Consider the following 72089-nt stretch of genomic DNA (forward strand, 5'->3'; position numbering starts at 1 on the left):
TAACAGTATTTTTGTAGCATCTGCAAAGGTATATTTGTGGTCCCTTTATGGCCTATGGTGAAATAGGAAATATCTTCACATAAAAACTAAACAGTAGCTTTCTGAGAAACTTCTCTCTGATGTGTGCTTTCATTTCATGTAGTTGAACATTTCCTTCGATTGAGCAGATTGGAAACAGTCTTTTTATACAACCTGCAAATGGATATTTGGAGCGCTTTGAGGCCTATGGTGAAAAAGGAAATATCTTCACATAAAAATTAGATGGAAGCATCCTGAGAAACTTCTTTGTGACATTTGCATTCATCTCACACAGTTGAACATTTCTTTGGTTGAAGATTTGGAAACAGTCTTTTTGTAAAATCTACAAAGGGATAATTGTGAACCCTTTGAGACCTATGGTGAAGTAGAAAATATCTTCATGTAAAAACTACACAGAAACATTCTGAGAAACATTTTTGTGATGGGTGCATTCATCTCACAGAGTTGAAGCTTTCTTTTGCTAGAGCAGTTTGGAAAGAGTCCTTTGTAGAATCTGCAAAGGGAAAATTCTGAGCCCATTGAGGCCTTTGGTGATATAGGAAATATCTTCACATAAAAGCTAGACAGAAGCTTTCTGAGAAACTTCTTTTAAATGAGTGCTTTCATACTCAAAGAGATGAGCATTTCTTTTGACTGAGCAGTTTGGAAACACTCTTTTTGCAGAATCTGCAAATGGATAATTGGAATACTTTGAGGCCTATGGTGAAAAAGGAAATATATCACATAAAAAATAAACAGAAGCTTTCTGAGAAACTACTTTGTAATGCATGCATTCATCTCACAGTATTGAAACTTTCTTTAGATTGAGCAGTTTGTAAACGTCTTTTTGTAGATTTTGCAAATGGATATTTTTAGTGTCTTGAGGCCTATGGTGAAAAAGGAAATATCTTTACAAAAAAACTAGAAAGAAACATTCTGAGAAACTTCTTTGTGATGTGTGCCTTCATCTCACACAGTTGAACCTTTCTTTTCATTGAGCAGTTTGGGAAACAGACTTTTTGTAGAATCTGGAAATGCACATTCGCAGTGCTTTGAGGCCTATGGTGAAAAAGGAAATATCTTCAGATAAACACTAAACAGAAGTTTTCTGAGAAACTTCTTTGTGATGCATGCATTCATATCACAGAGCTGAACCTTTATTTTGATTTAGCAATTTGTAAACAGTCTTTTGGTAGAATCTGCAAACGGATACTTGGAGCAGTTTGAGGCCTATGGTGAAAAAGGAAATATCTCACATAAACACTAGATAGAAACATTCTGAGAAACTTCTTTCTGTTGTGTCCATTCATCTCACAGATTTGAACCTTTCTTTGGATCGAACAGTTTGGAAACAATTTTTTTGTAGAATCTGCAAAAAATATTTGTGAGCCTTTTATGGCCCACAGTGAAACAGGAATTATCCTCACAGAAAAACTAGACAGAAGCTTTCTGACAAACTTCTTTGTGATGTGTGCTTTCAACTCACAGAGTTGTACCTTTCTATTGATTGAGCAGTTTGGAAACAGTCTTTTTGTGGAATCCGTAAATGGATATTTGGAGCGCTTTGAGGCCTATGGTGAAAAGGGAAATACCTTCATATAAAAACTAGACAGAAGCATTCTGAGAAACATCTCTGGGATGTGTGCATTCATCTCATAGAGGTGAACATTTCTTTGACTGAACAGTTTGGAAACAGTCCTTTTGAGGAATCTGCAAAGGGATATTTCTGAGCCCATTGAAGCCTAGGGTGAAAAAGATACATCTTCACATAAAAACTAGATAGAAGCATTCAGATAAACTTTTTTGTGTTGTGTCCATTCATCTCACAGAGTTGAAACTTTCTTTGGATTGAGCAGTTTGGGAACAATCTTTTTGTAGAATCTGCAAAAAATATTTTTTTTGCCCTATATGGCCCATGATGAAATAGGAAATATCTTTACATAAAAACTAGACATAAGCTTTCTGAGAAAATTCTTTGTGATGTGTGCTTTTGTGTCATGAGTTGAACCTTTCTTTTGATTGAGCAGTTTGAAAACACTCTTTTTATAGAAACTGCAAATGGGTATTTGGAACGCTTTGAGGCTTATGGTGAAAAAGAAAATGTCTTCACATAAAAACTGGACAGATGCATTCTGAGAAACTTCTTTGTGATGTGTGCATTCATCTCACAGAGTTGAATATTTCTTTGGATTCAGCAGTTTCTAAACAGTCCTTTTGTAGAATCTGCAAAGAGATATTTCTGAGCCCATTGAAGCCTATGGTGAAAAGGGAAATATTTTCAAATAAAAAGAAGACAGAAGCTTTCTGAGAAACTTCTTTTTGATGTGTGTATTCATCTCAGAGTGTTGAAACTTTCTTTTGATTGAGCAGTTTGGAAACAGTCTTTTTGTAAAATCTGCAAAGGAATATTTCTGAGCCATTTGAGGCCTAATGTGAAAAAAAAATATCTTCACATAAAAACTAGACAGAAGCATTCTGAGAAACTTCTTTCTGATGTGTGCATTCATCTCACAGAGGTGAACCTTTATTTTGTTTGAGGAGTTTGGAAACAGTCTTTTTTTAAAATATTCAAATGGATGTTTGTGAGCCCTTCACAGCCTATGATGAAATAGGGAATACCTTGACATAAAAATTAGACAGAATCTTTCTCAGAAAATGCTTTGCAATGTGTGCTTTCATCTCACAGAGTTGAACTTTTCTTTTGATTGAGCAGTTTCAAAACAATCTTTTTGTAGAATCCACAAATGGATATTTGCAGTGCTTTTAGGCCTATGGTGAAAAAGGAAATATCTTCACAAAAACACTAAAATGAAACTTTCTGAGAACTTCTTTGTGATGCCTGGATTCATACCACAGAGCAGAACCTTTCTTTTGATTGAGAAGATTGGAAACAGTCTTTCTGTACAATCTGCAAATGGATATTTCTGAGCCGTTTGATGCCTGTGGTGAAAAAGAATTATCTTCCCATAAAAACTAGACAGAATCATTCTGAGAAACTTCTTCATGATGTGTGCATTCATCTCACAGAGTTGAACCTTTCTTTTCATGGAGCAGTTTGGAAACAGTCTTTTTGTAGTATCTGCAAAGGGATATTTGTGAATGGTTTAAGGACTATGGTGAAAAAGGAAATATCTTCACATAAAAACTAGACAGAAGCATTCTGAGAAACTTCTTCTTTATGTGTGCATTCATCTCACAGAGATGAATCTTTCTTTTCATTGAGCAGTATGGAAACAGTATTTTTGTTCAATCTGCAAAGGGATATTTCTGAGCAGTTTGAGGCCTATGGTGAAAAAGTAATATCTTCACATAAAAACTAGACAGAAGCATTCTGAGAAACTTCTTTTCTATGTGTGCATTCAGCTCACAGAGTTGAAACTTTCGTTTCATTGAGCAGTTCAGAAACACGCTTTTTGTAGAATCTGAAAGGGATATTTTTGAGTCCATTGAGGCCTGTGGTGAAATAGGAAATATCCTTACATAAAAACTAGACAGAAGCTTTCTGAGAAACTTCTTTGTGATGTGTGCTTTCATCTCACAGAGTTGAACCTTTATTTTGATAGAGCAGCTTGGAAACAGTCTTTTTGTGGAATCTGCAAATGGATGTTTGGAGTGCTTTGAGGCCTATGGTGAAAAAGTAAATATCTTCATATTAAAACTAGACAGAAGCATTCTGAGAAACTTCTTTGTGATGCCTGCATTCATCTCACGTTATTGAGCCTAGCTTTTGATTTAGCAGATTGGAAACAGTTCTTTTGTTGTATCTGCAGAGGGATATTTGTGAGGAGTTTGAGGCCTATGGTAAAAAAGGAAATACCTTCACATAAAAACTAGACAGAAGCATTCTGGGAAACTTCTCTGTGATGTGTGCATTCAACTCACAGAGGTGAACCTTTCTTTAGATGGAGCGGTTTGGAAACAGTCCTTTTTTAGAATCTGCAAAGGGATATTTCTGATCCCATTGAGGCCTTGGATGAAAAAGAAATATCTTCATATAAAAACTGGATAGATGCATTCTGAGAAACTTCTTTGTGATGTGTCAATTCATCTCACAGAGTTGAACCTTTCTTTGGATTGAGCAGTTTGGACACAGTCTTTTTGAAGAATCTGCAAAAGATATTTGTGAGCCCTTTATGGCTTACAGTGAAATAGAAAATATCTTCACATAAAAACTAGACAGAAGCTTTCTGAGAAACTACTTTCTGATGTATGCTTTCATCTCACAGAGTTGAACGTTTCTTTTGAATGAGCAGTTTGGAAACACTCTTTTTGTAGAGTCTGTAAATGGACATTTGGAGCACACTGAGGCACATGGTGAAAAAGGAAATATCTTCACATAAAAACCAGACAGGAGCATTCTGAGAAACTTCTTTGTGATAGATTTATTCATCTCACAGAGCTGAACATTTCTTTGGATGCAGCAGTTTAGAAACAGTCTTTTTGTAGTATCTGCAGAGGGATATTCATGAGCCGTTTATAGCCTATGGTTAAAAAGTATATATCTTCACAAAAAAACTTGACAGATCCGTTGTGAGAAACTTCTTTGAGATGTATGCATTCAACTCATAGAGTTGAAACTTTCTTTAGATTGAGCAGTTTTCTAAACAGTCCTTTTGTAGAATCAGCAAAGGGATATTTCTGAGCCCATTGAGGCCTATGGTGTAAAATGATATAACTTCACATGAACGCTAAACAGAGGCTTTCTGAGAAACTTCTTTGTGACGTGTGGATTCATCTCATAGTGTTGAAACTTTCTTTTGGTTGAGCAGTTTGGAAACAGTCTTTTTGTACAAGCTGCAAAGGGATATTTCTGAGCCATTTGAGGCCTATGGTGAAAAAGAAATATCTTCACATAAAAACTAGATAAAAACATTCTGAGAAACTTCTTTGTGATGTGTGCATTCATCACACATATTTGAACCTCTCTTTTGATTGAGCAGTTTGGAAACAGTCTGTTTTTAGAATATACAAAAGGATATTTGTGAGCCCTTTCAGGCCTATGGTGAAATAGGGAATATCTTCAAATAAAAACTGGACAGAAGCTTTCTGAGAAACTTATTTGTGATGTGTGCCTTCATCTCACAGAGTTGAACTTTTCTTTTGATTGAGCAGATTGGAAACAGTCTTTTTGTAGAATCTGCAAATGGATATTTGCAGCAATTTATGCCTATGGTGAACGGGAAATATTTTCACATAAAAACCAGACAGAAGCATTCTGAGAAACTTATTTGTGATGTGTGCATTCATGTAACAGGGTTGAAACTTTCCTTGGATTGAACAGTTTGGAAAGAGTCCTTTTGTAGAATCTGCAAAGGGATATTTGTGAGCCCATTGAGGCCTATGGTGAAATAGGAAATGTCTTCACCTGAAAACTAGACAGAAGCTTTCTGAAAATCTTCTTTGTGCTGTGTGCTTTCATCTCAAAGAGTTAAACCTCGCTTTTGATTGAGCAGTTTGGAAACACTCTTTCTATGGCATCTGAAAACGGATATTTGGAGTGCTTTGAGGCCTATGGTGAAAAAGGAAATATCTGCACATAAAAACTAGACAGAAACTTCTGAGAAACTTTGTTGTGATGAGTGCTTTCATCTCAGATTTGGACCTTCCTTTTCATTGAGCAGTTTGGCAACAAGTCATTTTGTAGAGTCTCCAAAGGGATATTTGTGAGCAGTTTGAGACCTATGGTGAGAAAGTAAATATTTCACATAATATCTAGACAGAAGCATTTTGAGAAAACTCTTTGTGATGTTTGCATTCATCTCACTGAGTTGAAACTTTCTGTTCATTGAGCAGTGTGGAAACATACTTTTTGTGCAATCTGCAAAGGAATATTTGTTTGCAGTTTGAGACCTATGGTGAAAAAGAAATATCTTCACATAAAAACAAGACAGAAGCATTCTGAGAAACCAATTTTTTATGTGTGCATTCATCTCACAGAATTGAACCTTTCCTTTGAAGAAGCAGTTCAGAAACAGTTTTTTGTAGAATCTGAAAAGGGATATTTGTGATCCCTTTGAGGCCTAAGGTGAAATAGGAAATATCTTCACATAAAAAGTAGACAGAAACTTTATGAGAAACTTCTTTGTGACGTGGGCTTTCATCTCAAAGATTTGAACCTTTATTTTGATTGAGCAGTTTGGAAAGACTCTTTTTCTAGTATCTGCAGAGGGCTATTAATGAGCGGACTGAGGCCTATAGTGTAAAAGGAAATGGCTTCTCAAAAAAACTAGACAGAAGCATTCTTAGAGACTTCTATGTTATGTGTGCATTCATCTCACCAAGTTAAATCTTTCTTTTGATTGAGCTGTTTGGAAACACTCTTTTTTTGTAGCATCTGCAAGGGTATATTTCTGAGCCATTTTAGGTCTATTTTGAAATATGAAATATCTTCATATAAAAACTAGACAGAAGGTTTCTAAGAAACTTCTTTGTGATGTGTGCTTTCACCTCACAGAGTTGAACCTTTCTTTTGATTGAGCAATTGGAAACACTGTTTTTGTAGAATATGCAAGTGGATATTTTGAGCGCTTTGAGGCCCATGGTGAAAAAGGAAATATCTTCACATAAAAACTAAACAGCAGTTTTCTGAGAAACTTCTTTGGGATGTGTGCATTCATTCCACACATTTGAACCGTTCTTTTGATTGAGCAATTTGGAAACAGTCTTTTTGTAGAATCTGCAAATGGATATTTGGAGTGTTTTGAGTCCTATGGTGAAAAAGGAAACTTCTTCACATAAAACTAGACAAAAGCATTCTGAGAAACTTCTCTGTGATGTGTGCTTTCATCTCACAGAGTTTAACCTTTCTTTTCATTGAGCAGTTTGGAAACAGTCTTTTTGTAGAATCTGCAAAGGGATATTTGTGAGCAGTTTGAGGCCTATGGTGAAAAAGGAAATACCTTCACATAAAAACCAGACAGAAGCTTTTTGAGAAACTTCTTTGGATGTTTGCATTCATCTCCCAGAGTTGAATGTTACTTTTCATTGAGCTGTTTGGAAACAGTCTTTTTGCACAATCTGTAAAGGGATATTTCTGAGTGGTTTGAGGCCTATGGTGAAAAAGAAATATCTTCACATAAAAATCAGACAGAAGCATTCCGGGAAACTTCTTCATGATGTGTGCACTCATCCCACAGAGTTGAAACTTTCATTTCATTCAGTAGTTCGGAAAGAGTCTTTTCATAGAATCTGCAAAGGGATATTTCTGAGCCCTTTGAGGCCTATGGTGAAATAGGAAATATCTTCACATAAAAACTAGACAGAAGATTTTTGAGAAACTTCTTTGTGATATGTGCTTTCATCTCACAGAGTTGAACCTTTTTTTTTGATTGAGCAGTTTGGAAACAGTCCTTTTGTAGAATCTGCAAAGGGATATTTCTGAGCCCTTTGAGTCCTATAGTGAAACAGAAAATATCTTCACATAATAACTAGACAGAAGCATTCTGAGAAACTTCTTTGTGATGTGTGCTTTCATTTCACAGAGTTGAACGTGTCCTTTGATTGAGCAGTTTGGAAACACTCTTTGTAGAATCAGTAAATGGATATTTGGAGTGCTTTGAGGCATAAGGTGAAAAAGGAAGTATCTGTACCTAAAAACTAGACAGAAACTTTCTGAGAAACTTCTTTGTGATGCATGCTTTCATCTCACAGATTTGAACGTTTCTTTTCATTAAGCAGTTTGAGGACAAGTCATTGTATAGAATCTGCAATGGTATATTTGTGAGCAGTTTGATGCCTATGCTGAAAAACTAAATATTCACATAAAAACCAGACAGAAGCTTTTTGAGATAACTTTTTGTGATGTTTGCATTCATCTCAAAGAGTTGAACCTTTCTGTTCATTGAGGAGTTTGGAAACATTCTTTTTGTGCAATCTGCAAAGGAATATTTCGGAGTGGTTTCAGGCCTGTGGTGAAAAAGAAATATCTTCACATAAAAACTAGACAGAAGCATTCTGAGAAACTTCTTTTTTATCTGTGCATTCCCCTCACAAAGCTGATTCTTTCTTTTCATTGAGCAGTTTGGAAACAGTCTTCTTGTAGAATCTGCAAAGGGATATTTTTGATCTGCTTTAGGCCTATGTAGAAATAGAAATATCTTCACATAAATACTAGACAGAATCTTTCTGAGAAAATTCTTTGTGATGTGTGCTGTCATCCTACATAGTTGAACCTTTCTTTTGATTGATCACTTTGGAAACAGTCTTTTTGAAGAGTCTACAAATGGATATTTGGAGAGCTTTGAGGCCTAAGGTCAAAAACGAAATATATTCACATAAAAACTAGACAGAAGCATTTTAAGAAACTTCTTTGTGATTGGAGATTTCATTTCAGAGAGTTGAATCTTTCTTTTGATTGAGCAGTTTGGAAACAGTCTTTTTGTAAAATCTGCAAAGGGATATTTCTGAGCCATTTGAGGTCTGTGGTAAAAACGAAATATCTGTACATAAAAACTAGACAGAAACATTCTGAAAAACTTCTTTGTGATGTGTGCTTTCAACTCACAGAGTTGTGCCTTTCTTTTGATTGAGCAGTTTGGAAACATTCTTTTTGAAGAATCTGCAAATGGATATTTGGAGCAATTTGAGTCCTATGGTGAAAAAGGAAATATGTTCACATAAAAACTAGACAGAAGAATTCTGAGAAACTTCTTTGTGATGAGTCCATTCATCTCACAGAGCTGAAACTTTCTTTGATGGACCAGTTTGGAAATAGTCATTTTGTAGTACCTGCAGAGGGATATTTTTGAGCGGTTTAAAGACTATGGTGAAAAAGGAAATATCTTCACATAATAACTAGACAGAAGTATTATGAGAAACTTCTTTGTGATGTGTGCATTCATCTCAAAATGTTGAACGTTTCTTTTGATTGAGTAGTTTGGATACAGAACTTTTGTAGAATCTGCAAAGGGATATTTGTGAGCCTGTTGAGGCCTATGGTGAAATAAGAATTATCTTGCGATAAAAACTAGACAAAAGATTTCTGAGAAACTTCTTTGTGATGATTGCTTTCATTTCAAAGAGTTGAAAATTTCTTTTGATTGCGCAGTTTGGAAACAGTCTTTTTGTATAATCTGCAAATGGATATTTGCAGTGGTGTGTGGCCTAAGGTGAAAATGGAAATATTGTCACATAAAAACTAGACAGAAGGGTTCTGAGAAACTTTTTTGTGATGTGTGCATTAATCTCAGGGAGGTGAACTTTTCTTTTGGTGGAACAGTTTGGAAACAGTCTTTTTACAGAATCTGCAGAAGGATATTTGTGAGCAGTTTAAGGCCTATGGTGAAAAAGGAAATATCTTCACAAAAAAAAAAAACTAGACAGAAGCTTTCTGAGAAACTTCTTTGTGATGTGTGCATTCATCTCACAGTGTTGAAACTTTATTTTATTTGAGCAGTTTAGAAACAGTCTTTTTCTGCAATCTGCAAACATATATTTCTGAGCCATTTGAGGTCTATGGTGAAAAAGAAATATCTTCACATTTAAACCAGACAGAAGCATTCTGAGGAACTTCTTTGTGATGTCTCCATTCTTCTGACAGAGTTGAACGTTTTTTTTAATTGAGCAGTTCAGAAACCGTATTTTTTCAGAATCTGCAAAGGGATATTTTTGAGCCATTTGAAGCCTATAGTGAAATAGTAAATATCTTCACATAAAAACGAGACAGAAGAATTCTGAGAAACTTCGTTGTGATGTGTGCATTCATCTCACACAATTTAACCTTTCTTTTGATTGAGCAGTTTGGAAGTGGTCCTTTTTTAGAATCTGCAAAGGGATATTTCTTAGCCCTTTGCGGCCTATAGTGAAACTGGAAATATCTTCACATGAAAACTAGACTGAAGCTTTCTGAGAAACGTCTTTGAGATGTGTGCTTTCATCTCACAGAGTTAAACTTTTCTTTTGATTGAGCAGTTTGGAAACACTCTTTTTGTGAAATCTGTAAATACATATTTGCAGCACTTTGAGGCCAATGGTGACAAAGGAAATATCTTCACATAAAAACTAAACAGAAGTTTTCCGAGAAACTACTTTTAGATATGTCCATTAATCTAACAGAGTTGAAACTTTCTTTTTATTAAGCAATTTGGATACAGTCTTTTTGTAGAATCTGCAAAAAAATATTTGTGAACCCTTTTTTGCCTATGGTGTAATAGGAATTATCTTCACATATGAACTAGACAGAAGCATTCTGAGAAAGTTCTTTGTGATGTGTGCATTCATCTCATAGACTTGAAATTTTCTTTGGATTGAGCAGTTTGGAAACAGTCCTTTTGTAGAATCTGCAAAGGGATATTTCTGAGCCCATTGAGTACTACAGTGAAATATGAAATATCTTCACATATAAACTAGACAGAAACTTTCTAAGAAACTTCTTTGTGATGTGTGCTTTCATCTCACAGAATTGAAACTTTCTTTTGATTGAGGAGTTTGGAAACGCTCTTTTTCTAGAATCTGCAAGTGAATATTTGGAGCACTTTGAGGCCCATGGTGAAAAACGAAATATCTTCACATATATACTAAACAGAAGCTTTCTGAGAAACTTCCGTGTGATGTGTGCATTCATCTCACAGAGTTGAACCTTTCTTTTGATTGAGCACTTTGGAAACAGTCTTTTTGTAGAACCTTCAAAGGGATATTTGTGAGCCCTTTATGGCATCAGATGAAATGGAAATATCTTCATTTACAAACTAGAGAGAAGCTGTCTGAGTAACTTCTTTGTGATGTGTGCTTTCATCCCAGAGAGTTAAAAATTTGTTTTGATTGATCACTTTGGAAACAGTCTTTTTGTAGAATCTGCAAATGGATATTTGGATCACTTTGAGGCCTATGCTGAGAAAGGAAATATCTTCACATAAAAACAAGACAGAAGATTTCTGAAAAACTTCTTTGTGATGCGTGCATTCATCTCACAGAGTTGAACCTGTCTTTTTATTGAGCTGTTTGGAAACGTCTCTTTGGAAAATCTGCAAAGGTATATTTTTGAGCAGTTTGAGGCCTAAGATGAAAAAGGAAATATCCGCAAATAAAATCTAGACAGAAGATTTCTGTGAAACTTCTTTGTGATATGTGCATTCATCTCACAGAGTTGAACCTTTGTTTTGATTGAGCAGTTTGGGAGCTGTCGTTTTGTATAATCTGCAAAGTAATATTTGTTAACAGTTTGAGGTTTATGGTGAAAAAGGAAACATCTTCACAAAAAAACTAGACAGAAATTTTCTGAGAAACTTCTTTGTGATGTGTGCATTCATCTCACAGAGTTGAAGCTTCCTTTTGATTGATCAGTTTGGAAGCATTCTTTTTGTAGAATCTGCATAGGGATATTTGTGAACCCTTTGAGGCCTATGGTGAAAAAGGAAATATCTTCATAAAAAAACTAGAAAGAATCATTCTGAGAAACTTCGTCGTGTTGTGTGCTTTCATCTCACTGATTTGAACCTTGCTTTTCATTGAGCAGTTTGAAAACAGTCTTTATGTAGAATCTGCACAGGGCCATTTGTGAGCGATTTGAGGCCTATGGTAAAAAAGGAAATATCTTCACATAAAAACTAGACAGAAGCATTCTGAGAAACTTCTCTGGGATGTGTGAATTCAGCTCACAGTGTTGAACCCCTCTTTAGATTGAACAGTTTGGAAACAGTGTTTTTGTAGAATCTGCAAAGGGATATCTGTGAGCCCTTTGAGGCCTATGGTGAAAAAGGAAATAGCCACAAATAATATCTAGACAGAAGCTCTCTGAGAAACTTCTTTGTGTTGTGTGCATTCATCTCACAGAGTTGAATTTTCCTTTTGATTGAGTAGTTTGGAAACAGTCTTTTTGTAGAATCTGCGTAGGGATAGTTGTGAGCCCATTGAGGCCTATGTTAAAAAAGGAATTGTCTTCACATAAAACTAGACAGAAGCTTTTTGAGAAACTTCTTTATGATGTGTGTGTTCATCTCACAGAGTTGAACCTCTCTTTTGATGGAGTAGTTTGGAAACAGTCTTTTTTAGAAACTGCAAGGAATATTTGTGAGCAGTTTGAAACCTATGGTGAAAAAGGAATTATCTACAAATAAAATCTAAACAGAAGCTTTCTGAGAAACTTCTTTGTGATGTGTGCATTCATCTCACACAGTTGACCTTTTGTTTTGATTGAGCAGTTTTTAAATAGTCTTTTTGTACAATCTGCAAAGAGATATCTGTGAATGCTTTCAGGCTTATGGTGGAAAAGGAAATATCTTCACCTAAACCTATAAAGAAGCTTTCTGAGAAACTTCTTTAGGATGTGTGCATTCATCTCACAGAGTTGAACATTTTTTTTGATTCACCAGTTCAAAAACAGTCTTTTTGTAGAATCTGTAAGGAGACATTTTTGAGCTCTTTGAGGTCTATAGTGAAAAAGGAAATATCTTTACATTAAAACTATACAGAAGCTTTCTGAGAAACTTCTCTGAGATGTGTGCATTCATCTCACAGAGTTGAACCTTTGTTTTGATTGAGCAGTTTGGGAACAGTCTTTTTGTATAATCTGTAAGGGGATATTTGAAGGTGTTTTGAGGCATATCGTGAAAAAGGAAATACCTTCACATAAAAAGTAGACAGAAGCTTTCTGAGAAACTTCCTTGTGATGTGTGCATTCACCTCACAGAGTTGAAACTTTCTTTTGACTTATCAGTTTGGAAACCGTCTTTTTGTAGAATATGCAGGGGATATTTATGAGCAGTTTGAGGTCTGCAGTGAAAAAGGAAATATCTTCACATAAAACTTAGAGAGAAGCATTCTGAGAAACTTCTTCATGATGTGTGCATTCATCTCAGAGAGTTGAACCTTTCTTTTCATTGGGCAGTTTGGAAACTGTCTTTTCATAGAATCTGCAAAGCAATATGTTTCAGTGGTTTGAGTCCTATGGTGAAAAAGGAAATATCAAAAAATAAAATGTAGACAGCAGCTTTCTGAAAAACTTCTTTGTGATGTGTGCATGCATCTCACAGGGTTGAAACTTTCTTTTGATTGAGCAGTTTGGAAACAGTCTTTTCGTAGAACCTGCAAAGTGATATTTGTGAATGCTTTGAGGCTTACGGAGAAAAAGGAAATATCTTCACATAAAAACTAGACTCATGTATTCTGGGAAACTTCTTTGTGATGGGTGTATGCATCTCAAAGGGCTGAATCTTTCTTTTGATTGAGCAGTTTGGAAACAGTCTTTTTGTAGAACCTGCAAAGTGATATTTGTGAACGCTTTGAGGCTTACGGAGAAAAAGGAAATATCTTCACATAAAAACTAGACTCATGTTTTCTGGGAAACTTCTTTGTGATGGGTGTATGCATCTCAAAGGGCTGAATCTTTCTTTTGATTGAGCAGTTTGGAAACAATCTTTTTGGAGAATCTGCAAAGGGATGTTTTTGAGCAGTTTGAGGCATGTGGTGAAAAAGGAAATATCTTCATATAAAAACTAGACATAAGTATTCTGAGAAACCACTTTGTGATGTGTGCATTCATCTCACAGAGTTGAATTTTCTTTCATTGAGTAGTTTGGAAACAGTCTTTTTGTAGAATATGCAAAGGGATATTTGTGAGCTTTTTGAGGCCTGTAGTGAAAAAGGAAATATCCACAAATAAAATCTAGACAGAAGCCTTCTGAGAAAATTCTTTGTGATGTGGGCATTCATCACACAGAGTTGAACCTTATTTTTGATTGAGCAGTTTGGAAACAGTCTTTTCGTTTAATCTGCAAAGGAAAATGTGTGAACGCTTTGAGGCTTGTGGTGAAAAAGAAGTATCTTCACATAAAAACCAGACAGAAACCTTGTGAGAAACTTCTTTGTAATGTGTGCAGTCATCTCACACAGCTGAAATTTCATTTGATTGAGCAGTTTGGAAACAGTCCTTTTGTAGAATCTGCAAAGGTTTATGAGCGGTTTGAGGCCTATGGTGAAAAAAGGAGTATCGACAAACAAGAACTAGATAGAAACTTTCCAAGAAACTTCTCTGTGACGTGTGCATTCATCTCACAGAGTAGAAAGCTTTCTTTGATTGAGCAGTTTGGAAACAATCTTTTTGTAAAATCTGCAAAGGGACGTATGTAGGCGGTTTCAGATCTATGGTGAAAATGGAAATATCTTCACATAAAAACTAGACAGAAGCTTTCTGAGAAAATTCTTTGTGATGTGCTCATTCATTTCACAGATTTGAAGTGTTCTTTTCATCGACCATTTGGATAGAGTCTTTTTGTAGAATCTGCTTTGTGATATTTGTGAGCCCTTTGAAGCCTATGGTGAAAAAAGAAATATCTTCACACAAAAACTAAACAGAAGCTTTCTGAGATATTTCGTTGTGATGTGTGCATTCATCCTGAAGAGTTGAAACTGTCTTTGGATTAAGCAGTTTTGAAACAGTCCTTTTGTAGAATGTACAAATGGATAATTAGGATCCCTTTTTGCTCTATGGTGAAAAAGGAAATGTCTTCACATAAAAACTAGACGGAAGCAATCTATGAAACTTCTTTTTGATGTGTGCATTCTTCTCACAGCTTTGAACCTTTCTTTAGATAGAGCAGGTTGGAAAATGTATTTGTAGAATCTGCAAAGTGATAATTTGAATGCTTTGAGACTTATGGTGAAAAAGGAAATACCTTCAAATAAAAACTGGACAGAAGCTTTCTGAGAAACTTCTCTGTGATGTGTGCATTCATCTCGCAGGGTGGAAACTTTCTTTGAGCCATTTGGAAACAGTCTTTTTGTAGAATCTGCAAAGGGATATATATAGGCAGTTTGAGATCTATGGTGAAAATGGAAACATCTTCACAAAAAAACTAACCGATCAATGGGAGGAAACTTTTACTTCTGTGTGATGAATGCACATGTCAGAAAGAGTTACTCAGAAAATTACTTTCTATTTTTTATGTGAAGATATTTCCTTTTTCACCATATGCCTCAACATGCTCCCAGATATCCCTTTGCAGATTCTATGAAAAGACTGTTTCCAAACTGTTCAACAAACAGAGTGGTTCAACCCTGTGAGACGAATGTGCACATCACAAAGAAGTTTCTCAGAAAATCTCCTCGTTTTTATGTGAAGATATTCCCTTTTTGAACATAGGTCTCAACACACTCCCAAACATACCTTTGCAGAATCTACTAAAAGACTTTCCAAACTGCTCAATCAAAAGAAAGTTTCAACTCTGTTAGATGAATGCACACATCAGAAAGTAGTTTCTCAGCAAGCTTCTCACTAATTTTTATGTGAAGATAGTTCCTTTTTCAATGTGGGTCTCAAAGCACTCAAAAATATCCCTTTGTAGATTCTAGAATAACAGAGTTTACAAACTGCTCAATGAAAAGAAACGTTTACCTCTGTGAGATGAATACATATGTCTTAAAGCAGCTTCTCAGAATGCTTCTTTCTAGTTTTTATGTGAAGATATTTCTTTTTTCACCATAGGCCTCAATGCGCTCCTAAATATCCCTTTGCAGATTGTACAAAAAGACTGTTTCCAAACTGCTCAATCCAAAGAATGTTTCAACTCTGTGAGATGAATGCACACATCATGAAGAAGTTTCTCAGAAACTTTCTTTAAAGTTTTTCTCTGAAGATATTTCCTTTTTCACCATAAGCCTCACCTCAAAGCCCTCACAAATATCCCTTTGCAGATTCTACAAAAAGACTGTTTCCAAACTGCTCAATAAAAAGAATTATGGAACACTGTGAGATGAATGCACACATCTCAAAGAAGTTTCTCAGAAACCTTCAGTCTAGTTTTTATGTGAATACATTTCCTTTTTCACCATAGGCCTCAAAGCACTCCAAATATCCATTTGCAGATTCCACAAAAAGAGTGTTTCCAAACTGCTCAACCAAAACAAAGGTTTAACTCTGTGTGATGAATGCACACATCACAAAGAAGTTTCTCAGAATGCTTCTGTCTAGATTTTAGGTGAAGATACTTGCTTTTCACCATAGGCCTCAAAGTGCTCACAAATATCCCTTTACAGATTCTACGAAAATACTTTTTCCAAATTGCTCAATCAAAAGAAAGTTTCAACTCTGTGAGATGTATACACACCACAAAGAGGTTTCTCAGAAAGCTTCTCTCTAATTTTTATGTGAAGATGTTTCCTTTTTCACCATAGGCCTCAAAAGGTTCACAAATATCCCTTTGCAGATTCTACAAAAAGACTCTTTACACACTGCTCAATCAAAAGAATGTTTCAACTCTGTGGATGAATGCTCACATCACCAGGATGTTTCCCAGAAAGCTTCTGTGTAGTTTTTATGTGAAGATATTTCCTTTTTCACCATAGGCTTCAAAGGGCTCATAAATATCCCTTTGCAGTTTTTACAAGAAAATAGTTTCAAATCTTCTCAATGAAAAGAAACAGAAACATCTGGGAGATGAATGCACATATCACAAAGCAGTTTCTCAGAAACATTCTGTCTAGTTTTCATGTGAAGTTATTTCCTTTTTCACCACTGGATGCAAAGCACTCAAAATTATCCCTTTGCAGATTCTACAAAAAGTCTGTTTCCACACTGCTCATCAAAAGAAAGTTTCAACTCTGTGAAATGAATGCACACGTCAAAAAGAAGTTTCTCAGAAAGCTTCTATTAAGTTTTTATGTGAATGTTTCCTTTTTCACCATAAGCATCAAAGCCCTCACAAATATCTGTTTGCAGATTCTGCAAAAAGACTGTTTCCAAACTGCTCAATAAAAATAATTATTGAACTTTGTGAGATGAATTCACACACCTCAAAGAAGTTTCTCAGAAAACTTCAGTCTAGTTTTTATGTGAGTATATTTCTTTTTTCACCATAGGCCTCAAAGTGCTCCAAATAGCCATTTGTAGGTTCTACAAAAAGACTGTTTCCAAACGGCTCAAAGAAAAGAAAGTTTCAACTCTGTGAGATGAATGCACACATCACTAAGAAGTTTCGCAGGAGGCTTCTGTCTCATTTTTATATGAAGACATTTCCTTTTTCACCATGGGCCTCCATCTGCTCACAAATATCCCTTAGCAGATTTTACATGAACAGAATTTCCATACTGATCAAAGAAAACAAACGTTTTTCTCTGTGAGATGAATGCACACATCACAAAACTGTTTCTCAGAAACCTTCTTTATACTTTTTATGTGCTGATATTTCTTTTTTCTCCCTAGGACTCAAAGTACTCAAAAATATCCCTTTGCAGATTCTACAAAAAGATTGTTTCCAAACTGCTCAATCAAAAAAATAGTTCAAATCTGTGAGATGAATTCATACATCACAAAGAAGTTTATCAGAAACCTTCTTTATTGTTTTTATGTGAAGGTATTTCCTTTTTCACCATAGGCCTCAAAGTGCTCAGCAATATCCCTTTGCAGATTCTGCAAAAAGACTGCTTTCCAACTGCTCAATCAAATAAATTTTTGAACTCTGTTAGATGGATGCATACATCACAAAGAGGTTTCTCAGAAATCTTCTGTCCATTTTTTATGTGAAGATATTTCCTTTTTCACCATAGCACTCAAAGTCCTGAAAAATATCAGTTGCAGATTCTACAAAAAGGCTGTTTCCAGACTGCTCCATCAAAAGAATGGTTCAACTCTGTGAGATGATTGCACACATCACAAAGAAGCCACTAAGAAAGCTTCTGTCTAGTTTTTATGTGAAGGTATTTCCTTTTTCACCATAGGCCTCAAAGCCCTCACAAATATCCCTTTGCAGATTGTACAAGAAGAGAGTTTCCAGACTAACCAGAGAAAATAAACGTTTACTTCTGTGACATCAATGCACACATCACAAAGCTGTTTCTAAGAAACCTTCTTTATACCTTTTATATGAATATATTTCCTTTTTCACCATTGGCCTTAAAGTGCTCATAAACATCCCTTTGCAGATTCCACAAACAGACCGTTTCCATACTGCTCAATCAAAAGTAAGTTTCATCTTTGTGAGATGAATGCCCACATCACAAAGAGGTTTCTCAGAAAGCCTCACTCTAATTTTTATGTGAAGATATTTCTTTTTTCACCATAGACCTCAAAGGACTTATAAATATCCCTTTGCAGACTCTACAAGAAGAGTTTCCAGACTGACCAGAGAAAAGAAAAGTTTACCTCTGTGAGATGAATGCATACATTGCAAAGCTGTTTCTGAGAAACCTTGTTTATACTTTTTATGTGAATATATTTCCTTTTTCACCATAGGCCTCAAAGCACTCATAAATATCCCTTTGCAGATTCTATAAAAAGACTTTTTCCAAACTGTTCAATTAAAATAATGGTTGAACTCTATGAGATGAATGTACAAATCACAAAGAAGTTTCTCGGGAAGCTTCTGTCTAGTTTTTATGTGAAGATATTTCCTATTTCATTATAAGCCTCAAAGCTCTCAAAAAGATGCCTTTACAGATTCTACAAAAATACTGTATCCAAATTGCTCAATCCAATGAAAGTTTCAAATCTGTGAGATGAATGCACACATCTCAAGGAGGTTTCTCAGAAAGCTTCTCTCTAGTTTTCATGTGAAAATATTTCCTTTTTCACCATAGGCTTCAAAGCATCACAAATATCCCTTTGCAGATGCTACCAAAATACTGTTTACAAACTGCTCAATCAAAAGAATGTTTCAATTCTTTAAGATGAATTCTCACATCTCCAAGATGTTTCACAGAAAGCTTCTGTCTGGTTTTTACATGAATATAATACCTTTTTCACCATAGACCTCAAAGCGCTGACAAATATCCCTTTGCAGATTTTACAAGAATAGAATTTCCAATCTGCTCAATGAAGAGAAATGGTTAACTCTGTGAGATGAAATCACACATCACAAAGCAGTTTCTCAGAAATATTCCATCTAGCATTTATGTAAAGATAATTCCTTTTTCAACATAGGACACAAAGTGCTAACTAATAATCATTTGGAAATTCTACAAAACACTGTTTCCAACTGCTCATCAAAAGAAAGGTTCACCTCTCTGGGATGAATACATATATCAAAAAGATGTTTCTCAGAAAACTTCTATCTTGGTTTTATGTGAATTGTTTCTTTTTTCACCATGGGCCTCAAAGTGCTCAAAAATATCTCTTTGCAGATACTAAAAAAAGACTGTTTCCAAACTGCTGAGTCAAAGGAATGTTTCAACTCTGTGAGATGAATGCACACATCACAAAGAAGTTGTTCACAAACCTTCTTTATAGTTTTTATGTGACGATATTTCCTTTTAACCATAGATCTCAAAGCGCTCACAAATATACCTTTGCAGATTCCACAAAAAGACGATTTCCCAACTGCTCAATAAAAAGAATTGTTGAACTCTCTGAGATGAATGCATATATCACAAGGCAGTTTCTCAGAATTCTTTAGTCTACTTTATATGTGGACATATTTTCTCTTTCACTGTAGGCCTCATAGTGCTCAGAAATATCCCTTTACAGATTCCACAAAAAGACGTTTCCAAACTGCTCAATCAAAAGAAAGTTTCAATTCTGTGAGATGAATGCACACATCACCAAGAAGTTTCTCAGTAGGCTTCTGTCTAATTTTTATGTGAAGACAATTCCTTTTTCACCATAGGGCTCTATGCACTCACAAATATCCCTTAGCAGATTCTAAAAAAACAGAGTATCCCAACTGATCAAAGAAAAGAATCATTTACCTCTGTGAGATGAACGCAGACATCACAAAACAGTTTCTCAGAAAACTTCTTTATAGTTTTCTCTGAAGATACTTCTTTTTCTGCATAGGCCTCAAAGTGCTCAAAAATATCCATTAGCAGATTCTGTAAAAATACCATTTCCAAATTGCTGAATCAAAAGAGAGGTTCAACTCTGTGAGATGAATGCACATATCTCAAAGAAGTATCTCAGAAACTTTCTTTATACTTTGTATGTGAAGATATTTCCTTTGTCAACATAGGCCTCAAAGTGCTCAAAAATACCCCTTTGCAGATTGTACAAGAACAGAGTTTCCAGACTGAACAGAGAAAAGAAACCCTTACCTTTGGGAGATGAATGCATACATCACAAGGCTGTTTTTAGGAAACCTGCTTTACAGTTCTCATGTGAAGATATGTCCTTTTCCACCATAGGTCTCACAGCATTCCAAATATCCACTTGCAGATTCTAAAAAAAGAGTGTTTCAAAAATGTTCAATCAAAGGAAAGGTTCAACTCTGTGAGATGAATGCAAACAACAAAAAGAAGTTTCTCAGAATCCTTCTGTCTAATTTTTATGTTAAGGTATTTCCTTTTCCACCATTGGCATCAAAGTGCTCCAAATATCCACATGCAGATACTACAAAATGTCTGTTTCCAAACTGCTAAATCAAAAGTGTGGTTCAACTCTGTGAGATGAATACACACATCACTAAGAAGTTTCTCAGAATGCTTCTGTCTAGTTTTTATATGAAGATTTTTCCTTTTTCAAAAAAGGCCTCTAATCACAACAAATATCCATTACAGATTCAACAAAAAGAGTATTTCAAAACTGGTCAATAAAAAGAAAGTTTGAACTCAGTGAGATGAATGCACACATCACAAAGCTGTTTCTCAGAATGCTTCTGTCGAGTTTTTAAGTGAAGATATTTCCTTTTCCACTGGAATCTGCAAAGCGCTCGAAATATCCAATTTCAGATTCTAGAAAAAGAGAGTTTCAAACCTGCTAAACAAAAGAAATATGGAAATCTGTGAGGTAAATGCACACATCACAAAGAAGTTTCTCAGAATGCTTCTGTCCAATTTTTATGTGAAGATATTTCCTTTTCCACCACAGTCCTTAAAGCGCTCCAAATATCGATTTGCAGATACTACAAAAAGACTGTTACCAAACTGCTCAAACAAAACAGTTGTTCAACTCTGTGAGTTGAATGCACCCATCAGAAAGGAGTTTCTCAGAATGCTCTGTCTAGTTTTTATGTGAAGGTATTTCCTTTTCCATCGTAGGCTGCCAATCACTCCAAATATCCACTTACAGATTCCACAAAAAGAGTGTTTCAAAACTTCTTAATCAAAAGAAAGGTTTAACTCTGTGAGATGAATGCAAACATCACAAAGAAGTTTCTCAGAATGCTCCTGTTTAGTTCTTATGTGAAGATATTTCCTTTTTCACCACAGGCCCCAAGGCTCACCAAACATACCCTTGCAGATCATACAAAAGGACTGTTTCAAAACTGCTCAATCAAAATAAGGATTCAACTCTGTGAGATGAATGCACACATCACAAAGAAGTTTCTCAGATTGCTTCTGTCAAGTTTTTATATGAAGATACTTCCTTTTCCACCATAGGCCTCAAAGCACTCCAAATATCCACCTGCAGATTCTACAAGAAGAGTGTTTCAAAACTGCTTAACCAAAAGAAAGTTTCGACCCTGTGAGTTAAATGCACACATCACAAATAAGTTTCTCAGAATGCTTCTTTCTGGTATTTATGTGAAGATATGTCGTTTTCCACTATAGGCCTCAATATGGTCTAAATATCCTTTGGCAGATACTACAAAAAGAGTGCTTCAAAACTCCACAATCAAAAGAAATGTTCAAATCTGCGAGTTGAATTCACACATCAAAAGGGAATTCTTCAGAATGCTTCTGTTTAGTTTTTGTGTGAAGATATTTCCTTTTCCACCATAGGCCCCAGAGATCTGCAAATATCCACATGCAGATTCTGTAAAAGAGTGTTTCAAAACTGCTCAATCAAAAGGAAGTTTTAACTCTGCGAGTTGAATACACTCATCACAAATAAGTTTCTCAGAATGCTTCTGTCTAGTATTTATGTGAAGATATATCCTTTTCCACCATATGCCTGAATCCGCACCAAATATCCATTTGAAGATGCTACAAAAAGAGTGTTGCAAAACTGGTCAATCAAAAGAAAGGTTCCATTCTGTAAGTTGAATGCACACATCACAAAGAAGTTCCTCAGATTATTTCTGTGTAGTTTTTATGTGAAGATATTTCTTTTCTATCATAGGCCCCAAAGTGCTCCAAATATCCAAAGGCAGATTGAACAAAAAGAGTGTTTCAAAACTGCTCAATCAAAAGAAATATTCAACTCTGTGAGACGAATGCACACATCAGTAAGAAGTTTCTCAGAAAACTTCTGTCTAATCTTTATATGAAGATATTTCCTTTTCCACCATTGACCTCAATGCGCTCCAAATATCCACTTGCAGATTCTACAAACAGAGTGCTTAAAAACTGCTCACTCAAAAGAAAGGTTCAATTCTGTGAGATGAACGCACACATCACAAAAAAAATTTCTTAGAATGCTTCTGTCTAGTTTTTATGTGAAGATAATTGCTTTTCCTCCATGGGCCTCAAATGCTCCAAATATCCAATTGCAGATTCTACAAAAAGAGTGTTTTAAAACTGCTCAATCAAAAGAAAAGTTCAACACTGTGAGATGAATGCACACATCACAAAGAAGTTTCTTAGAATGATTCTGTCTAGTTTTTATGTGAAGATATTTCCTTTTCCACCACAGGACTCAAGGCGATCCATATATGCACTTGCAGATTCTACAAAAAGAGTGTTTCAAAACTGCTCATCAAAAGAAAGTTTCAACTCTGTGAGATGAATGTACGCATCACAAAGAAATTTCTCAGAATGCTTTTGCCTAGTTTTTACATGAAGATATTTCCTTTTGCAACATAGGTCTCAAAGTGCTCCAATCACCACTTGCAGATTCTACAAAAAGAGTGTTTCAAAACTACTTAATTAATAGAAAGGTTCAACTGTGTGAGATGAATGCACCCATCACAAACTAGTTTCTCTGAATGCTTCTGTCTAGTTTTTATGTGAAAATATTTCCTTTTCCAGTAAATGTCACATATCATGCAAAATATCCACTTGCAGATTCAACAAAAACTGTGTTTTAAAACTGCTCAATCAAAATAAAGGTCAACATTGTGAGTTGAATGCACACATCACAAAGAAGTTTCTCAGAATGCTTCAGTCTAGTTTTTATGTGAAGACATTTCCTTTTCCAACATAGGCCTCAAAGCTCTCCAAATATCCACTTGCAGATTGTAGAAAAAAAGTGTTTCAACACTGCTCATTAAAAAAAAGTTTCAACACTGTGAGATGAATGCAAATATCACAAAGAAGTTTCTCAGAATTCTCATGTTTAGTTTTTATGTGAAGATATTACCTTTTTCACCATAGGCACTAAGGCGCTCCAAACATCCACTTGCAGATTGTACAAAAGGACTGTTTCAAAACTGCTCAATCAAAAGAAGGGTTCAACTCTGTGAGATGAATGCACACATCACAAAAAAGTTTCTCAGAATGCTTCTGTCAAGGTTTTATGTGAAGATATTTCCTTTTCCACAGTAGGCCTCAATCCGTTCTAATTATCCATTTGCAGATAGTACAAAAAGAGTGTTTCAACACTGCTCAATCAAAAGAAAGTTTCAACTCTGTGAGGTGAATGTGCACAGCACAAAGAAGATTCTAAGATTACTTCTGTGTAGTTTTTATGTGAAGATGTTTCCTTTTCCACCATAGGCCCCAATGTGTTCCAAACATCCACATGCAGATTCTACAAAAAGAGTGTTTCAAAACTGCTCAGTCAAAAGAAAGGTTCAACTCTGTGAGATGAATGCAAACATCACAAAGAAGTTTCTCAGAATGCTTCTGTCTAATTTTTATATGAAGATATTTCCTTTTCCACCAAAGGGCTCAAAGCGCTACAAATATCCGCTTGCAGATTCTACAAAAACACTGTTTCAAAACTGCTCAATGAATAGAAAGGTTCAACTCTTTGGGATGAATGCACACACAAAAAAGAAGTTTCTCAGAATGCTTCTGTCTAATCTTTATATGAAGATATTTCCTTTTTCACCATTGACCACAGAGATCTTCAAATATCCACTTGCAGATTCTACAAATAGATTGCTTAAAAACTGCTCAATCAAAAGAAAGGTTCAACTCTGTGAGATGAAGGCACACATCACATAGATGTTTGTCCGAATGCTTCTGTCTAGTTTTTATGTGAAGATATTTCCGTTTCCAACATAGGCCTGAAAGCTCTGCAAATATCCACTTGCAGATTGTACAAAAATAATGTTTCAAAAATGCTGAATAAAAAGAAATTTTCCAGTTGGTGAGATGAATGCATACATCAAAAAGAAGTTTCTCAGAATGCTTCTGTCTAGTTATTATTTGAAGATATTTCCTTTTCCACCTTAGGCTGCAAAGCGCTACAAATATCCACTTGCAGAGTCTACAAAAAGAGTGTTTCAAAACTGCTCAATCAAAAGAAAGTTTCAAATCTGTGAGTTGAAACCAGACATCACAAAGGAGTTTCACAGAATGCTTCTGTCTTGTTTTTATGAGAAGATTTTTCCTTTTCCACAACAGTACATAAAATGTTCCAAATACCCATTTGCAGATTCTACAAAAGGAGTGACTCAAAGCTGCTCAATCAAAAGAAAGATTCAACTCTGTGAGATGATTCCACACATAGCAAAATAGTTTCTCAGAATGCTTCTGTCTAGTTTTTATGTGAAGATATTTCCTTTTCCACCATAAGCCCCAAAGGGCTCCAGATATCCAGTTGCAGATTGCACAAAAAGTGTGCTTGAAAACTGCTCAATCAAAAGAAAGTTTGAACTCTGCAAGATGAACACACACATCACAAAGAAGCTACTCAGAATGCTTCTGTATAGCTTTTATGTGACGATATTTCCTTTTCCACCATAGGCCCCAAACCACTCGAAATATCTGCTTGCAGGTACTACAAAAAGAGTGTTTCAAAACTGCTCAAACAAAAGAAATGTTCAACTCTGTGAGATGAATGCAGACATCACAAAAAAGTTTATGAGAATGATTCTGTCTAGTTTTTATGTGAAGGTGTTCCCTTTTCCACCATAGGTCTCTAAGGGCTCCAAATATCCAATTGCAGATTCTACACAAAGATAGTTTAACAACTGCTCAATCAAAAGAAAAGTTCAACTCTGTGAGATAAATGTACACTTCACAAAGAAATTTGTCAGAATGCTTCTGTCTAATTTTTATGTTAAGATATTACCTTCTCCACCATAGGCCTTAAACCACTCCAAATATCCACTTGCAGATTCAACAAAAAGAGTGTTTCAAAACCTCTCAATCAAAAGAGAGGTTCAACTCTGTGAGATGAATGCACACATCAGAAAGAAGTTTCTCAGAAAGCTTCTGTGTGGTTTTTATGTGAAGATATTTCCTTTTCCACAATTGGCCCCAAAGCGCTCCAAATATCCACAGCAGATTCTACAAACAGTGTTTCAAAACTGCTCAATCAAAAGAAATCTTCAACTCTGTGAGATGAATGCACACATCACAAGAAGATTCTCAGAATGTTTCTAATTTTTATGTGAAGATATCTCCTTTTCCACCATAGGTCCCAATGCCCTCAAAATATCCACTTGCAAATTCTACAAAAAGAGTATTTCAAAACTGCTCAATCAAAAGAAAGGCTCAACTCCATGAGATGAATGAACACATCACAAAGAAGTTTCTCAGAATGCTTCTGTCTAGTTTTTATGTGAAAATATTTGCTTTTCCACCATAGGCCTCAAAGCACTCCAATTATCAACGTGCAGATTCTACAAAAAGAGTGTTTCAAAACTGCTCAATCAAAAGAATGGTTTAAATCTGTGAGATGAATGCACACATCACAAAGAAGTTTCTCAGAATGCTTCTGTCTAATTATTATGTGAAGATATTTCCCTTTCCACTAGAGGCCGCAAAGAGCTCCAAATATCCACTTGCAGGTTCTAGAAAAAGAGTGTTTCAAAACTGCTCAATCAAAAGAAAGTTTCAGCTCGGTGAGATGAATGCACACATCACAAAGACGTGTCTCAGAATGCTTCAGTCTGGTGTTTATGTGAAGATATTTATTTTGCACCTTAGGCCCCTAAGGAATCCAAATATCTACTTGCAGATTCTACAAGAAGAGTGTTTCAAAACTGCTGTATCTAAAGAAATTTTCAACGTTGTGAGATGAATGCACACATCACAAAGAAATTTCTCAGAATTCCTCTGTCTTGTTTTTAAGTGAAGATGTTTCCTTTTCCATCGTAGGTCTCAAATCGATCCAAATATCCACTTGCAGATTCTACAAAAAGAGTGTTTGAAAACTGCTCAATAAAAAGAAAGTTTCAACTCTGTGAGATGAAGGCACAAATCACAATGAAGTTTCTCAGAATGCTTCTGTTTAGCTTTTAAATGAAGATATTTCTTTTTCCACCATAGACATCAAAGCGCTCCAAATATCCACTTGCAGATTCTACAAAGGAGTGTTTCAAAACTACTGAATCAAAAGAAAGTTTCAACTCTGTGACATGAATGCACGCAGCACAAAGAGGTTTATCAGAATACTTCTGTCTAGTTTTTCGGTGAAAATATTTCCTTTTCCACCATAGGCCGCAAATCTCTCCAAATATCCACTTGCAGTTTCTACAAAAAGAGTGTTTCTAAACTGCTCAATCAAAAGAAAGGTTCAACTCTGTGATTTGAATGCACATATCACTAAGAAGTTTCTCAGAATACTTCTGTCTAATTTCTCTGTGAAGTTATTTCTTTTTCCACCATACGCCGCTAAGTGCTAAAAATATCAAGTTGCAGATTCTACAAAAAGAGGGTTTCAAAACTGCTCAATCAAAAGAAAGTTTCAAATCTGTGAGATGAATGCGCATATCACAAAGTAGTCTCTCAGAATGCTTCTGTCTAGTTTTTTTTGTGAAGATATTTCCTTTTTCACCATGGGCTGCAAAGCGCCCCAATTACCCACTTGCAGAATCCACAAAAAGAGGGTTTCAAAACTGCTCAATCAAAAGAAAGGTTCAACTCTGTAAGTTGAATGCACACATCACTAAGACATTCGCAGAATGCTTCTATGTAGTTTGTATGTGAAGATATTACCTTTTCCACCTTAGGCCTCAAATCGCTCCAAATATCCACTTGCAGATTCTACAAAAAGAGTGTTTCCAAACTGCTCAATCAAAAGTAATGTTCCACTCTGTGAGATGAATGCACACATCACAAAGAAGTTTCTGTGAATGCTTCTGTCTAGTTTTTATGTGAAGATATTTCCTTTTCCACCATAGGCTGCAAATCTCTCCAAATATTCACTTGCAGTTTCTACAAAAAGAGTATTTCTAAACTGCTCAATCAAAAGAAAGGTTCAACTCTGTAAGCTGAATGCACGTATCACCAAGAAGTTTCTTACAATACTTCTGTCTAGTTTCTGTGTGAAGTTATTTCCTTTTCCACCATACGCCACAAATCGCTAAAAATATCAAGATGCAGATTCTAAAAAAATAGTGTTTCAAAACTGCTCAATCAAAGAAAAGTTCAAATCTGTGAGATGAATGCAAACATCACAAAGAAGTCTCTCAGAATGCTTCTGTCTAGTTTTTATGTAAAGATATTTCCTTTTTCACCGTGGGCTGAAAAGCTCCCCACATACCTACTTGCAAAATCCATAAAAAGAGGGTTTCAAAACTGCTCAATCAAAAGAAAGGTTCAACTCCGTGAGATGAATGCACACATCACTAAGATGTTTCTCAGAATCCTTCTATCTAGTTTTATGTGAAGATATTTCCTTTTCCACCTTAGGCCTCAAAACGCTCCAAATATCCACTTGCAGATTCTACAAAAAGAGGGTTTCAAAACTGCTCAATCAAAAGTAAGGTTCCACTCTGTGAGATGAATGCACACATCACAAAGAAGGTTCTGTTAATGCTTCTGTCTAGTTTTTATGTGAAGATATTTCTTTTCCACCTTAGCATTCAAAGTGCTGCAAATAAGCTCTTTCAGACTCTGCAAAAGGAGCGTTTCAAAAATGCTCAATCAAAAGAAAGGTTCAACTCTGTGAGATGAATGGACACATTACAAAGAAGTTTCTCAGAAGGCTTCTTTGTAGTATTTATGGGAAGATATTTTGTTCTCCACTAGAGGACACAAAGTGCTCTAAATATCCACTTACAGATTCTACAAAAAGAGTGTTTCAAATTGCTCAACCAAAAGAAAGTTTCAAATCTGTGAATTCAATGCACACTTCACAAAAAAATTTCTCAGAATGCTTCTGTCCAGTTTTCACGTGAAGATATTTCCTTTTCCACCATATGCCTCAAAGCGCTCCAAGTATCCATTTTCAGAAACTACCAAAAGATTGTCTCCACACTGCTCAATCAAAAGAATGGTTCAACTCTGTCAGTTGAATGTGCATATCAGAAAGAAGTTTCTCAGATTACTTCTGTGTAGTTTTTATGTGAAGATGTTTCCTTTTCCACCATAGGTCCCAATGCGCTCCAAACATCCACAGGCAGATTCTACAAAAAGAGTGTTTCAAAACTGATCAATCAAAAGAAAGGTTCAACTCTGTGAGATGAACGCAAACATCACAAAGATGTTTCTGAGAATGCTTCTGTCAAATTTTTATGTGAAGATATTTCCTTTTCCACCAAAGGGCTCAAAGCGCTACAAATATCTACTTGCAGATTCTACAAAAAGGGTGTTTCAACACTGCTCTATGAAAACGAAGGTTCAACTCTGTGGGTTGAATGCATAAAGCACAAGGAAGTTTCTGAGAATGTTTCTATCTAGTTTTTATGTGAAGATAATTCCTTTTCCAGTGTAATCCTTAAAGCACTCCAAATATCCACTTGCACATTCTACTAAAAGAGTGTTTCAAAACTGCTGTATGAAAAGGAAGTTTCAATTCTGTGAGTTGAATGCACTCATCACAAAGAAGTTTCTGAGAATCCTTCCGTCTAGTTTTTATATGAAGATATTTCCTTTTCCAGCATATGCCTCAAAGCGCTCCAAATATCCACTTGCAAATTCTACAAAAAAGAATGTTTCAAAACTGTTCTATGAAAAGGAAGGTTCAACTCTGTGATTTGAATGCACTCATCACAAAGAAGTTTCTGAGAATGCTTCCATTTAGTTTTTATGTGAAGATATTTCCTTTTCCACAATAGGTCTCAAAGCGCACCATATATACACTTGAAAATTTTCCAGAAATATTGTTCCCAAACAGCTCAATTAAAAAAGGTTCAACACTGTGAGATGAATGCACACATCACAAAGAGGTTTCTGAGAATGCTTCTGTATCGCTTTTAAGTAAAGATATTACCTTTTCAACCATAATCCTCAAAGCGCTTCAAATATCCACTTGCATAAAGTGCTTATTTTATGCAAGTGGATATTTGGAAGCACGATAAAAATAGTGCTTCCAAACTGCTCATTCAAAAGAAAGTTTCAACTCTGTGATATGAATGCACCCGTCACAAAAAGTTTCTCAGAAAGCTTCTGTGTATTTTCTTTGTGAAAATATATCCTTTTCCAAAATAGGCCGCAAAGGGCTCCAAATATCCACTTGCAGATTCTACAAAAAGAGAGATTCAAAACTGCTCATTCAAAAGGTAGGTTCAACTCCATGAGATGAATGCACACCTCACAAAAGAGTTTCTAAGCATACTTCTGTGGAGTTTTTATGTGAATATATTTCCTTTTTCATCATAGGCCAAAAATCGTTCCAATTGTGCATTGTAGATTCTAAAACAAGAGTGTTTCAAAGCTGCTCTACCAAAAGAAAGGTTCAACTCTGTGAGATGAATGCACACATCACAAAGAATTTTCTCAGAATGCTTCTGTATAGTTTTTATGTGAAGATATTTCCCTTTCCAATATAGGCCACAAAGGACACCAAATATCTGCTTGCAGATTCTACAAAAAGAGTGATTCAAAACTGTTCAATCAAAAGATAGATTCAACTCTGTGAGTTGAATGCAAACATCACAAAGAGGTTTCTGAGAATGCTACTGTGTAGTTTTTATGTGAAGACATTTCCGTTTCTACCATAGGACTCAAAGAGCTTCAAATATCCACTTGCAGATTCTACAGAAAGAGTGTTTCCAAACTGCTCAATCAAAAGAAAGCTTCAACTCTGTGAGATAAATGCACACTTCACAAAGAAGTTTCTCAGAATGCTTCTGTGTAGTTTTTATGTGAAGATATTTTCTTTTCCACAATAGGTCTAAAAGCGCTCCAAATATCCACATGCACATTCTACAAAAAGAACGTTTCAAAACTGCTGAATCAAAAGAAAGGTTCAACTCTGTGAGATGAATGCACACAACACAAAGAAGTTTCTCAGAATGCTTCTGTGTAGTTTTTATGTGAAGATATTTCCCTTTCCAAAATAGGCCACCAAGGACACCAAATATCTGCTTGCAGATTCTACAAAAATATTGATTCAAAACTGCTCAATCAAAAGATAGGTTCAACTCTGTGAGTTGAATGCAAACATCACAAAGAAGTTTCTGAGAATGCTACTGTGTAGTTTTTATGTGAAGACATTTCCGTTTCTACCATAGGACTTAAAGCGCTTCAAATATCCACTTGAAGACTCTACAGAAAGAGTGTTTCCAAACTGCTCATTCAAAAGAAAGGTTCAACTCTGTGAGATGAATGCACACATCACAAATAAGTTTCTCAGAATGGTTATGTGTAGTTTTTATGTAAAGATATTTCCTTTTCCACAATAGACCTCAAAGGTCTGCAAATATGCACTTGCAGACCCTACAAAAAGAGTGTTTCAAAACTGCTTATCAAAAGAAAGGTTCAACTCTGTGAGATGAATGCACACATAAGAAAGATGTTTCTCAGAATTCTTCTGTGTAGTTTTTATGTGAAGGTATTTCCTATTTAACGATAGGTGTCAAAGGGATCCATATATCCACTTCCAGATGCTACAAACACAGAGTTTCAAAACTGCTCATTCAAAACATACATTCAATTCTGCCAGTTGCATGCATGCATTACAAAGAAGTTTTTCAGAATGCTTCTGTGTAGTTTTTATGTGAATATATCTCCTTTTCTACAACAGGCCTCAAAGCGCTCCAAATATCCACGTGCAGATTCTACAAAAAGAGTGTTTCTAAATGGCTCGATCAAAAGAAATGTTCAACTCTGTGAGATGAGTGCACACATCACAAAGAAGTATCTCAGAATGCTTCTGTGTAGTTTCTAAGAGAAAATATTTTTTTTCCACAACAGGACTCAAAGTGCTCCAAATAATTACTTGCAGATTCTCCAAAAAGAGTTTTTCAAAACTGCTCAATCAAATGAAAGTTTCAACTCTGGGAGATGAATGCATACATCACAAAGAAGGTTCCCAGAATGCTTCTGTGTCATCTTTATTTGAAGATATTTCCTTTTCCACCATAGGCCTCAAATAACTCTAAATATCCACTTGCAGATTCTACAAAAAGAGTGTTTCAAAACTGCTCAATCAAAAGAAAGTTTCAACTCTGTGAGATGAATGCACACATCACAAAGACGTTTCTCAGAATAATTCTGTGTAGTTTTTAAGTAAACTTATTTCTTTTTCATAACAGGCAGGAAAGGGCTCCAAATATTCACTTGCAGTTCTACAAAAAGAGAGTTTCAAAACTGCTCTATGCAAACATTGGTTACACACTGTGAGTTGAATGCACATATCACAAAGTAGTTTTTCAGAATGCTTCTGTGTATTTTTTATGTGAAGATATTTCCTTTTCCACTACAGGCCTCAAAGCACTCCAAATATGCACTTGCAGATTCTACGAAATGAGTTTTTCCAAACTGCTCAATCAAAAGAATGATTCTACTGTTTTAGATAAATGCACACCTCACAAAGAAGTTTCTCATAATGCTTCTTTGTAGTTTTTATGTGAAGATATTTCTCTTTCCACTATAAACCTCAAAGCGCACTAAATATTCACTTACAGATTCTACAAAAAGAGTGTTTCCAAACTACTCAATCAAAAGGAATTTTCAACTCTGTGAGATGAATGCACACGTCAAAAATAAGTTTCTCAAAATGATTCTGTGTAGTTTTTATGTGAAGATATTTCTTTTTCCACAATAGGCCTTAAAGCACTTATAATATCCACTTGAAGATTCTATGAAAAGAGTGTGTTAAAACTGCTCAGTCAAAAGAGATGATCAACTCTGAGATAAATGCAGACATCAGAAAGAATTTTCTCAGAATGCTTCTGTTTAGTTTTTATATGAAGATAATTCCTTTTCCAACATAGGCCTCAAAGAGCTCAAAATATCCACTTGAGGATTCTACAAAGAGTGTTTCAAAACTGCTCCATCAAGATAAAGATTCAACACTGTGAGATGAATTCACAAATCAAAAAGTAGTTTCTCAAAATGCTTCTGTGTAGGTTTTTTGAAGATATTTCCTTTTGCACAGTAGGCCTCAAAGTGCTGCAAATATCCTCTTGCAGATTCTACAAAAAGAGTATTTCAAAACTGCTCAATCAAATGAAAGGTTCAACTCTTTGAGCCCAATGCACACATTACAAAGAAGTTTCTTAGGATCTTCTGTGTAGTTTTTATGTGAAGATATGTCTTTTTCCACCATAGGCCTCAAAGCGCTCCAAATATCCACTTGCAGATTCTACAAAAAGAGGGTTTCAAAACTGCTGTATCAAAAGATAGGTTCAACTCTGTGAGATGAACGCACACATCACAAAGAAGTTTCACAGAATGTTTCTCTCTAGTTTTTATGTGAAGATATTTCCTTTACCGCCATAGGTCTGAATGCTCTCCAATTATCCACCTGCAGATTCTACAAAAAGTGAGTTTCCAAACTGCTCAATCAAAAGAAATTTTCAACACTGTGAGACGAATGCACACAACAGAAAGAAGTTTCTCAGAATGCTTCTTTGTAGTTTTTATGTAAAGATATTTCCTTTTCCACCATAGGCCTCATAGCACTCCAAATATGCACTTGCAGATTCTACAAAAAGTGTGTTTCCAAACTGCTCAATAAAAAAAATGGTTCAACTCTTTTAGATGAATGCACACATAACAAAGAAGTTTCTCATAATGCTTCTTTGTAGTTTTTATGTGAAGATACTTCCTTTTCCACAATAGGCCTCAAAGCACTCTAAGTATCCACTTACAGATTCTACAAAAAGAGTGTTTCCATACTGCTCAACCAAAAGCAATTTTCAACTCTGTGAGATGAATGTAGGCATTACAAAGGAGTTTCTCAGAATGATTCTGTGTAGTGCTTATTTGAAGATATTTCCTTTTCCACAATAGGCCTCAAAGCGCTTAAAATTTCCACTTGAAGATTCTATAAAAAGATTGTGTCAAAGCTGCTCAATCAAAAGAAATGATCAACTCTGAGAGTTGAATGCAGACATCACAAAGAATTTTCTCAGAATGCTTCTGTGTATTTTTTATGTGAAGATATTTCCTTTTCCTACGTAGGCCTCAAACAGCTCCAAATATCCAGTTGAAGATTCTACAAAAAGACTCTTTTAAACCTACTCCATCAAAAGAAAGACTCAACACTGTGAGATGACTTCACAAATCAAAAAGTAGTTTCTCAAAATGCTTCTGTGTAGGTTTTTTGAAGATATTTCCTTTTGTACAATAGGCCTCAAAGTGCTCCAAATATCCTCTTACAGATTCTACAAAAAGAGTGTTTAAAAACTGTTCAATCAAATGAAAGTTTCAACTTCTTGTGATGAATGCACACATCACAAAGAAGTTTCTCAGAATTCTTCTGTGTAGTTTTTATGTGAAGATATTTCCTTTTCCACCATAGGCCACAAAAGGCCCCAAATATCCAATTGCAGATTCTACAAAAAGAGAGTTTCAAAACTGCTCTATCAAAAGATAGGTTCAACTCTGTGAGACGAATGCACAAATCCAAAGAAGGTTCACAGAATGCTTCTCTCTAGTTTCTATGTGAAGATATTTCCTTTTCCACCATAGGTCTGAATGCACGCCAATTATCCAGCTGCAGATTCTACAAAAAGTGTGTTTCCAAACTACTCAATCAAAAGAAAGTTTCAATTCTGTGAGACGAATGCACACATCAGAAAGATGTTTCTCAGAATGCTTCTTCGTAGTTTTCATGTGAAAATATTTCGTTTTCCAAAATATGCCTAAAAGAGCTTCAAATATCCACTTCCAGGTTCTATAAAAAGAGTGTTTCTAAACTGTTCAATCAAAAGAAAGATTCAACTCTGTTAGATAAAGACACATATCAAAAAGAGGTTTCTCAGAATGCTGCTGTGCAGTTTTTAGGTGAAGATATTTCCTTTTCCACAATAGGTCTCAAAGGGCTCCAAATATCCACTGGTAGGTTCTACAAAAAGAGAGATTCAAAACTGCTCCATCAAAGGAAATGTTCAACACTGTGATTTGAATGCACACATCATGAAGAAGTTTCTCAGAATGCTTCTGTGTAGTTTTTATGTGACACATTTCCTTTTCCACCATATGCCCCAAAGTGCTACAAATATCCACTAACAGATGCTACAAAATGAGTGTTTCCAAACTGCTCAATGAGAAAAAGATTCAATTTTGTGAGATGAATGTACACATCACAAAGAAGTTTCTCAGGATGTTTCTTTGTAGTTTTTATGTGAAGATATTTCCTTTTCCAAGATAGTCCTCAATGCACTCCAAATAGCCACTTGTGGATCCTACAAAAATAGTGTTTCCAAGCTGCTCAATTGAAAGAAATGTTCAACTCTGTGAGACAAATGCACACATCACAAAGGGGTTTCTCAGAATTCTTCTTATGTGAAGATATTTCCTTTCCCACAATAGGCCACAAAGCGCACTAAATATCCACCTGCAGATACTACAAAAAGAGTGTTTCCAAACTACTCAATCAAAAGAAAGCTTCAACTCTGTCAGTTGAATGTTCATATGACAAAGAAGTTTCTCAGAATGCTTCTGTGTAGTTTTTATGTGAAGATATTTCCTTTTCCAACACAACCTCAAAGTCCTCCAAATATCCACTTTCAGATTCTACTAAAAGAGTGTTTCTAAACTGCTCAATCAAAAGAAAGGTTCAATTTTGTGAGATGAATACAAACATCACAAAGAAGTTTCTCAGAAAGCTTCTGTGTAGTTTTTATGTGAAGATATTTCCTTTTTCATCATAGGCCACAAAGGGCTCTAAATATCCACTTGCAGATTCTACAAAAAGAGAGTTTCAAAACTGCTCTATCAAAAGATAGGTTCAATTCTGTGAGATCAATGCACACATCATAAGGAAGTTTTTCAGAATGCTTCTGTGTATTTTTTATGTGAAGATATTTCCTTTTCCACCATAGGCCTCAATGCCATCCAAATATCCACTTGGAGAACCTACAAAGAGTGTTTCATAACTGCTCAATCAAAAGAAAAGTTCAACTCTGTGAGATGAATGCTAACATCATAAAGAAGTTTCTCAGAATGCTTCTGTGTAGTTTTTATGTGAAGATATTCCCTTTTCCACCATAGGCCTCCTTGCACTACAAATATCCACTTGCACATTCTACAAAAAGAGTGTTTCCAATCTGCACAACCAAAAAAAAATTTCAACTCTGTGGGATGAACGCACTCATGGCAAAAATCTTCTCAGATTGCTCTTGTGTAGTTTTTATGTGAAGATATTTCCTTTCCACAATAGGCCTCAAAGAGCTCTAAATATCCACTTACAGATTCTACAAAAAGAATGTTTCCAAACTGCTCATTCAAAAGGAATTTTCAAGTCTGTGAGATGAATGCACACATTACAAAGAAGTTGTTATGTGAATGTATATCCTTTTCCACAATAGGCCTCTAAGTGCTTCCAATATCCACTTGAAGATTCTATAAAAAGAGTGTGTCAAAACTGCTCAATCAAAAGAAATGATCAACTCTGAGAGTTGAATACACTCATCCCAAAGAATTTTCTTAGAATGCTTCTGTGTAGTTTTTATGTGAAGATATTTCCTTTTCCATCATAGGCCTCAAACAGCTCCAAATATCCAGTTGAAGATTCTACAAAAAGAGTGTTTCAAAACTGCTCCATCAAGATAAAGATTCAACACCATGAGATGAATTCACAAATCAAAAAGCAGTTTCTCAAAATGCTTCTGTGTAGGTTTTTTCAAGATATTTCCTTTTCTACAAGAGGCTGCTAAGTGCTCCAAATAACCTGTTGAAGATTCTAAAAAAAGTGTGTTTCAAAACTGCTCAATCTAATGAAAGGTTCAAATTTTGAAATGAATGCACTCATCACGAAGAAGTTTCTCAGAATTCTACTGTGTAGTTTTTATGTGAAGATATTTCTTTTTCCACCATAGGCCACAAAGGGCTCCAAATATCCACTTGCAGATTCTACAAAAAGAGAGATACAAAACTGTTCAATCAAAAGATAGTTTCAACTTTGTGAGTTGAATGCACACATCACAAAGAAGTTTCTCAGAGTGCTTCTGTAGTTTTTATGTGAAGATATTTCCTTTTCCACTGTAAGCCTAAAGTCTCTCCAAATATCCACTTGCAGATTCTTCAATAGTGTGTATCCAAACTGCTCAATCAGAATAAATTTTCAACTCTGTGAGATGAATGCACACGCCACAATGAAATTACTCAGGTTTCTTCAGTCTAGAGTTTATTTGGAGATATATCCTTTTCTAACATAGGCCACAAAGCACTCCAAATATCCACTTGCAGATTATACAAAAAGAATGTTTCAAAACTGCTCTAATAAAAGGAAGGTTCAACTCTGTGAGTTGGATGCACACGTCACAAAGAAGTTTCTGAGAATGCTTCTGTCTAGTTTTTATGTGAAGATATTTCCTTTCCTACCATAGGCCTCAAAGTGCTCCAAATATCCACTTGCAGATTCTACAAATAGAGTGTTTCCAAACGGCTCAATAAAAAGGAAGGTTCAAATCTGTGAGATGAACGTTTGCATCACAAGGAAGTTTCTCATAATTCTTCTGTCTAGTTTTTATGTGAAGTTATTTCCTTTTCCAACATAGGCCTCAAACCGCTCCCAATGTCCACTGGCAGATTATACAAAAAGAAAGTTTCAAAACTGTTCTATCAAAAGAAGGTTTTAACTGTGTGAGACTAATGCACACATCACAAAGAAGTTTCTGCAAAAGTTTCTGTGTAGTTTTTATGTGAAGATATTTCGTTTTTCACCACAGGCCGCAAAGGGCTCCAAATATCCACTTGCAGATTCTGCAAAAAGAGAAATTCAAAAGTGCTCAATCAAACGAAATCCTCAACTCTGTGAGATGAATGCACACAACACAATGAATTTTTTCATAATGCTTCTGTTTATCTTTTATTGGAAGATATTTCCTTTTCCACCATAGGCTGCAAAAGGCTGCAAATATCCACTTGCAGATTATTTAAAAAGATACTTTCAAAACTGCTCTATCAAAAGATAGGTACAACTCTCTGAGCTCTATTGACACATCAAATAGAAGTTCCTCAGAATATTTCTGTGTAGTTTTTCTGTGAAGGTATGTCCTTTTCTACCATAGGCCACAAATGGCTCCAAATATCCACTTGCAGATTCTACAAAAAGAGACTTTCAAAACAGATCTATCAAAAGATAGGTTGAACTCTGTGAGTTGAATGCACACATCACTAAGATTTTTCTGAGAATGCTTCCATGTAGTTTTTATGAGAAGATATTTCCTTTTCCACCATAGACCTCAAAATGCTGCAAATATCCACTTCCACATCCTACATAAAGAGTGTTTCAAAACTGCTCTATCAAAAGATAGGTTTGATCCTGTGAGTTGAATGGACACGTCACAATGTAGTTTCTCAGAATGCTTCTGTATAGTTTGTATTTGAAGATACTTCCTTTTCCACCATAGGCCTCAAAGCGCTCCCAATATCCACTTACAGATTCTGCATAAGGAGTGTTTCCAAACTGCTCATTCAAAATAAGGGTTCAACTGTGAGTGACGAATTCACATCACAAAGAAATTTATCAGAATGCCTCAGTGTAGTTTTTATGTGAACATATTTCTTTTTCCACCATAGGCCGCAAAGAGATCAAAATATCCACTTGCAGATTCTGCGAAAAGAGAGATTAAAATCTGCTCATTCAAAAGATAAGTTCAACTCTATGGGTTGAATGCACACATCACAAAGAAGATTGTCAGAATGCTTCTTTGTAGTTTTTATGTGAAGATATTTGCATTTTCACAGTAGGTCTCAAAGGGTTCTAAATATCCACTTGCAGATTCTGCAAAAAGAGAGATTCAACACTGCTCAATCAAAAGATAGGTTCAACTCAGTGAGTTGAATGCACACATCACAATGAAGTTTCACAGAATGCTTCTGTGTAGTTTTTATGTGAAGATATTTCATTTTCCACAGTAGGCCTCAAAGCGCTCCAAATATCCACTAACAGATTCTGCAAAAAAGGAGACTCTATACTGCTCAATGAAAAGATAGGCTCAACACTGTGAGTTGAATGCACACATCACAAAGAAGTTTCTCAGAATGCTTCTGTGTAGTTTTATGTGAAGATATTTCCTTTTCCACAATATGCCTAAAATCATTCCAAATATCCACTTACAGTTCTACAAAAAGAGTGTTTCACAACTGCTCAAACAAAAGAAAGGTTCAACACTGTGAGATGAATGGACATATCACAAAGACATTTCTAATAATGCTTCTGTGTAGCTTTTATCTGAAGATTTTTGCCTTTCCACAGTAGGCCTCAAAGCGCTTGAAATATCCACTTGCAGATTCTACAAAAAGAATGTTTCAAAACTCCTCAATCATAAGATAGGTTCAACCCTGTGAGATGAATGCACACATGACAAAGAAGTTTCTAAGGAATGCTTTTGTGTAGTTTTTATTTGAAGATATTTCCTTTTCCACAATCGGCCTCAAAGTTCTCCAAATATCCACTTGCTGATTTTGGAAAAAGAGTGTTTCAAAACTGCTCAATCCAAAGAAAGGTTCAACACTGTGTGATGAATGTACTCATCATGAAGAAGTTTCTCTGAATGCTTCTCTGTAGTTTTTATTTGAAGATGTTTCCTTTTCCACCACAGGGTGCAAAGGGCTCAAAGTAACCACTTGAAGATTCTACAAAAAAAAGAGATTCTAAACTGCTCAATCAAAAGAAAGTTTCAACAATGTGAGGTGAATGCACACATCACAAAGAAGTTTCTCAGAATGCTTCTGTGTAGCATTTATCTGAAAATATTTGCTTTTCCATGATTCGCCTCAAAGTGCTCCAAATATCCACTTGCAGATTCTAAGAAAAGAGTGCTTTGAAACTGCTCAATCATAAGGTAGGTTCAACCCTGTGAGATGAATGGACACATCACAAAGAAGTTTCTCAGAATGCTTCTGTGTAGTTTTTATTTGAAGATATTTCCTTTTCGACCATAGGCTGCAAAATTCTCCAAATATCCAATTGCAGATTCTACAAAGGAGAGATTCAAACTGCTGAACCAAAAGATAGGTTCAACTCTGTGAGTTTTATGCACACATCACAAGAAAGTTTCTCAGAATTCTTCTGTATATTTTTTATTTGAAGTTATTTCCTTTTTCACCATAGGGCGCAAAGGGATCCAAATATCCACGTTGCAGATTCTACAAAAAGAGAGATTCTAAATTATTCAATCAAAAGATACGTTCAACTCTGTGAGTTGAATGTACACATCACAAAGAAGTTTCTCAGAATGCTTCTGAGTAGTTTTTATGTGAAGATATTTCCTTTTCCACAATAGGCCTCAAATCGCTCCAAATATTCACTTGTAGATTAAACAAAAAGAGTGCTTCAAAACTACTCAATCAAAAGAAAGTTTCAACTCTGTGAGATGAATGCACACATTACAAAGAAGTTTCTCAGAATGCTTCTGTGTAGCATTTATCTGAAGATATTTGCTTTTCCACATTAGGGCTCAAAGCGCTCCAAATATCCAGTTGTAGATTCCGAAAAAGATTGTTTTGAAACTGCTCAATCATAAGATAGGTTCAACACTGTGAGATGAATGCACATATCACAAAGAAGTTTCTCAGAATGCTTCTGTGTAGTTTTTATTTGAAGATATTTCCTTTTCCACCCAAGGCCGCAAAGGGCTCCAAATATCCACTTGCAGATTCTACAAAAAGAGAGATTCAAAACTGCTCAATCAAACCATAAGTTCAACACTTTGAGTTGAATGCACACATCATGAAGTAGCTTCCGTGAATGCTTCTGTGTCGTTTTGATTTGAAGATATTTCCTTTACCACCACAGGGCACAAAGGGCTCCACATATCCACTTGCAGATTCTACAAAAAGTAATTGTAAACTCCTCAATCAAAAGATAGGTTCACCACTGTGAGTTGAATGTACACATCACAAAGAAATTTCTCAGAAGGCTTCTGTGTAGTTTTTTGTGAAGATATTTCTTCTTCCACAATAGGCCTCAAATCGCTCCAAATATCGACTTGCAGATTCTACAAAAAGAGTGTCTCAAAACTGCTCAATCAAAAGATAGGTTCAACTTCTTGAGTTGAGTGCGCAAATCACAAAGAAGTTTCTCAGAGTTCTTCTGAGTACTTTTTATGTGAAGATATTTGATTTTCCACAGTAGGCCTCGAAGCGCTTGAAATATCCACTTGCAGATTCTGCAAAAGAGAGATTAAAATTTCTCAATCAAAAGATAGATTCAATTCTGTGTGTTGAATGCACACATCATGAAGAAGTTTCTGAGAATGCTTCTGTGTAGTTTTTATTTGAAGATATTTCATTTTCCACCATAGGGCCCAAAGGGCTCCAAATATCCACTTTCAGATTCTACAAAAAGAGAGATTCTATATGGCTCAAACAACAGATAGCTTCAACTCTGTGAGTTGAATGCACATATCTCAAAGTAGTTTCTCAGAATACATCTGAGTTTTTATGTGAAGATATTTCGTTTTCCACAATAGGCCTCAAATCGCTCCAAATATCCACTTGCAGATTAAACAAAAAGAGTGTTCAAAACTGCTCAATCAAAAGAAAGTTTCAACTCTGTGAGATAAAGGAACACATCCCAAAGAAGTTTCTCAGAATGCTTCTGTGTAGCATTTATCTGAAGATAATTGCTTTTCTACCCAAGGCTGCAAAGGGCTCCAAATATCCACTTGCAGATTCTACAAAAAGAGAGATTCAAAACTGCTCAATCAAACTATAGGTTCAACACTGTGAGTTGAATGCACACATCATGAAGTAGCTTCCGAGAATGCTTCTGTACAGTTTTGCTTTGAAGATATTTCCTTTACCACCACAGGGTGCATAGGACTTCACATATCCACTTGCAGATTTTACAAAAAGTAATTGTAAACTCCTCAATCAAAAGATAGGTTCACCACTGTGAGTTGAAGGCACACCTCACAAACAAGTTCCTCAGAGTGCTTCTGTGTAGTTTTTATGTCAGTGTATTTCCTTTTCCACAACAGGCCTCAATCCTCTCCAAATATCCACTTGCATTTTCCGTAAATGCAGATTCTAATCCGCTCAAACAAAAGTTGTGTTCAACACTGTGAGTTGAATGTACACATCACAAAGAAGTTTCTCAGAAGGCTTCTGTGTAGTGTTTATGTGAACATATTTGATTTTCCACAGTAGGCCTCAAAGCGCTCCATATATCCACTTCCAGATTCTATGAAAAGAGTGTTTCAACATTGCTCTATTCAAAGAAAGGTTCAACATTGTGTGATGAATGCACTCACCACAAAGGAGTTTCTCTGAATGCTTTTGTGTAGTTTTTATTTGAAGATATCTCCTTCTCCAAAATAGGCCTCAAAGCCCTCCAATTACCCACTTCCAGATTCTGTGAAAAGATTGTTTCAAAACTGCTCTATTTAAAGAAAAGTTCAACTCAGTGTGATGAATGCACTCATCACAAAGAAGTTTCTCTGAATGCTTCTGTTTAGTTTTTCTTTGAAGATATTTCCTTTTCCACAATAGGTCTCAAAGAGCTCCAAATATCCACTTGCAGATTCTATAAAAAGAGTGATTCACAACTGCTCAACCAAAATAAAGTTTCAACACTGTGAGATGAATGCAAACATCCCAAAGAAGATTCTCAGAATGCTTATGTGTAATTTTTATCTGAAGATATTTGCTTTTCAACAGTAGGCCTCAAAGTGCTGCAAATATCCACTTGCAGATTCTACAAAAAGAGTGTTTCAAAACTGCTCAATCATAAGGTAGGTTCAACCCTGTGAGATGAACGCACATATCAGGAAGTAGTTTCTCAGAATGTTTCTGTGTAGGTTTTATTTGAAGATATTTCCTTTTCCACCAGAGGGCACAAATGGTTCCAAATATCCACTAGCAAATTCTACAAAAGAGAGATTCTAAACTGCTCAATCAAAAGATAGGTTCAACTCTGTAATTTGAATGCACACATCACAAAGAAGTTTCTCAGAATGCTTCTTAGTAGTTTTTACGTGAAGATACCTTCTTTTCCACAATAGGCCTCAAAGGGCTCCAATTATCCACTTGCAGATTCTACAAAAAGAGTTTTTCAAAGCTGCTCAATCAACAGAAAGGTTCATCTCGGTGAGATGAATGCACACATCACAAAGAAGTTTCTCAGAATGCCTCTGTGTAGTTTTTTAGTGAAGATATTTCCTTTTCATCAGTAGGCCTCAAAGGGCTCCAAATATCCTCTTGCAGGTTCTACAAAAAGAGTGTTTCAAAAGTGCTCAATCAAAAGAAAATTTTAACTTTGTGAGATCAATGCACACTTCACAAAGAAGTTTCTCAGAATGCTTCTGTGTTGTTTTTTTCTGAAGATATTTGCTTTTTCACGGTAGGCCAGAAAGCGCTCTAATATCCACTTACAAATTCTACAAAAAGAGTGTTTCAAACTGCTTAATCAGAAGATAAGTTCAACCCTGTGAGAGGAATGCACACATCACTAAGAAGTTTCTCAGAATGTTTCTGTGTAGTTTTTATTTGAAGATATTTCCTTTTCCAACACAGGCCGCAAAGGGCTCCAAATATCCACTTGCAGATTCTGCAAAAAGAGAGATTCAAAACTGCTCAATCAAAAGATAGGTTCAACTCTGTGAATTGAAAGCACGCATCCCAAAAAAGTTTCTCAGAATGTTTCTGGGTAGTTTTAATGTGAAGATATTTGCTTTCCCACAGTAGGTCTCAAAGGGCTCCAAATATCCACCTGCAGATTCTGCAACAAGAGAGATTCAAAACTGTTCAATCAAAAGATAGGTTCAACTCTGTGAGTTGAATACATACATCACAAAGAAGTTTCTCAGAATGCTTCTGTGTAGTTTTATTTGAAGATATTTCCTTTTCCACCATAGGGCACAAAAGGATCAAAATATCCAATTGCAGATTCTACTAAAATAGAGATTCAAAACTGCTCAATGAGAATATAAGTTCAACTCTGCGAGCTGAATGCACACCTCACAAAGTAGTTTCTCAGAATGCCACTGTGTAGTTTTTATGTGAAGATATTTCCTTTTCCACAACAGGTCTCAAATCTCTCTAAACATCCACTTGCAGATTCTGCAAAAAGAGAGATTCAAAACTGCTGAATCAAAAGATAGGTTCAACTCTGTGAGTTGAATGCAAACATCCCAAAGAAGTTTCTCAGAATACTTCTGTGTACTTTTTATGTGAAGATACATATTTTTCCACAGTAGGCATCAAAGGGCTCCAAATATCCACTTGCAGATTCTGCAAAAAGAGAGATTCAAATCTACTCAATCAAAAGACAGGTTCAACTTGGTGAGTTGAATGAATATATCACAAAGAAGTTTCTCTGAATGCTTCTGTGTAGTTTTTATTGGAAGATATTTCCTTTTCCAACATAGGGCACAAAGGGCTCCAAATATCCCCTTGCAAAACCTACAAAAAGGGAGATTCTAAACTGCTCAATCAAAATATAGGTTGAACCCTGTGAGTTGAATGCACACATCACAAAGAAGTTTCTCAGAGTGCTGCTGAGTAGTTTTTATGTGAAAATATTTCCTTTTCCACAATAGGCCTCAAAGGGCTCCAATTATCCACTTGTAGATTCTACAAAAAGAGTGTTTCAAAACTGCTCAATCAAAAGAAAGGTTCACATCTGTGACATGAATGCACACATCACAAAAATATTTGTCAGAATGCTTCTGTGTAGTTTTTATGTTAAGATAAATGATTTTCCACAGTAGGCCTCACAGCGTTCCAAATATCCAATTGCAGATTCTACAAAATGAGAGATTCAAAACTACTCAAACAAAAGATTTGTTCAACTCTTTGAGTTGAGTTCACACATCAAGAAGAAGTTTCTGAGAATGCTTCTTTGTAGTTTTCATTTGAAGATATTTCCTTCTCCACAATAGGGCAAAAAGGGCTCCAAATATCTACCTGTAGATTCTACAAGAAGAGAGTTTCTAAACTGCTCAATCAAAAGATAGTTTCAACCGTTAGTTGAATGTACACCTCAGAAAGAAGTTTCTCAGAATTTTTCTGCGTAGTTTTTATGTGAAGATATTTCCTTTTCCACAAAATACCTCAAATGGCTCTAATTATCCACTTGCAGATTCTACAAAAAGAGAGTTTCTAAACTGCTCAAACAAAAAAAAGGTTTAGTTCTATGAGTTGAATGCACACATCATGAAAAAGTTTCTGAGAATGCTTCTGTGTAGTTTTTATTTGAAGATGTTTCCTTTTCAACCATAGAGCACAAAGGGCTCCAAATATCCACTTGAAGATTCTACAAAAAGTGAGATTCGAAACTGCTCAAACAAAACATAGGTTCAATTCTGTGAGTTGAATGCACACATCATGAAGAAGTTTCTGAGAATGCTTCTGTGTAGTTTTCATTTGAAGATATTACCTTTTCCACAATAAGGCACAAAGGGCTCCAATTATCCACTTGCAGATCCTACAAAAAGAGTGTTTGAAAACTACTGAATCAAAAGGAATGTTCAACTCTGTGAGATGAATGCACACGTCACAAAGAAGTTTCTCAGATTGCTTCTATGTAGTTTTTATGTGAAGATATTTCCTTTTCCAACATAGGCCTCAAAGTGATCCAAATATCGCCTTGCAGATTTTACAAAGAAAGTGTTTCAAAACTGCTCAATCAAAAGAAAAGTTCAACTCTGTGAGATGAATGCACACATCACAAAGAAGTTTCTCAGAATGCTTCTGTGTAGTTTTTTTCTGAAGATATTTGCTTTTCCACGGTAGACCTCAAAGTGAAGAAAATATCCACTTCCAGATTCTACAAAAAGAGTGTTTCAAAACTGCTCAATCATAAGATAGTTTCAACCCTATAAGATGAATGCACACATCACAAATAAGTTTTTCAGAATGTTTCTGTGTATTTTTTATATGAAGTTATTTCCTCTTCCACCATGGGCCACAATTTGTTCCAAATATCCTCTTGTAGATTCTACAAAAAGAGAGATTCAAAACTGCTCAATCAAAAGATGGGTTCAACTCTGAGAGTTGAATGCACACATCATAAAGAAGTTTCTCTGAATGCTTCTGTGTAGGTTTTATTTGAAAATATTTCCTTTTCCACCATATTATGCAAAGGGCTCCAAATATACACTTGCATATTATACAAAAAGAGAGATTCAAAACTGCTCAATCAAAAGATAGGTCAACTCTGTGAATTGAATGCACACCTCACAAAGAAGTTTCTCAGAATGCTTCTGAGTAGTTTTTATGTGAAGGTATTTCCTTTTCCACAATAGGCATCAAAGGCCTCCAATTATCAAATTGCAGATTCTACAAAAAGAGTGTTTCAAAATTGATCAACCAAAAGAAAGGTTCAACTCTGTGAGATGAATGCACACATCATGAAGAAATTTGTCGGAATGCTTCTGTGTAGTTTTTAACTGAAGATATTTGCTTTTCCATGGTAGGCCTCAAAGTGCTCCAAATATAAACTTGCAGATTCTACAAAAACAGTGTATCAAAACTGCCTAATCATGATAGGTTCAACCCTGTGAGATGAATCCACACATAAAAATGAAGTTTCTCAGAATGTTTCTGTGTAGTTTTTATTGGAATATATTCCCTTTTCCACCACAGGCTACAAAAGTCTCCTAATATCCAATTGCAGATCCTGCAAAAAGAGAGATGCTAATCTGATCAATGAAAAGATAGTTTCAACTCTGTGAGTTGAATGCACATATCACAAAGTAGTTTCTCAGAATGCTTCTGAGTAGTTTTTATGTGATATTTCCTTTTCCACAATAGCCCTCAAGGGGCTCCAATTATCAACTTGCACATTCTACAAAAAGAGTGTTTAAAAACTGCTCAATCAATCAAAAGATACATTCAACTGTGTGAGATGAATGCACACATCACAAAGGAATTTGTCAGAATGCTTCCATGTGGTTTCTAACTGAAAATATTTGCTTTTCCACGGTAGGCCTCAATGTGCTCCAAATATCTACTTTCAGATTCTGCAAAAAGAGAGATTCAAAACTGCTCAATCAAAAGATAGGTTCAACTTTGTGATTTGAATGCACACATCCCAAAGGAGATTATCAGAATACTTCTGTGTAGTTTTTAGGTGAAGATATTTGTTTTACCACATTAGGCCCATTCGTGAGTTGAATGCTTACATCAAAAAGAAGTATCTCTAAATGCTTCTGTTTAGTTTTTATTTGGAGATATTTCCTTTTCCACTGTAGGGCACAAAGGGCTCCAAATATCCACTTGCAGATTCTACAAAAAGAGAGATTCAAAACCTCTCAATGAGAAGATAAGTTCGACCATGTGAGTTGAATGCACACCTCACAAAGAAGTTTCTCAGAATGCTTCTGTGTAGTTTTTATCTAAACATATTTCCTTTTCCTCAATAGCCCTCAAAGCTCTGCAAACATCCAGTTGCAGATACTGCAAAAAGAGAGATTCGAAACTGCTCAATCAAAAGAAAGGTTCAAGTCTGTGAGTTGAATACACGCATCACAAAGAAGTTTCTCAGAATGCTTCTGAGTAGTTTCTATGTCAACATATTTGATTTTCCACAGGAGGCCTCACAGTGCTCCAAATATCCACTTGCAGATTCTAGAAAAAGAAAGATTCAAAACTTCTCAATCAAAAGACAGGTTCAACTCTGTGAGTTGAATGCACATATCATGAAGAAGTTTCTGAGAATGCTTCTGTATAGTTTTTATTTGAATATATTTCCTTTTCCACTGTAGGGTGCAAAGGGCTCCAAATATCCACTTGCAGATTCTACAAAAAGAGAGAGGCTAAACTGCTCAATCAAAGATAGTTTCAACTCTGTGAGTTGAATGCACATATCATGAAGAAGTTTCTCAGAATGCTTCTGAGTAGTTTTTATATGAAGATATTTCCTTTTCCACAGTAGGTCTCAAAGGGCTCCAATTATCAACTTGCAGATTCTACAAAAAGAGTGTTTCAAAACTGCTCAATCAAAAGAAAGATTCAACTCTGTGAGATGAATGCACACATCACAAAGAATTTGTCAGAATGCTTCTGTGTAGTTTTTAACTGAAGATATTTGCTTTTCCATGGTAGGCCTCAAAGGGCTCCAATTATCCACTTCCAGATTCTACAAAAAGAGCATTTCAAAACTAGTCAATCAAAAGAAAGATTCAACTCTGTTGGATGAATGCAGACATCACAAAGAAGTTTCTCAGGATCCTTCAGTGTAGTTTTTATGATGGTATTTCCTTTTCCACAGTAGGTCTCAAAGGGCTCCAAATTTGAACTTGCAGATTCTAAAAATACAGTGTTTCAAAACTGCTCCATCAAAAGAAAGGTTCAACTCTGTGAGATGAATGAACACATTACAAAGAAGTTTCTCAGAATGCTTCTGTGTATTTTTAATCTGAAGATATTTGCTTTTCCACGGCAGGCCTCAAAGTGCTGCAAATATCCACTTGCAGATTCTACAGAAAGAGTGTTTCAAAACTGCTCAATCATAAGATAGGCTCAACCCTGTGAGATGAATACACATCACAAAGAAGTTTCTCGGAAAGCTTCTGAGTAGTTTTTATTTGACGATACCTCCTTTTCCACAATAGGCCTTAAAGGTCTCCAATTATCCACTTTCAGATTCTACAAAAAGAGTGTTTAAAAACTGCTCAATCATAAAATAGATTCAACCTTGTGAGATGAATGCACACATCACAAAAAAGTTTCTCAGAATGCTTATGTGTAGTTTTTGTGTGATGATATTTCCTTTTCAACAGTAGGCCACGAAGGGCTCCAAATATCCACATGCAGATTCTACCAAGAGACTGTATCAAAACTGCTCAATCAAAAGAAAGTTTCAACTCTGTGAGATGAATCCACACATCAAAGAGAAGTTCTGAGAATATTTCTGTGTTGTGTTTATCTGAAGATATTTCCTTTTCCACCATAGGCTGCAAAGGGCTCCAAATATTCACATGCAGATCCTGCAAAAAGAGAGATTCAAAACTGCACAATCAAAAGATAGGTTCAACCCTATGAGTTGAATACACACATCATGAAGATGTTTCTCGGAATGCTTTTGTGTAATTTTTATGTGAAGAGGTTTGCTTTTCCACAGTAGGCCACAAATGGCTCAAAATAGCCACCTGTAGATTCTGCAAAAAAAAAAAAAAGATTCAAAACAGCTCAATCAAAAGCTAGGTTCAACCCTGTGAGATGAATGCACACATCACAAAGAAGTTTCTCAAAATGTTTCTGTGTAGTTCTTATTTGAAGATATTTTCCACCAACAATAGGCCAAAAGGTGTTCCAAATATCCATTTGCACATTCTGTAAAAAGAGAGATTCAAAACTGCTCAATCTAAAGATAGGTTCAGCTCTGAGTTGAATGCACGCATCACAATGAAGTTTCTCAAAACGCTTCTGTGTAGTTTTTATGTGAACATATTTGATTTTCCACATTAGGCCTGACAACACTCCCAATATCCACTTGCAGATTCTACAAAAAGAGAGATTCAAAATTGCTCAGTCAAAAGATGGATTCAACACTGTGAGTTGAATGCACACATCACAGAGAAGATTTTGAGAAAGTTTCTGTGTAGTTTTTATTTGAAGATATTTCCTTTTCCACCATAGGGCAAAAAGCACTCCAAATATCCACTTGCAGATTCTAGAAAAAGAGAATTTCAAAACTGCTCAATCATAAGACAGGTTCAACTGTGTGAGATGAATGCACACATCCCAAAGGAGTTTCTGAGAATGCTTCTGTGTGGTTTTTATCTGAAGATATTTGCTTTTCCACAGTAGGCCTCACAGCGCTCCAAATATCCACTTGTAAATTCTTTACAAAGAGTTTTTTGAAACTGCTCCATCATAAGATACGTTAAACCCTGTGAGATGACTGCACACATCACAAAGAAGTTTCTCAGAATGTTTCTGTGCAGTTTTTATTTGAAGATGTTTCCTTTTCCACCATAGGCCGCAAAGTGTTCCAAATATCCACTTACAGATTCTGCAAAAAGAGAGATTCAAATCTACCCAATCAAAGGATAGGTTCAACCCTGTGACGTGAATACATGCCTCACAAAGCAGTTTCTCAGAATGCTTCTGTCTATTTTTTATGTGAAGATATTCCCGTTTCCAACAGAGGCTTCAAAGCACTCAAAATATTCAATTGCAGATTCTACAAAAAGAATGTTTCAAAACTGCTCTATGAAGAGGAAGATTCAACTCCGTGAGTTGAATGCACACATCACAAATAAGTTTCTGAGAATGCTTCTGTTTAGTTTTTATGTGAAGATATTCCCGATTCCAATGAAGGCATCAAAGCGGTCCAAATATCCAGTTTCAGATTCTACAGAAAAAGTGTTTCACAACTGCTCTATGAAAAGGTATGTACAACTCTGTGAGTTGAATGCAAACATCACATGAAGTTTCTGAGAATGCTCCTGCCTAGTTTTCATATGAAAATATATCCTTTTCCATCATATCCCCCAAAGCGCGAAAAATTTGAAATTGCAGATAATAAAAGAGTTTTTCAAAACTGCTCTATCAAAAGGAAGGTTGAAATCTGTCAGTTGAATGCACACATCACAAAGAAGTTTCTGAGAATCCTTCTGTGTTGTTTTTATGTGAAGTTATCCCCGTTTCCAATGAAGGCCTCAAAGTGGTAAAAATATCCACTTGGAAATTCTACCAAAGAGTGTTTCAAAACTGCTCTATGAGAAGGCACGTTCAACTCTGTGAGTTGAATGCAAACATCACAAAGAAGTTTGTGAGAAAGCTTCTGTCTAGTTTTTATGTGAAGATATTCCCGTTTCCACCGAAGGACTCAAAGTGTTCTAAACATTCACTTAGCAGATACAGCAAAAAGATGGTTTCAAAACTTCTCTAACAAAAGCAAGGTTCAAATAATTGAGTTGAATGCACACATCATACACAAAGAAGTTTCTGAGAATGGTTCTGTCTTGTTTTAACGTGAAGATATTTCCTTTTCCACCAAAGGCCTCAAAGTGCTCCAAATGTCCACTTGCAGATTCTACAAAAAGAGTGTTTCAAAACTGCTCTACCAAAAGGAAGGTTCAAATCTGTGAGTTGAATGCACCCATCACAAAGAAGTTTCTGTTAATGCTTCAGTCTACTTTTTATCTGAAGATACTTTCTTTTCCACCACAGGCCTCAAAGCGTTCCAAATATCCACTTGCAGATTCTACAAAAAACTGTTTCAAAACAGCTCTATGTAAGGGAATGTTCAATTCTGTGAGTTGAATGTGCATATCAAAAAGAAGTTTCTGAGAATGCTTCTGTCTAGTTTTTATGTGAAGATATTCCCGTTTCCAATGAAGGCTTCAAAGCACTCCAAATATCCACTTGCAGATTCTACAAAAATTCTGTTTCAAAACAGAATTCAAAACAGAATTTTGCTTCAAATCCATCCAAATATACCCTTGGGGTTCCTTCGAGAAGAGTGTGTCACAAATGCTCTATGAAAAGGAAAGTTCAACTCTGTCAGTTAAATGCACACATCACAAAGAAGTTTCTCAGAATGCTGCTGTCCCGTTTTTTATTTGATGATATTTACTTTCCCACCATAGCCCTCAAAGTGCTATAAATGTCCACATGCAGATTCTGCAAAAACGGTGTTTCAAAACTGCTGTATCAAAAGAAAGGTTCAACTCTGTGAGTTGAATGTACACATCACAAAGTAGTTTGTGAGAATACTTCAGTCTAGTTTTTGTTTGAAGATATTCCCGTGATCTACAGAGGCATATAAGCGCTCCAAATATCTCCTTGCAGATCCTACAAAAAGCATGTTTCAAAACTGCCCTATCAAAAGGAAGGTTCAAATCTGTGAGTTGAATGCACACATCACGAAGAAGTTTCTGAGAATTCTTCTGTCTAGTTATTATGTGAAGATATTTCCTTTTCCACCGAAGGCTTCAAAGAGCTCCAAATGTCCACTTGCAGATTCTACAATAAAAGTGTTCCAAAACTTCTCTATCAAAACGAAAGTTCAACTCTGTGAGTAGAATGCACACATCACAAAGCAGTTTCTGAGAATGCTTCTCTCTAGTTTTTATGTGAAGATATTCCCGTTGCCAATGAAGGCCTCAAATCGATCCACGTATCCCCTTTAAGATTCTACAAAAAGAGTGGTTCAAAACTGCTCTATCAAAAGGAAGGTTTAAATACGTAATTTGAATGCACATATCACAAAGTAGTTTCTGAGAATGTTTCTGTCTAGTTTTTATGTGAAGATATATGCGTTTCCAATGAAGGCATAAAAATGGTGCAAACATCACTTTGCAGATCCTACAAAAAGAGTGTTTCATAACTGCTGTATCAAAAGGAAGTTTCAACTCTGTAAGATGAACGCACACATCACAATGTAGTTTCTGAGGATGCTTCTGTGTAGTTTATATTTGAAGATATTACCGTTTCCAAAGAGGGCTTCTAAGTGCTCCAAATATCCACTTGGAGATTCTACAAACAGAGTTTTACAAACCTGCTCTGGCAAAAGGAAGTTTCAACTCTGTGAATTGAATGCACACATCATAAAGAAGTTTCTGAGAATGCTTTGTCTAGTTTTCATCTGAAGATACTTTCTGTTCCACCGAAGACCTCAAAGCACTCAAAATGTCCACTTGCAGATTCTACAAAAAGTGTGGTTTAAAACTGCTCTATCAAAAGTAAGGTTCAATTCTGTGAGTTGAATGCACACATCATAAAGAAATTTCTGAGAATGCTTCTGTCTACTTTTTGTGTGAAGATGTTTCTTTTCCACCAAAGCCTCGAAGCGTTCCCAATGTCCACATGCAGATACTACAAAAAAAGTGTTTCAAAACTTCTCTATCTAAAAGAAGGTTCAACTCTGTGAGTTAAATGCACACATCCCAAAGACGTTTCTGAGAATGCTTCTGTCAAGTTTTCATGTGAAGATATTCCCTTTTCCAAAAAGTCTTCAAAGCACTCCAAATATCCACTTGCAAGATCTACAAATGGGGTTTTCAAAACTGCTCTATCAAAAGGAAGGTTCAACTGTGAGTTGAATGCACACATCACAAAGAAGTTCCTAAGAATGCTTCTGTGTAGTTTTAACGTGAGGAAACTCCCGCTTCCAATCAAGGTCTCAAAGCGGTCCAAATATCCACTTGCGGATTCTACAAAAAGAGTGTTTGAAAACTACTCTAGGAAAAGTTGTGTCCAACTCCGTGAGTTGAATGCACACATCACAAACACTTTTCTGAGAATGTTTCTGTCTAGTTTTATGTGAAGATATTTCCGTTTCCAATCTAGGCCCCAAATCGGTCCAAATATCCACTTGTACGTTCTTCAAAAAGAGTGTTTCACAACTGCTCTAAGAAAAGGTATGTTCAACTTTTTGAGTTGAATGCAAACATCACAAAGAAGTTTCTGAGAATGCTTCTGTCTAGTTTATATTTGAAGATATTTCCCTTTCCACCACAGCCCTCAAAGCACTACAAATGTCTATTTGCAGATTCTATCAAAAGAGTGTTTCAAAACTGCCAAAAGGAAGTTTCAACTCTGTGAATTAAATGCACACATCCCAAAGAAGTTTCTGAGAATTCTTCTGTCTAGGTTTTACGTGAAGGTATTTCCTTTTCTACCATAGGTCTCAAAGCGATCCAAAAATCCAATTGCAGATTCTACAAAAAGAGTGTTTCAAAACTTCTCTATCAAAAGGAAGTCTCAATTCTGTAAGTTGAATGTACACATCACAAAGAACTTTTTGAGAATGCTTCTGTCTAATTTTTATTTGAAGATATTCCCGTTTCCAACGAAGGCTTCAAAGCACTCCAAATATCCACTTGCAGATTCCACAAAAATAGTGTTTCAAAACTGCTCTATCAAAATGAAGGTTCAGCTCTGTGAGTTGAATGCCCACGTCACAAGGAAGTTTCTGAGAACGCTTCTGTCTAGTTTTATTGTGAAGATATTCCCTTTCCAATCATAGGCCTCAAAGCTCTCCAAATATTCACCTGCATATTCTACAAAAAGAGTGTTTCAAAACTAGTCTATCAAATGGAAAGTTTAAGTCTGTGAGTTGAATGCGCACATCACAAAGAAGCTTCTGAGAATGCTTCTGTCTAGTTTTCATGTGAAGATATTCCTGTTTCCAACGATGGAGTCAAAGCAGTCCAAATTTCCACCTGCAGATTCTACAAAAAGAATGTTTCACAACTGCCCTATGAAAAGTTATATTCAAATCTGTGAGTTCAATGCACAGATCACAAAAGCGTTTCTGAGAATGCTTCTGTATAGTTTTTATGTGAAGATATTTCCATTTCCAACGAAGGCCTCAAATCGGTCAAATATCCCCTTGCAGATTCTTTAAAAAGAGTGAATCAAAACTGCTCTCTCAAAAGGAAGGTTCAATTCTGTGAGTTGAATATACACATCACAAAGAAGTTTCTGAGAATGCTTCTGTCCAGTTTTTATGTGAATATATTCTCTTTTCCATGAAGGCCTTAAAGCGGTCCAAATATCCACTTGCAGATTCTACAAAAAGAGTGTTTCAAAACTGCTCTAGGAAAAGTTATGTTCAACCTTGTGAGTTGAATGCACAAATCACAAAGAAATTTCTGAGAATGCTTCTGTCTAGTTTTTATTTGAAATTATTTCCTTTTCCACCATAGCCCTCAAAGCGGTCCAAATATCCACTTGCAGATTCTACAAAAAGAGTGTTTTAAAACTGCTATATCAAAAGAAAGGTTAAACGCTGTGAGTTGATTCCACACATTACAAAGTAGTTTCTGAGAATGTTTCTGTCTAGTTTTTATTTGAAGATATTTCCGTTTCCAATGAAGACTTCAAAGTGCTACGAATATCCACTTTGAGATTCTACAAAAAGAGTGTTTAAAAACTGCTCTATCAAAATGAATGTTCAACTCTGTGATTTGAATGCACTCATCACAAAGAAGTTTCTGAGAATGCTTCTATCTAGTTTTTATAGGAAGGTATTTTCTTTTCCACCGAATCCCTCAAAGTGCTCCAAATGTCCACTTGCAGATTCTACAAAAAAAAGGGTTTCAAAACTGCTGTATAAAAAGGAAAGTTCAACTCTGTGAGTAGAAGGCACACATGAGAAGGAAGTTTCTGAGAATCCTTCTGTCTAATTTTTAAGTGAAGATTTTCCCGTTTCTAATGAAGGCTTCAAAACGGTGCAAATATCCACTTGCAGGTTCTACAGAGAGTATTTCAAAACCACTGTATCAAAAGGAGGGTTCAAATCTGTGAGTTGAATGCACACATCACAAAGAAGTTTCTGATAATGTTTCTGTCTAGTTTTTATGTGAAGATATTCCTGTTTCCAACGAAGGCCACAAATCAGTCCAAATATCCACTTGTAGATTCTTCAAAAAGAATGTTTCACAACTGTTCTAAGAAAAGGTATGTTCAACTCTGTGAGTTGAATGCAAACATCAACAATAGTTTCTGAAAATGCTTCTGTCTAGTTTTTATTTGAAGATATTTCCTTTTCCACCATAACCCTCAAAGTGCTACAAATGTCCACTTGCAGATACTCCAAAAAGAGTGTTTCAAAACTGCTCTCTTAAAAGAAAAGTTCAACTGTATGAGTTGAATGGACACATCAGAAAGCAGTTTCTGAGAAGGCTTCTGACTAGTTTTTATTTGGAGATATTCCCGTTTCCAATGAAGGCTTTAAAGCGCTCCAAATATACACTTGCAGATTCTACCAAAATAGTGTTTCAAAACTGCTCTATCAAAAGAAAGTTTCAACTCTGTGAGTTAAATGCACACATCACAAAGTATTTTCTTAAACTGCTTCTGAATAATTTTTATTTGAAGATATTCCGGTTTCCAATGAAGGCTTCAAAGCACTCTAAATACTCACTTGCACATTCTACAAATGGGATTTTCAAAACTGCTCTATCAAAAGGAAGGTTCAACTCTTTGAGTTGAATGTACACATCACAAAGAAGTTTCTGAGAATGCTTCTGTCTAGTTTTTATGTGAAGAAACTCCCTTTCCCAACGAAGGCCTCAAAGCACTCCAATTATCCACTTGCAGATTCTACAAAAAGAGTGTTTCAAAACTGCTCTAGGAAAAGTTGTGTTCAACACTGTGTGTTGAATGCACACACCACAAAGCATTTTCTGAGAATGTTTCTGTCTAGTTTTATGTGAAGATACTATCATTTCCAACCTAGACATCAAAGCGGACAAAATATCCACTTGCAGGTCCTTCAAAAAGAGTGTTTCACAACTGCTCTATGAAAAGGTATGTTCAACTCTGTGAGTTGAATGCAAGCATCACAAAGAAATTTCTGAGAATGCTTCTGTCTAGTTTATATTTGAAGACATTTCCCTTTACACCACAGCCCTCAAATCACTACAAATGTCCACTTGCAGATCTACAAAAAGAGTGCTTCAAAACTGCTCTATCAAAAGAATATTCATCTCTGTGAGTTGAATACACACATCACAAAGAAATTTCTGGTAATGCTTCTGTCTGGTTTTTATGTGAAGGTATTTTGTATTCTACTAAAGACCTCAAAGCGCTCCAAATATCCAGTTGCAGATTCTACAAAAAAAGTGTTTCAAAACTGCTCTATCATAAGGAAGGTTCAATACTGTGAGTTGAATGCACACATCACAAAGAAGTTTGTGAGAATGCTTCTGTCTAGTTTTTATGTGAAGATATTCCCGTTTCCAACAAAGGCCTCAAAATGGTACAAATATCCCCTTGCAGATTCTAAAAAAAGATTGATTCAAAACTGCTCTATGAAAATTTTTGTTCACACCTGTGAGTTGAATGCACATATCAAAAAGACGTTTCTGAGAATGCTTCTGTCTAACTTTTATGTGAAGATATTCCCCTTTCCAACAAAGGCCTCTAAGCGGTCCAAACATCCACTTACAGATTCTACAAAAACAGTGTCTCACAACTGCTCTATGAAATGCAACGTTGAACTCTGTGAGTCGAATGTACACATCACAAAGAAGTTTCTGAGAATGCTTCTGTCTAGTTTTTATGTGAAGATATTCCCGTTTCCAATAAAGACCTCAAAGCGGTCCGAATATCCACTTACAGATCCTACCAAAAGAGTGTTTCAAATCTTCTCTATGAAAAGTTATGTTCAATTCTGTGAGTTGAATGCACACATCACAAAGAAGTTTCTGAGAATGATTCTGTCTGGTTTTCATGTGAAGATATTCTCGTTTCCAATGAAGGACTCAAATTGGTCCAAATATCAACCTGCATGTTCTTCCAAAAGAGTGTTTCACAACTGGTCCATGAAAAGATATCTTCAACTCTGTGAGATGAATGCACACATCACAAAAAAGTTTCTGTGAATGCTTCTGTCCAGTTTTTTTTAGAGATATTTCCAACTAGAACATAGCACTCAAAGTGCTAGAAATGTCCAATTGTAGATTCTACAAAAAGAGGGTTTCAAATCTGCTCTATCAAAGGAAAGGTTCAACTCTGTGAGTGGAATGCACACCTCACAAAGAAGTTTCTGATAATACTTCTGTCTAGTTTTTATGTAAAGTTATTTTCTCTTCTATCATAGGCATCACAGCGCTCCAAATATCCGCTTGCAGATTGTACAAAAACAGTGTTAGAAAACTGCTCTATCAAAAGGAAGGTTCAACTCTGTGAGATTAGTGCACACATCACAAAGTAGTTTCTAAGAATTCTTCTGTCTAATATTTATGTGAAGATATTCCCGTTTCCAATGAAAGCCTCAAAGCAGTCAAAATATCCAGTTGCAGATTCTACAAAAAGAGTTTTCAAAACTACTCTATCATAAGAATGCTTCAACTCTGTGAGTTGAATGCACATGTCACAAAGAAGTTTCTGAGAAAGCTTCAGTCTAGTTTTTATGTGAAGTTATTCACGTTTCCAAAGAAGGGCTCACAACAGTCCGTATATCCCCTTGCAGATTCTACAAAAAGAGTGTTTCAAAACTGCTCTATCAAAAGGAATGTTCAAATATGTGAGTTGAATGCACACATCACAAAGAAGTTTCTGAGAATGTTTCTGTCTAGTTTTTATGTGAAGACATTACCGTTTCCAATGAAGGCCTCAAATCGTACAAATATCCACTTGCAGTTTCTTCAAAAACAGTGTTTCACAACTGCTCTATGAAAAGGTATGTTCAACACCATGAGTAGAATGCAAACATCACAAAGAAGATTCTGAAAATGCTTCTGTCTATTTTTAATTTTAATATATTTTCTTTTCCACCATAGCCCTCAAAGTGCTACAAACGTCCTTTTTGACATTCTACAAAAAGAGTGTTTCAAAGCTGCTCTATCAGCAGAAAATTTCAACTCTGTGAGTTGAATGCACACATCACAAAGTTGTTTCTAAGAATGCTTCTGTCAAGTTTTTATTTGAAAATATTCCCGTTTCCAACGAATGCTTCAAAGCACTCCAAATATACACTTGAAGATTCTACAAAAGGAATGTTTCAAAACTACTCTATCCAAAGGAAAGTTCAACTCTGTCAGGTGAATGCACACATCACAAAGAAGTTTCTGAGAATGCTTTTGTCTAGTTTTTATGTGAAGATATTTCCATCTCTACCATAGGCCGCAACGAGCTCCAAATATCCACTTGCGGACTCTACAAAAAGAGTGTTTCAAAACTGCTCTATCAAAAGGAAGTTTCAACTCTGTAAGCTGAATGCACACATCACAAAGCAGTCTCTGAGAGTGCTTCTTTCTAGTTTTTAAGTGAAGATATTTCCTTTTCCACCGAAGGCCTCAAAACGCTCCAAATGTCCACTTGCAGATTCTACAAAAAAAGTTTTTCAAAACTGTCCTATTGAAAGGAAGGTTCGACTCTGAGTGTTGAATGCACAGATCACAGAGAAGTTTCAGAGAATGCTTCTGTCTAGTTTTTATGTGAAGATATTTCCTTTTCCACCGAAGGCCTCAAGGCGCTCCAAATGTTTACTTGCACATTCAAAGGTTTCAAAACTGCTCTAACAAAAGGAAGGTTAAACTTCATGAGTTCAATGCACACAGCACAAAGAAGTTTCTGAGAATGCTTCTGTCTAGTTTTTATGTGAAGATAATCCCTTTTGCAATGAAGGCCTCAAAACGGTCCAAATATCCCCTTGCAGATTCTACAAAAAGAGTGTTTCAAAACTGCTCTACGAAAAGTTATGTTGAACTGTGAGTTGAATGCACACATCACAAAGAAGTTTCTGAGAATGCGTTTGTCTAGTTTTTATGTGAAGATATTCCCGTTTCTAATGAAGACCTCAAAGTGGACTAAATATCCATTTGCATATTCTACAAAAAGAGTGTTTCAAAACTGCTCTATGAAAAGTTATCATCAACTCCGTAAGTTGAATGCACACATCACAAAGTACGTTCTGAGAATGCTTCTTTCTAGTTTTTATTTGAAGATATTTCCTTTTCCAACATACCCTCAAAGTCCTACAAATTTCTCTTTCAGAGTCTACAAAAACAGTGCTTCAAAACTGCAATATCAAAAGGAAGGTACATCTCTGTGAGTTGAATGCACACATCACAAAGAAGTTTCTGAGAATGCTTCTGCCTAGTTTTTATGTGAAGATATTCTACTTTCCAATGAAGGCTTCACAGTGGTCCAAATATATCTTTGCAGGTTCTTCAAATAGAGTGTTTCACAACAGCTGTATGAAAACGTATGTTCAACTCCGTGAGTTGAATGCAAACATCACAAAGTAGTTTTTGAGAATGCTTCTGTATAGTTTTTATTTGAAGATATTTCCTTTTCCAACATAGCCCTCAAAGTGCTACAAATGTCCACTAGCAGATGTTACAAAAAGTGTGTTTCAAAACTGTTCTATGAAAAGAAAGTTTCAACTCTGTGTGTTGAATGCATTCATCACAAAGAAGTTTCTGAGAATGCTTCTGTCTAGTTTTTATGTGAAGTTATTTCCTTTTCCAGCATAGGACTCAAAGCGCTCCAAATATCCTCTTGCAGATTCTACAAAAAGAGTGTTTCAAAACTGCTCTGACAAAAGGAAAGTTCAACTCTGTGAGTTGAATGCATTCAACACAAAGAAGTTTCTGAGAATGCTTCTGTCTAGTTTCTATGTGAAGATATTTCCTTTTCCATCATAGGCCTCAAAGCACTCCAAATATCCACTTTCAGATTCTACAAAAAGAGTGTTTCAAAACTGTTCTATCAAAACGAAAGTTCAACAGTGTGAGTTGAATGCACTCATCACAGAGAAGTTTCTGAGAATGCTTCTGTCTTGTTTTTATGTGAAGATATTTCCTTTTCCATCATAGGCCTCAAAGCGCTCCAAATATCCACTTGCAGATTCTACAAAAAGTGTTTCAAAACTGTTCTATCAAAAGGAAGGTTCAACTTTGTGAGTTGAATGCACTCATCATGAAGAAGTTTCTCAGAATGCTTCTTTTTTGTTTTTATGTAAAGATATTTCCTTTTACACTGAAGGCCTCAAAGCACCCCAAATGTCCACTTGCAGATTCTAAAAAAAAAAAAAAATTGTTTCAAAACTGCTCTATCAAAAGAAAGGTTCAACTCTGTGAGTTGAATGCACATATCACAAAGAAGTTTCTGAGAATACTTCTGCCTAATTTTTATGTGAAGGTGTTTCCGTTTGCAATGATGGCATCGAAGCAGTCCAAATATCCACTTGCAGAACCTACAAAAATAGTCTTTCAAAACTACTCTATGAAAAGCTATGTTAAAGTCTGGGAGTTGAATGCACACATCACAAAGTCATTTCTGAGAATTCTTCTGTCTATTTTTTATGTGAAGATATTTCCTTTTCTACCAAAGGCCTCAAAGAGCTCCAAATATCCACATGCAGATAGTACAAAAAGAGTGTTTGAAAACTGCTCTATCAAAAGTAATGCTCAACTCTGTTAGTTGAATGCACATATCACAAAGTAATATCTGAGAATGCTTTGTGTAGTTTTCATTTGAAGATATTACTGTTTCCAACAAAGGCTTCAATGCGCTGCAAATCTGCACTTGCAGATTTTACAAAATGAGCATTTCAAAACTGCTCTATCAAAAGGAAGGTTCAACACTGCAATTTTAATGCACATATCCAAAGAAGTTTCTGAGAATGCTTCTGTCTAGTTTTTATTTGAAGATATTCCCGTTTCCAATGAAAGCCTCAAAGCGGTCCAAATATCCACTTGCAGATTCTACAAAAAGAGTGTTTCAAAACTGCTCCATCAAAAGGAAGGTTCAACTCTGTGAGTTGAATGCAAACGTCACAAAGAAGTTTCTGAGAACGCTTCTGCCTAGTTTTTATGAGAAGATATTCCAGTTTTTAACAAAGGGCTCCCAGCGGTAGAAATATTCATTTGGAGATTCTACAAAAAGAGTGTTCCAAAATTGGTCTATGAAAAGTTATGTTCACCTCCGTGAGTTGAATGGACACAACACAAATAAGTTTCTGAGAATGCTTCTGTGTAGTTTTTATTTGAAGATATTTCCATTTACAACATAGCTCTCAAAGTGCTAGAAATGTACGTTTGCAGATTCTACAAAAAGAGTGATTCAAAACTGCTCTCTCAAAGGAGATGTTCAACTCTGTGAGTGGAATTCACACATTAGAATGCTTCTAACTAGTTTTTATGTGAAGAGATTTCCTTTTCCACTGAGGGCCTCAAAGCACTCCAAATGTCCACTGGCAGGTTCTATAAAAAAAGTGCTTCAAAACTCCTCTGTCAAAAGGAAGGTTCAATTCTGTGAGTTCAATATACACATAACAAAGAAGTTTCTGGGAATTCTTCTGTCTACTTTTTATGTGAAGATATTTCCTTTTCCACCAATGGCCACAAAGTACTCCAAATGTCCACTGGCAGATTCTACAAAAAAAAATTGTTTCAAAATCTGCTGAATCAAAAGGAAGGTTCAACTCTTTAAGTTGAAGGCAGACATCACAAAAGAGTTTCTGAGACTGCTTCTGTCTAGTTTGTATGTGAAAGTATTCCGTTTTCTACCATAGGCCTCAAAGCAGTCCAAATATCGACTGGCAGATTCTACAAAAACAGTTTTTCAAAACTGCTTTATGAAAAGAAAGGCTCAACTCCATGAGTGGAAAGCGCACATCTCAAATAAGTTTCTGAGAATGCTTTTGTCTAGTTTGTATGAGAAGGTATTCCCTTTTCCAACGAAGGGCTCAAAGCCGTCTAAATATCCACCTGCAGATTCTACAAAAAGAGTGTATCAAAACTGCTCTATGAAAAGTTATGTTCAACAGTGTGAATTGAATGCACAGATCACAACGAAGTTTCTGAGAATGGTTCTGTCTTGTTTTTATGTAAAGACATTCCCGTTTCCAATGAAGGCCTCAAATCAGTCCTAATATCCACTTGCAGGTTCTTCAAAAAGAGTGTTTCACAACTGCTCTATGAAAAGGTTTGTTCAACTCCATGAATTGAATGCAAACATCACAAAGAAGTTTCTGAGAATGCTTCTGTGTAGTTTTTATTTGAAGATATTTCCTTTTCCACAACAGCTCTCAAAGTGCGACAAGCAAACATTTGAAGATGCAGCAAAAAGAGTGTTTCAAAACTGCTTTATCAAAAGAAAGGTTCAACTCTGTGAGTTGAATGTACACATCACAAAACAGTTTCTAGGAATGCCTCTGTCTATTCTTTATTTGAAGAAATTCCTGTTTCCAAAGAAGGCTTCAAAGCGCTCCAAATATCCTATTGCAGATTCTACAAAAACTGTGTTTCAAAACTGTTCTATCAAAAGGAAGGTTCAACTTTGTGAGTTGAATGCACTCAACACGAAGAAGTTTCTCAGAATGCTTCTTTTTTGTTTTTATGTGAAGATATTTCCTTTTCTAATGTAGTCCTCAAAGCGCTCCAAGTATCCACTTGCAGATTCTACAAAAAGAGAGATTCAAAACTGATCTATCAAAAGGAATGCTCAATTTGGTGAGTTGAATGTACACATCACAAGGTAGTTTCTGAGAATGCTTCTGTTTAGTTTTTATTTGAAGATATTCCCGTTTCCAATGAAGACTTCAAAACGCTCCAAATGTCCACTTGCCGATTCTACAAAAAGAGAGTTTCAAAACTGCTATATCAAAACAAAGGTTCAACCCCATGCGTTGAATGCACGCATCACAAAGAAATTTCTGAGAATTCTACTCTGTAGTTTTTATGTGAAGATATTTCCTTTTCCACCTAAGGTGTCAATGCCCTCAAAATGTCCACTTGAGGATTCTACAAAAAGAGTGTTTCAAAACTGCTCTATGAAACGTTATGTTCAACTCTGTGAGTTTAATGCACACATCACACAGAAGTTTCTGAGAATGCTTCTGTCTAGTTTTTAAGTGAGGATATTTCCTTTTCTATCATAGGACTCAAAGCGCTCCAATAATCCACTTGCACATTCTTCCAAAAGTGTGTTTCAATACTGCTCTATAAAAAGTAAGGTTTAACTCTGTGAGTTTAATGCACACATCACAGAGAAGTTTCTGAGAACGCTTCTGTCCAGTTTTTATGTGAAGATATTTCTTTTTCCAGCATAGGCCTCAAACCCCACCAAATATCCACTTGCAAATTTTTCGAAAACAGTGTTTTAAAACTGCTCTATCTAAAGGAAATTTCAACTCTGTAAGTTGAATGCACACATCACAAAGAAGTTTCTGAGAATGTTTCCACCTAGTTTTCATGTGAAGATATTTCCATTTGCCGCATAGGCCTCAAAGCCCTCCAAATATCCGCTTGCAGATTCTACAAAAAGAATGTTTCAAAACTGCTCTATTAAAAAGAAGTCTCAACTCTTTGAGTTGAATGCACTTATCACAAAGAAATTTCTGAGAATGCTTCTGTCAAGTTTTTATGTGATGATATTTCCTTTTCCACCAGAGGCTGCAATCGCTCCAAATATCCACTTGCAGACTCTAAAAAAAGAGGGTTTCAAAACTGCTCTATCAAAAGGTAGGTTCAAATCTGTGAATTGAATGTATACAAAGCAAAGAAATTTCTGAGAACGCTTCTATCTAGTTTTTCTGTGCATATATTTCCTTCTCCAGCATTCGCCTCAAAGTGCTCATATATCCACTCGCAGATTCTTCAAAAACAGTGTTTCAAAACTGCTCTATCACAAGAATGGTTCAACTCTGTGAGTTGAATGGACACATCACAAAGTAGTTTCTGAGAACCCTTCTGTCTAGTTTTTATGTGACGATATTTCCTTTTCGATTATAGGCCTCAAATCTCTCCAAATATCCACTTGCAGAGTCTACAAAGAGAGGACTTCAAAACAGCACTATCCAGAGGTAGGTTCAACTAGGTGAGTTGGATGCACACATCACAAAGAAGTTTCTGAGAATGCTTCTGTCATGTTTTTATTTGAAGATATTTCCTTTTCCAGCATAGGCCTTAAAGAGCTCCAAATATCCATTTGCAGATTCTTCAATAAGAGTGTTTCAAAACTGCTCTATCAAAAGGAAGGCTCAACTCTGAGTTCAGTGCAGACATCACAAAGAAGTTTCTGAGAATGCTTCTGTCAGTTTTTATGTGAAGGTATTTTCTTTTACAAGCGAGGCCACAATTACTCCAAATATCCAATCGCAGATTCTACAAAAACAGTGTTTCAAAGCTGCTCTATGAAAAGGAACGTTAAACTCTGTGATTTGAATGTACACACCACAGAGAAGTTTTTGAGAATGCTTCTGTCTAATTTTTATGTGTAGATATTTCCATTTCCAACATAGACCTCAAAGTCTCACAAATATTCACTTGCAGATTCTACAAAAACAGTGTTTCAAAACTGCTCTATCAAAAGGATGGTTTATCTCTGTGTGTTGAATGCACACATCACTAAGTAGTTTCTGAGAATGCTTTTGTCTAGTTTTTATGGAAGATATTTCCTTTCCCAGCATTGGCCTTAAATTGCTCCAAATATCCACCAGCAGATTTTACAAAAACTGTGTTTCAAAACTGTTATATCAAAAGGAAAGTTCAAAGCTGTGAGTTCAATGCATACATCACAAAGAAGTTTCTCTGATTGCTTGTGTTTAGTTTTTATATAAAGATATTTCCTTGTCCAGCATAGGCCTCATACTCTCCAAATATCCACTGGCAGATTCTACAAAAAGAGTGTTTCAAAACTCTTCTAAGAAAAAGAAGGTTCAACTCTGTGCCTTAAATGCACACATCAAAAATAAGTTTCTCAGAATGCTTCTGTCTAGTTTTTATGTGAAGATATTTCCTTTTCTAGCATAGGCTGCAAACCCTCCAAATATCCATTTTCAGATTCTGCAAAAAGAGTATTTCAAAACTGCTCTATCAAAAGGAAGGTTCAACTGTGTGAGTTGAATGCACACATCACAAAGCAGTTTCTGAGAACGCTTCTGTCTAGTTTTTATGTGAAGATATTTCCTTTTCCAGCATAGGACTTAAAGCCCTCCAAATATCCACTTGCAGATTCTACAATTACAGTGTTTCAAAACAGCTCTATCTAAAGAAGTGTTCAACTCTGTCAGTTGAATACCCACAACAGAAGGAAGTTTCTGTGAATGCTTCTCTCTAGTTTTTATGTGATGATATTTCCTTTTCCACCAAAGGTGTCAAAGTGATCCAAATGTCCACTTGTAGATTCTACAAAAAAAGTTTTCAAAGCTGCTCTATGAAAAATTATGTTCAACTCTGTGAGCTGAATGCACATATAAAGAGAAGTTTCTGAGAATGCTTCCGTTTAATTTTCTATGAAGATATTTCATTTTCCACCATAGCCCATGAAGCGCTACAAATGTCCATTTGCAGATTCGACAAAAAGAATGCATCAAAACTGCTCTATGAAATGTAACGTTCAACAATGTAAGTTGAATGCACACATCAAAAAGTAGTTTTTGAGAATGGTTCTGTCTTGTTTTTAGTGGAAGATATTCCCATTTCCAATGAAGGCTTCAAAGCGCTCCGAATGTCCAATTGCACATTCTACAAAAAGAAAGTTTCAAAACTGTTCTATCAAAAGGAAGATTCAACTCTGTGAGTTGAATGCACACATCCCAAAAAGTTTCTGAGAATGCTATTGTCTAGTTTTTATGTGGAGATATTTCCTTTTCCACCGAACGTCTCTAAGGACTGCAAACGTCCACTAGCAGATTCTACACAAAAAGTGTTTCAAAACTGCTCTATCAAAAGGAAGGTTCAATTCTGTGAATTGAATGCACACATCACAAAGAGGTTTTTGAGAATGCTTCTGTCTAGTTCTTATGTGAAGATATTCCCCTTTCCAACAAAGGCCACAAAGTGGTCCAAATATCCCCTTGCAGATGCTACCAAAAGAGTGATTTAATCTGCTCTATCAAAAGTAAGGTTCAACTCTGTGAATTCAATGCACACACCACAAAGAAGTTTCTGAGAATGCGTCTGTCTAGTTTTTATGTGTAGATATTCCCGTCTCCAATTAAGGCCTCAAAGGAGTGCAAACATCCACTTGCAGATTCTACAAAATGAGTATTTCAAAACTGCTCTATGAAAACCTACATTCAACCCTGTGTGTTGAATGCAGGCATCACAAAGAAGTTTCTGAGAATGCTTTTGAGTAATTTTTAGGTGAAGATATCTCCGTTTCCAACGAAAGCCTCAAATCGGTCCAAATATTGACTTGCAGGTCCTTCGAAAACAGTGGTTCACATCTGCTCTATGAAAAGTTATGTTCAACTCTGTGAGTTGAATGCACACATCAAAACGAAGTTTCTGATAATGTTTCTGTCTAGTTTTTATGTGAAGTTATTTCCTTTGCTAAAATAGGCCTCAAAGCACTCCAAATATCCACTTGTAGATTCTACAAAAACATTGTTTCAAAACTGCACTATCAAAAGGAAAGCTCAACTCTGTAAGTTGAATGTACAATCTGCAAAGTGCTTTCTGAGAATGCTTCTGTCTAGTTTTTATTTGAAGATATGTCTGATACCAAAGAGGGCATCAAACCGCTCCAAATATCCACCTGCAGATTGTAGAAAAAGAGCTTTTCAAAACTGCTCTTTCAAAAGGTATGTTCAACTCTGTCAGTTAAATGCACACATAAAAGTGAAGTTTCAGAGAATGCTTCTGTCTAATTTTTATATGAAGATATTTCTTTTTTCACTGAAGTCCTCAAAGCACTCAGAATGTCCACTGGCAGTTTCTACAAAAAATTGTCTCAAAACTGCTGTATCAAAAGGAAGGTTCAAATATGTGATTTGAATGTCGTCATCACAAAGAATTTTCTGAGAATATTTCCGTCTACTTTTTATGTGAAGATGTTCCCGTTTTCAATGAAGGGCTCAAATCGGTTCAAATATCCCCTTGCAGATACTACAAAAAGAGGGTTTCAAAACTGCTCTATCAAAAAGGAAGGTTCAACTCTGTGAGTTTAATGCATACATCACAAAGTAGTTTCTGAGAATATTTCTGTCTAGTTTTTATCTGAAGATATACCCGTTTCCAACAAAGTCCTCAAATTGGCCCAAATATCCACTTGCAGGTTCTTCAAAAAGCGTGTTTCACAGCTGCTCTATGAAAAGGTATTTTCAACTCTGTGAGTTGAATGCACACATCACAAAGTAGTTTGTGAGAATGTTTCTGCTTAAATTTTTATGAAGATATTCCCCTTTCCAACGAAGGAATACAATCGGTCCAAATATCGCTTTGCAGATTCTACAAAAACAGTGTCTCGAACCTGCTCTATCAAAAGGAAGGTCCAACTCTGTGAGTTGAATGCACACATCACAAAGGAGTTTGTGAGAATGTTTCTGCTTAAATTTTTGTGAAGATATTCCCCTTTCCAACGAAGGAATGGAATATCGGTCCAAATATCGCATTGCAGATTCTACAAAAACAGTGTCTCGAAACTGCTCTGTCATAAGGAAGGTTCAACGCTGTGAGTTGAATGCACACATCACAAAGACGTTTCTGAGATTGCTTCTGTCTAGTTTTTATGTGAAGATATTCCCGTTTCCAATGAGGGCCTCAAATTCGTCCAAATATACAGTTGCAGGTTCTTCAAAAACAGTGTTTCACAACTGCTCTATGAGGAGGAATGTTCAACTCTGTGAGTTCAATGCAAAAATCATAAAGAAGTTTCTTAGAATGTTTCTGTTTAGTTTTTATTTGAAGATATTACCTGTCCCACCATAGCCCTCAAAGCGCTACAATTGTCCACATGCAGATTCTGTAGAAACAGTTTTTCGAAACTGCTCTATTAAAGGAAAGGTTCTACTCTGTGAGTTGAATGCACACATCACAAAGTAGTTTATGAGAATGCTTCTGTCTATTTTTTATTTGAAGATATTCCGGTTTCCAACGAGGGCACCATAGCATTCAAAATATCCATTTGCAGACTCTACAAAAAGGTGGTTTCAAAACTGCTCTATCAAAAGGAAGGTTCAACTCTACCAGTAGAATGCACACTTCAGAAAGCAGTTTCTGAGAATGCTTCTCTCAAATTTTTATGTGAAGAAATTCCCGTTACCAACAAAGGCCTCAAATCGGTCCACATATCCCCTTGCAGACTCTACAAAAAGAGTGTTTCAAAACTGCTCTATGAAAAGGTATGTTCAACTCTGTGAGCAGAATGCACACATCACAAAGAAGTTTCTGAGAATGCTTCTGTCTAGTTTTTATGTGAAGATATTTCTTTTCCACAGAGGGCCTCAAAGCACTCTAAATGTCCACTTGCAGATTCTACAAACGAAGTGTTTTGAAACTGCTCTATCAAAAAGAATGTTCAAATCTGTGAGTTGAATGCACACATCACAATGTATTTCTGAGAATGCTTCTGTCTAGTTTCTATGTGAATGTATACATGTTACAAATGAAGGCCTCAAAATGGTGCTAATATCATCTTCCAGTTTCTACAAAAAGAGTGTTTCATGACTGCTCTATAAAAAGGAAGGTTCAACTCTGTGAGATGAATGCACACATCACAATGAAGTTTTTGAGAATGCTTCTGTCTAGTTTATATTTGAAGATATTCCCGTTTCCAATGAAGGATTCGAAGTGCTCCAAATATCCACTTGCAGATTCTACAAAAAGAGATTTTCAAGGCTGCTCAATCAAAAGGAAGTTTCAACTCGGTAAATTGAATGCACACATCACAAAGAAGTTTCTGAGAATGCTTCTGTCTAGTGTTTATGTGAAGATATTTCCTGTTCCACTGAGGGCCTCAAAGCGCTCCAAATGTCCACTTGCAGATTCTACAAAAAGAGTGTTTCAAAACTACTCTACTAAATACTATTTGAACTCTGTGATTTAAATGCACACATCACAAAGAAGTTTCTGAGAAAGCTTCTATCTAGTTTTTATGAGGATATTTCATATTCCACCGAATTCCTAAAAGCGCTCCAAATGTGCACTTGCAGATTTTACAAAACGAGTGTTTCAAAACTGCTCTATGAAAAGTTATGTTCAAATCTGTGAGTTGAATGCACTCATCACAAAGCAGTTTCTGAGAATGCTTCTGTCTAATCTTTATGTGAAGATCTACTCAATTCCAAGGAAGACCTCAAATAGGTCTAAATATCCCCTTGCAGAACCTACAAAAAGAGTTTTTCAAAACTGCTGTATCTAAAGGAAGGTTCAACACTTTGAGTTGAATGCCCACATCACAAAGAAGTTTCTGAGAATGCTACTGTTTTGTTTTTATTTGAAGACATTTCCTTTTCCACCATAATCTTCGAAGCGCTCTGAATACCCACTTGTAAGTTCTATAAAAAGATAGTTTCAAAATTGTTCTATCAAAAGGAAGGCTCTACTCTGTGAGTTGAATGCACACATCACAAAGTAGTTTCTGAGAATGAATCTGTCTAGTTGTTATGTGAGGAAATTCCCATTTCAAACGAAGGCCTCAAATCGTTCCAAAATTCCACTTGCAGAAGCTAGAAAAAGAGTGTTTCAAAACTGCTCTATGAAAAGTTATGTTCAACTCTGTGAGTTGAATGCAAACATCACAAAGATGTTTATGAAAATGCATCTGTCTAGTTATTATGTAAAGATATTTCCTTTTGTACCAGAGGTCACAGTTCGCTCCAAATATCAACGTGTAGATTCTTCAAAAAGAGTGTTTCAAAACTGCTCTATCAAAAGGAAGGCTCAACTCTGTGAGTTGAATGCACACTTCACAAAGTAGTTTCTGAAAATTATTTTGTTTAGTTTTTATTTGAAGATATTTCCATTTGCAACAAAGGCTTCAAAGCGCTCCAAGTATCCAATTGCAGATTCTACAAAAAGAGTGTTTCAAAACTGCTCTATTGAAAGGAAGATTCAACTCTGGGAGTTGAATGCACACATCCGAAGAATTTTCTGAGAATGCTTCTGTCTAGTTTTTATGTGAAGAGATTTCCTTTTCCGAAGAAGTCCTCAAAGCACTCCAATTGTCCACTTCCAGATACTACAAAAAATGTGTTTCAAAACTGGTGTATGAAAAGGATGGTTCAACTCTCTGAGTTGAATGCACAGATCACAGAGAAGTTTCTGAGATTGCTTCTGTCCAGTTTTATGTCAAGATGTTGCCTTTTCCACCGAAGGACTCAAAGCACTGCAAATGTCCACTTGCAAATTCCATAAAAAAAGGTTTCAAACTGCTCTATCAAAAGAAAGTTTCAACTCTGTGAGCTGAATGCACACATCACAAAGAAGTTTCTGACAGTGCTTCGGTTTTGTTTTTATCTGAAGATATTCCCGTTTGCAATGAAAGTCTCAAATCGGTCCAAAAATCCTCTTTCTGATTCTACAAAAAGAGTGTTTCAAAACTGCTCTATGAAAAGTTACGTTCAACTCTGTGAGTTGAATGCACACATCACAAAGAAGTTTCTGAGAATGCTTCTGTCTACTTTTTAGGTGAAGATATTCCCGTTTCCAATGAAGGCCTCAAACTGTCAAAATATCCACTTGCAGATTCTACAAAAAGAGTGTTTCCAAACTGCTGTATGAATAGTTATGTTCAACTTCATGAGTTGAATGCACACATCACAAAGAAGTTTATGAGAATCCTTCTGTCTAATTTATATGTGAAGATGTTCCCGTTTCCAATGAAGGCCTCAAATCGTTCTAAATATACACTTGCAAGTCCTCCAAAAAGAGTGTTCAACAACTGCACTAAGAAAATGTATGTTAAACTCTGAGTTGAATGCAAACGTTCCAAAGATGTTTCTGAGAAATTTTCTTTGTAGTTTTTGGTTAAAGATATTACCTTTTCCACGATAGCCCTCAAAATGCTACAAATGTCCTCTTTCAGATTCTACAAAAAAGAGAGTTTCTAAATTGCTCTATCAAAAGAAAGTTTTAACTCTGTGAGTTCAATGGCCATATCACAAAGTTATTTCTGAGAGTGCTTCAGTCTAGTTTTTATTTGAAGATATTCCCGATTCAAAGGAAGGCTTCAAAGCCCTCTAAATATCCACTTGTGGATTCTACAAAAAGACTGTTTCAAAACTACTCTATCAAAAGGAAGATTAAACTCGGTGAGCTGAATTCACACTTCACAAAGAAGTTTCTGAGAATGCTTTTGTCTACTTTTCATGTGAAGATATTTCCTTTTTCACCGGAGGCCTCAAAGCACTCCAGATGTCCACTTTCAGATACCACAAAAAAACTGTATCTAAACGGCTCTATCAAAAGGAAGGCTCAACTCTGTGAGTTGAATGCATACATCAGAAAGAACTTTCTGAGAATGCTTCTGTCTAGTTTTAATGTGAAGATATTTCCTTTTCCACTGAAGGCCTCAAAGCGCTCTAAATGTCCACTTTCACATTCCACAAAAAAAGGTTTCAAAACTGCTCTATCAAAATGAAGGTTTAACTCTTTGAGTTGAATGCACACATCACAAAGAAGTTTCTGACAATGCTTTTTTCTAGTTTTTATGTGAAGATATTCAAGTTTCCAACGAAGGCCTCAAATTGGTCCGAATATCCCCTTGCAGATTCTACAAAAAAAGTGTTTCAAAACTGCTCTATGAAAAGTTATGTTCAAATCTGTGAGTTGAATGCACCCATCACAAAGAAGTTTCTGAGAGTGCTTCTGTGTAGTTTTTATGGGAAGATAATTCCGTTTCTAATGAAGCCCTGAAACAGTCCAAATATCCCCTTGCAGATTATACAAAAAGAGTGTTTCAAAACTGCTCTATGAAAACTTATGATCTGCTCTGTGAGTTGAAAGCACACATCACAAAGTAATTTCTGATAACTCTTCTGTCCAGTTTTTATGTGAAGATATTTCCGTTTCTAACGAAGGCTCCAAATCGGTTCAAATATCCACTTGCAGGTTCTTCTAAAAGAGTGTTTCACAACTGCTTTATTAAAAGGAATGTTCAACTCTATGAGTTGAATGCAAATATCTCAAAGAAGTTTCTGAGAATGCTTCTGTCTGGTTTTTATTGGAAGATGTTTCCTTTTCCACCATAGCCCTCAAAGTCCTACAAATGTCCTCTTTCAGATTCTACAAAAAGACTGTTTCAAAACTGGTCTATGAAAAGAAAGATACAACTCTGTGATTTGAATGCATACATCACCAAAAAGTTTCTAAGAATGCTTCAGTCAAGTTTTTAGGTGAAGATATTTCCCTTTCCAGGAAGGTCTCAAAGCACTCAAACTGTCCAATTGCAGATTCTACACAAAATGTTTCAAAACTCCTCTCCCAAAAGGAAGTTTCGAATCTGTCAGTTGAATGCACACATGAAAAAGAAGTTTATGAGAATGCTTCTGTCTAGTTTTTATGTGAAGATATTCCCGTTTCCAATGAAGGCCTCAAAGCAGTCCAAATATCCACTTGCAGATTCCAAAGAAAGAGTGTTTCCAAACTGCTGTATGAAAAGTTACATTGAACTCTGTGAGGGGAATGCAAACATCACAAAGAAGTTTCTGAGAATGCTTCTGTCTAGTTTTTCTGTGAAGATATTCCCGTTTCCAATGAAGGCCTCAAATCTGTCCAAATAACCACTTG

Source organism: Pongo pygmaeus, chromosome 12, assembly GCF_028885625.2.
Source record: "Pongo pygmaeus isolate AG05252 chromosome 12, NHGRI_mPonPyg2-v2.0_pri, whole genome shotgun sequence".
Classification (NCBI taxonomy): domain Eukaryota; kingdom Metazoa; phylum Chordata; class Mammalia; order Primates; family Hominidae; genus Pongo; species Pongo pygmaeus.